The 65,793-nt window shown below is 32.5% G+C and overlaps 1 protein-coding gene across 4 annotated transcripts; it reads right to left on the reverse strand.

Annotated features, from left to right (window-relative positions):
- Positions 1-23,284: 23,284 nt before the first annotated feature.
- LOC134708506 (YEATS domain-containing protein 2-like) lies at positions 23,285-60,671 on the reverse strand. 4 transcript variants are annotated; one of them, XM_063569108.1, is made up of 18 exons: positions 60,623-60,671; positions 58,789-58,891; positions 58,335-58,432; positions 57,503-57,595; positions 56,544-56,699; positions 55,068-55,207; positions 53,721-53,882; positions 49,731-49,842; positions 48,811-48,855; positions 44,228-47,118; positions 40,818-40,894; positions 39,934-40,013; positions 38,400-38,535; positions 36,095-36,253; positions 33,844-33,959; positions 29,364-29,438; positions 27,563-27,627; positions 23,285-25,869 (listed from the first exon to the last, which is right to left on the reverse strand). In XM_063569108.1, the coding sequence occupies exons 2-18, from the start codon at positions 58,880-58,882 to the stop codon at positions 25,746-25,748; spliced, it is 4,623 nt and encodes a 1,540-aa protein (XP_063425178.1). In that variant the 5' UTR covers positions 58,883-58,891; positions 60,623-60,671; the 3' UTR covers positions 23,285-25,745. The 4 variants fall into 4 exon arrangements, with proteins under 4 accessions (XP_063425178.1, XP_063425179.1, XP_063425180.1 ...); XM_063569109.1 differs by having other exon boundaries at positions 60,574-60,635; XM_063569110.1 differs by lacking the exons at positions 56,544-56,699; positions 57,503-57,595; positions 58,335-58,432; positions 58,789-58,891; positions 60,623-60,671 and having other exon boundaries at positions 55,019-55,116.
- Positions 60,672-65,793: the final 5,122 nt, after the last annotated feature.

Below are 65,793 nucleotides of genomic sequence, written 5' to 3' on the forward strand. Positions count from 1 at the left end.
AAAATTAAGTTGCAGTGTTCGCAATTCTCACTTTATAATTTAGCTGATGTAATTAAATACAATTAAACTCAAATTGGGTTTTTATTTTCAAATATTGACATGTCTACACTTTTATCTTTTATTTAAATGATAAAAAAAATACCATGATAACATAACTCATTATATCCTAGGAGTCAGTAGTGACGGAAAATTTAACAATAATATTGAAAGTATTTTTTTTTTTTTTAAACATTTAAAAAAGGAAGTACAATAAATACATAAACAGATTTTGTTCCATGGAATATTATGGAGAGAACATCTTGATGTATATAATAGATAAAGGCAACAGTACAACATTTATCAAAAGTACCAGGATTATAATTTAGTACGCCAGACGCGCGTTTCCTCTACATGAGACTCTATCAGTGGCGCTCATATCAAAATATTTATAGAGCCAAACAAGTACAAATTTAATAAGCATTTGGGATTCAAAATTCCAAAATGTTGTGGAAAATACGGCTATGGTAATATATGCCTTCGGTAAAAGAAAATTCGGGTTACAAACAAAAATTGAGAGAAACACATCAACTATAAGAGGAAACCAAAGGACAGGAAAACCGAAGTGCAAATTCAACAAACGCCAACACATATAGAAACGAACTATACGATAACCATTGCCATATTCCTAACTTGGTATAGGACATTTAAAGAAAAGATTTGGGGATTGAACCAGGTTAAATGGCTAGCCAAACCTCCCGCTTTATGACAATGTTAAAAGTATGGCTAAAACACTACGTAACAGAAGAACAACACAAACACACACAAGAACATTCATAGCAAAGAATCGGACAAATAAATAATATAGTAGACGACACCACATGCAAACCGCATAACAGCAACGAACATATTCCTTGAACGCCAAACACCACAGGATATCACAAACAGTGACGCGATTACGTAACTAACATGCATTTTCGAACTATTTGCACAATATTCGTCCAAACAATTTTCAAGACAAGGATGGTATGGAAAGTCATGTTTTTGTATTATTAGGACTACAAACGATAAGACATAACAGATTATCCAAACGAAACCATATGCATAATAGAACATTAAAAATATATGCTTGACTTTTGGCGGTACAAAACGCTGAGACACTTCGCACAGCAATGCAAATTCACACTATATATAACAGTCATATTCGGGAATCGGATAATGATGATATTGAAAGGCAATTTCATAATTATTTGGAAAGAAAGTAAGTCATGTTACAAATACTCTTTAAAGCGGGGTTGCACCTTAAAGTAGGACAGAAGATATGGGTGTGTATGTCAATGTTTGTATGAAATAACTCATAAAATCACACTTAAAGTTTAACGTACGTTTGATTAAAATATAGTAGCTATAACATATATCCATAAGTATTTGATTATAGAGAATTCGTTTAAGAGTAATTTTTATAGGTTAGCATTTGTTAGTTACTTGGATGGAAATTCATAACTCTTGTAGACAAAACGGCAATGTTATTACGAAAGCATGAGTTCCTATATGATATTTTGCACCGGCATAATGATAAGTAATTCTATTTTTGTGAAAACTAATAATCATTTGGTAAAGATGAAATATACCGATTGTGTCTGTATTGTTCCTTGTAAGTTTCGATAATCTTTCGTTTTGAAGCGAATAAAGCAAACATCGAGTAAATTCCAGGGACAAATCGGTAGTAATTGTTATGATACTGATGGTAAAGGACAACATTAAAATGAACGTATATTGATTGTCATCCGAGTTACCTTACCACCTTATTTTTATTCACTAATGAAAAACATTTGATTTAAGGGGCTGGAGGGTATCAATCTTTTTTTAAGTAAAGGATTTCGCATTTTTTTTTCTATAAACGAACTTTATCATATACTTAATAGATAAAAATGGGGTCACCGTTCATTAGAGCTGATCATCTGCCTTCGAAAGAAGCATGCATTCTTGTTAAGGTTCTTTTTTCTGTTGAACTTATACGCTAAATATATATTACATCGGAATTAAAAAAAGAATTAAATTACAGAAATCGCCTAAATTTTACAATTGTTTAGTTCAAGAACAGTAAATTTGAGTCAATTTAAAAAGCAAAAAAATGACACTTTTTCACTAAAGGGAGATAAATTTTAGCTTTTTCAATGATATAAACATTTAAAAAGTCATATGTGGCCAAAATGAATTGATTTTTTTGTTGATTTTTGTACCATATCATAAAGTAAAAACTAATAGCGTAATAGATAAAATTTGAAATAAAACAAAAATGTTTAAAATTTTGTTGAACTTTTTCTACAAGGTTTGAAAAAGTGAAATAAAAACCTTTCTTTCGACAGTATTTTGGTCATAACGTGACTTTGTTCACATCTAATATTTGAATTGAACTTAATATAGAAGAAAAAAATAATGAATTTTTTAAAATTTTGCATCTGAAGCAGCAAAATAAGTTTCGCTTAATGTTCTTATGATTACTTGGTGGTTACCTCTACCTCTGACATTAAGTTCCTGAGGGTTTACTAGCAAGCTTAAAAAGATGAATGCTGCCGTTTCCTGTTGTCAAAATATATATCTTGAGGTTCGTTTGGTTATTTCAGTTCTGAAATATTTGAATTAGATCTTGTATTCAAAAATATTTTATCGCGTATCATCACTGCAGGGACGCAATTTGTCAACATTATATGTTTAACATTTTTTTACTGTGTCAATATAGCAACCATTAATTCCATATCTGCACATGGTGTTTAACATTATGTAAATAAGACTGTCCAATTCAACTTGGTACATACAATTTCGAGACATAAGCTGGAAACAAAATAACAAATAAAAGAAAAAGTGAAATAACAGTATTTCACCCCAACTCTGTTGATGGTGCTAAAAGATATAGATTAATAAAGTCAACAGTTGCATGCCGCTGTTCGAAATTCCTTAATCGATTGAGAAAACCAAATCGGTGTTACAAACTAAAACTGTGGGAAACAAAACAAATATAAAAGGAGAACTAAGACACAACAGAAACACAACAATAAAATGTAACACACACAGAAACGAACTATGATATAACAATTGTCAAAAGAGATGAAAGATGAAAGATAGTTTTAGATGCGATCATCCCAATCAAGATACAAGAAGAAAAGAAAGAAAATACCATAAATACATTAAAAATCTTATTCATGTAATATTCTGAAAAGTTCATCAAGATAAGTTATATAAAGTATGAAATCTTACGAATATAACCGTCTATGTGGGGTTTCACCTTAAACTGAGATAAACAATGTGGGCGCGCAATGTCAATGTCCGTTTACAAGATAAAAGCACATTCTCAAATTGAAGGGGATGGAGTGGCCCCCAGAGACTCATCCTATATTTTATTTGATTTGTCTTATTATCCTGTGATCATTTCAAAAGACTGCTTGTATCTAACATTATGTGAAACCTTAAGTCAATCTTACAAGCAGTTTTGGAGAACCGCTGCGGACACGTTCATCCTTAAAGTGGCGGAAGAAGAATAAGAAAAAGAGATTGAACAATTCTATTTCATATTTCGAATTAATGATTACGATGTCAGTAAATGTTGCATAAAAGGTATTTATGAGATGTACAAGTTCAGACGTGCACTCCCTTATTTTTTTGTATATGTTATATAATATATAAATATAACCAGTATCTTACACTAGACCTTCTTAATCAGATAGAAGGGAACCACAAATATATATCATTATATATCATGTATATGTCTGTCTGTGTTTATACATATATATACCTTTTTATCTGTTTTGTTATATAATTGATTGTAATGATTATTGTCTGTTCATTGTTTGTGCGTTGATGAAATTCCAGATTTTGGATTTATATCAATAAAATCTTTGACTTTGACTGACTTTATCATTCTGTAAATTAACATATTCTGTAAACGCTTTCTTCAGTTTTGACATTTCATCAATTGAAAGGGCCTAGACTGATAAAACTTTTCAGATCACACTTGTAAATGTGGATAGAGATCGCTAGTCTACAAGAAGGACATCGTCTCTATATTCGATCTCTTTATAAAAGGTTGTAGAAATCATGTAAAATAATGTCACAGAAGCATGTTAGCTGGTCTTATAGTCAGTTTCGATGGACAGTTTATAATAAAAAGCTATCTATTGTATACTTTTTCTTGCGATTTGTGGGAGATTTATTTAGTTACGAATGTATGTAAATTTTTTATTAACCACATAAGCTAATTCTTTTGGTATTTCATTTTCAATCTGTTAATATATATAAATGTCATGTTTTATTAATAAATTACATAAATTCTTACAAATGTTGATCATTCTTCTGGCAAACAAAAATGATAAAAAATCAAATTAACAAAATAAGAAAAAGTCATTGCAGGAAAAATCAAAAATCTAAGATCATAATGAGTCTGCTAAAAAAATTGTCACCGAAAATCTTCACTTTCACTGAGATACGAATGACAGACGTTTGCCCAAAATACGCAGACACTATAAAACAATATACAATCTGAATATCAAGGTTCTGCTCTACCAAAAAAGTGACTGTCAAAACAATAAAGAGTTGTTCTACTTAAAGTGACTATCAAAACAAAACAAGAACGCACGACAAAACTTTTCAAAAGAAAAAGAAGAAATTCAAGAAGAAAGACATAAGTTAAATATATTTATACAGAATTACCAATCCATCAAAACTTTTTAAGTACATACATTGGCTAAAAAAAAAGCTTAGCAGATTACCTAAATGTACATGCATAGTATAAAAATATAAGAAAGGATATACAGTCGAGAAACAAGAATAAAACCAACATTTGAAGTTGATATATTCAATTTGTTGTTAATAAAGGTAAATGTGGATATAGATCGCTAGTCTACAATAAGGACAGCGTCTCTATATTCGATATATTTGGTTTTAATGTTATATTTGTTATTCTCATCGGATTTTGTCTAATGCTTAGTCCATTTCTGTGTGTGTTACATTTTAATGTTGTGTCGTTGTTCTCCTCTTATATAATTATGGAATTACCGTTTCACAAATGATATCGGATATGTTCCTTACGTCGTAACTTCAATCCCCTTCCCTTTCATGAATTTGACCTACCGAATTAGACTATTTACCGGATTTGTAATCACATAAGCAACACGACGGGTGCCGCATGTGGAGCAGGATCTGCTTACCCTTCCGGAGCACCTGAGATCACCCCTAGTTTTTGGTGGGGTTCGTGTTGTTTATTCTTTAGTTTTCTATGTTGTGTCATGTGTACTATTGTTTTTCTGTTTGTCTTTTTCATTTTTAGCCATGGCGTTGTCAGTTTGTTTTAGATTTACGAGTTTGACTGTCCCTTTGGTATCTTTCGTCCCTCTTTTATATTAAATGCGTTTCCCTCAGTTTTAGTTTGTTACCCCAATTTTGTTTTTTTATACATAGATTTACGAGTTTTGAACAGCGGTATTCTACTGTTGCCTCTATTTACCACAATAACATCCTTTTTTCCTGAATGTGACCTACCAAATTAAACTTATAAACTAGTGTCTACATGTAGAGCTGGATCAGCATACACCTGCAAGTCAATTAAAATCAACCGAAGCTTTAAGCGGTTTTCGTATTACTCAATCTTTGTTTCCTATATTGTACTTTATGTATTGTTGTTTTTCTTTTTATTGTTTTTTCGTTTTTACATAACATTTTACTTTGTTTTTTGACTTTAAGTTTGAATGTAGCTACAAGATCTTCGCCCTCTTTATAAAGCATGTCGGAAACTAAGAGCTGACTGCTGAATTGAAGCTTTTACATATAGGTTCAACGTCCTGATCGTGTATATTGAGCTCATTCGCAAGGATGTGACCCTTACAATAAATCTGCTTTATCAGAGTAATGATAAAGAACGATTGGGACACTTACGATCAGTATTACATATTGGTTGAACGTTACGATATGTCATTATGTCAACGTCGACATGTTTTTTTCGCAGTCTAAGATCTTGAGTTGCCAGAATAGTCGTCAAATCTGTAATGTTATCGATTGTGATATTTTGTTGATTCTCATTTTGGGTAATACATGCATCAGACTAGACGTGTATCCTGTCTTCAGACCAGGGGTCGCCCCTCTATATTTGTGTTTTGTTTTTGCTGCTATTCTAATTGATTTATGAGACTTGAGAATCTGCTTTTGCCTTAATTAATTATACCATCTTGGAATAGCTTTTTTGCAGTAATCGGTGGACTGTATTTTGTCTATTCGCTTTGTTTTTTCTGTGTTATAATTGTTTTTCTGTCGTCCTATCCCTTATACAGATTTAAAGGGAGTAGCATGGTTTCGTTCTCTCTTTAGAGCTAAATATTTGGTTAATGTATAAATTTCCTTATCTTTTACATGCAAGCGTTGCTGAATACCCCTCTTTTGTTTCCTTTTTTTCAAAATCATTAATCCGCATTTATCTGCATCTGTTATTGTTTATAACCAGTTCAGACAAAATGTGTATATTCTTGTTTCCGTATACTACAACACTATTTAAATTATAAATATCCAATCATAACAGTCAAAGTGTTAAATTATCAATATATAGACATTCAAAATCATTGTCCAGGAAAACATTCACCTGGTGGATATAAATATCGTTTTACAAATTTATTTAAAGGTTAAATGTTTGCGTCATAGTAAAATTTTGTATAAATATGCTGTATACTAGTATTCCTCTTCACATTCAAACAGTATGGCTAATCTGAACTCGAGATATCAAGTAGCTTGCCTAGGAGTTGGTGGTATAGGGAAAACATCAATTATGAACAGATATCTAGATAAGAGTTATTCGCCTATTTACAAAGAAACTGTTGAAGAAACGTATATACAAGCTTACAACATTAATGGAGTAAGAAAACATATCGACTTCATAGATACAGCCGGGAGCATTTACTTTCCAGCCATGCAAAAGATATACATTGAAAGAGCAAAAGGTTTTGTTCTTGTCTATTCAGTCAACTATGCAAAATCATTTGAGGAAGTTAAAAGAATTTGGGAACAGATTAAATCTGTTCGGGGAGAAGGAATTCGGAGTATACCGTGCGTAGTTGTTGGAAACAAGTTAGATTTAGAAAACAATAGGGAGGTGGAAACATTTGATGCTATGGCATGGGCACATAGCGAGAATCTTGCGGGATTTTTATTAGAGGTTTCTGCTAAAGATGACATTGGCATAAGGACTATATTTGACAGTTTATTGGAACAGATTGGAAATACAAGATCGCAACAAACAGAACCTCTTAGGATGAGGGCTACAACTTTCTGTAGGCAACAGTTTGCGGCAGAAATTATCAGGAAACGAGCTAGAAATAGAGGTCAAGGGAAAGGCATAAAATACGATAAAATAATTCCATCATGCAAAAAATTCCGAGATTCTGTTTTTGAAAATTTTAATAACCAAAAAATATACAGAGTAGTACCACAACAAAGGATTGACATGCATCAACGCCGGTCATGCAGTGATTTTGGTCTTACTCTAGTCTCAAACATCAGGAGATTGAGTGACTCAGGTAGAAAACTCATTATTGCACGTAGTTCGAGTTTACCATCGGAAACTAAGAACGGCATTGATCAATTCAAGTTATCATCTAACAATCTGCTAGCGACAATATCAGAACCAGCGAGTGAATATTCAAAGCCACGACTTTCATTGGTGTTAAAGAAATGGTGGTTATATAAAAGAATACGAAAACATTTACCTTACAGGTCAAACTAAAATTAATGATGTTACTACAAAATAATGATTATATAAAACATTTGTATTTTATAAAATAAAATTTATACGAATCTTAACTGTTTGAATCATATTGGCATTTGAAATATATATATAAAACAAGTCAAAAAGGGTAAAAAAAACCATCACCATAAAATAACTATAAAATGAACAAATATTAGATATTTCGGATAACAGATATCCTTCTTCAGTAATAGCACGATGTCAAATGAATCATTTCAATATATTCAAATTGAGACACTATCAAAATCTAGAATGTTTATACAACTTAAGCGGACATCACAGACGTTTGTACAATTTTAAAATTTCCAAACACGGCGCAAAGATTTCAAAGATATGCCACATAAAAAAAGATATTTGCGATGTGAACAGGCACAACTCTAAATTTCCAAAGGTTGTGACAGTTGAAATGTAATGACTGCGTGGAGGGCAGTTCTCAAACACAAAAATCAAAAATGCCCAAACCGATCCAAGTTGGTATAATATTTCAAATTTGACAACGGAAGGGCAATTGCAACAGAAACAACATGTTTTTAAGCCTCCCAAACGAATAGCAGTTTTATATGATTAGAAAAATAAGTTTTATATTATAAGGTAAAATAATTGAACGTCGCTACGTACTTATACATCCACCCCAAATGAATGGAGCCCTGTTATTTAAACTTGTATTTTAAAAAATCTTCAAACTGCTAGGCCAGTACGGAAGCTGGAGTTACTCGAAACAAGTGATTACAGGAAAATGAGTGACTCATTCTATGTTTGTTTCATTTATGCCCTCTGGGAAAACTGTTTCTTTAACTTTCTTATCCAAAATCTTTCTCGAGCGACTCTGTCGACCTTCGACCAACCCTCGTTGTTGTCTATGATTGTGATGGTAAGGTTTTTGAGATCAGCTTGGGCGTGCCCAGGTGATCTCAAATGACGACTTACGGGTAGGTCGGGCTTGCAAGTGTAGTTACTTCGATGACCATTCATGCGTTTGTTAAATGGCTGCTCGAATAGGAAAAGGTTCAATAGACAAAATAAAGTACAACGTTGAGCATTGAGACAACAAATGTTAAAAGGTTTTGACAAATACGGCTAAGGTTATATATTTCTTTGGTAGAAAATCTTTAGTTATTCTAAAAATTCTGAATAACCAAACCTATGCAATAGGCTGTGGGATACATGAACATAAGACAACGGACAAATAAAAAAAAGAAATAAGATAGATGAACCAAAGACTTCAGACTTATAAAATGGACACGGTGATCAATTTCATTAGACAACAGGCAAATAAAATAGACATATGAAAGATGTACTCAACACCAATAACATGACTATTGAGTAGATGTTGATACGAAAGCAAACCTATAAAACAGCTATCAGATAAACATAAGACACGAAACCTTACTAATAAACTTAAGACCTCACCGTGTAGAAGTTCAAGTATCAAAATTTCGTTTTTTTAGAATTCTTAGTACCATATCATGTATTTTGTTACTTGAACTCACTTTGATAGTTTTTCTCCGCTTCAAAATTGCCATCCCATGTCAAACTTAGCCAACACCCTGCATATGGTGTTCTACACGGTAGACCTGTACAATTGATATTTGTTAGATGTACATTGTACATCAGATATATAAATTGGCTATAGATGTACATTAGACACATGATAAATAACACACAGGATAAATAACATTGAAATGTGGTAAAACTTGTTTAGATACCAGGCTTGTAAATTGGATAGTTTCATAGGCGATTGGTAAACATATGACATCTGATATAAGTTCGATGTACATTTGACAATTGACTTATGTAATGAATAATGGGTAAATGTACATCAGACGGTGATATACAAGTCAATACAATTCGAAAAATGTTTGTGAACTATCAATTTCAGTTTGAGTGCTGCTACAAAATAAAACGGTGTAATGTTTGTAAAGAGTAGCTCGTTATATGTTTTTACAACTGTGAAAGGTCAGTTAATTTACACAAATCATTGTTTGTCACACACATCAACGTATTTATAAAAGACATATGCTCCTTCTCAATAAACACAAAATATGAATATTGTTATATATTTGATTATGAATGACTAATTACTGCTATAACGAATTATGTTGACATATCATGTCTTTCAAGAGCAATTTCTTTGTTTTATTAAAAATCTTTAAAGTGATATGTTATCGGGTTTTTTTTGTCTACCCCTAATGTTAAGATTAACCGCCAGCTCACGGTATTGAGTTATTTTGAACATGAAACACCTCGGTAAACGTTGAAAATCACGCAGCGCGATTTTGAATGGAAAATTTGTAATCAAAATATACTTAAAAGAGACGTAAGATAATATTCACCGATTCTTAAAGAAAACTTTTAAAGATACAAAATACAGATTTAACAGCTGTTTTGACAAAGATAAATGAACAAATTGGTAATCGTGAGAAAATAAGTAAACATCTCTCTATCATCTAACTTATCAATCACGTGGTTCGTGATTCTGTATTGGTTTTTTGTCAAGGTCACGAACAAACAACGAATGAAACACTTTGTTACGGTTATGTTATGGAATCATTGTCAAGGTAAAAAATAATATATAGTAGATATGCATAGAAGTGCTCACTGCTTTTAATTAACATTATATTCATCAAAAACTCGTTTCTAATAACTAGAAGCGTAAAAAATAATTAAACCACCAATGTGCATTTGTATGTCTTAATTCAACATGTTCACAGAAATCGGATATTCTATATTATGCTTTTTCATATACTACTTGGACCAAAAAAGATCAACTCAGATAACGTACAGTGACTATTATGTAAACATTTTATCTCTTTGGAATTTCAGTCTTTGAAATGTTGGTATGTTGCTTACTGGTTGGTGTTATTCCATAGTCTTCATACGAAGCTTTGAAAATTGGTATGACTATTATATTTCTTTTTCATTTTTAATTAATATACAAGGCAAGCGTAAATAATGGGTATTTTCTACTTAAACTCAAAAGTCAAAGTCACCTCACATAGTGCATTGATTCGATAACACTAGATCTATAAAAACTAAGGATGTCAACTCGGTAAAGATTTACCAATCTAGTACTTTTTGGATTTACCGAGCAATACTCGAGTACTCTTTGGATTTACCAAGCAATACTCGAGTACTCGTTTTGAAAAAAACATCAGAAAAATGGAAACACAAAGTTATACCCATTTCGCGTTTTGTGGGTCGTTCTCGTATTGACGTAAAGCACTTAACATCATTATATTCTATTCTAACATATAGTGAACGCCTTCAACAAATTGAAGATTATGTCACAGGACCTAGGACTAGATATTAGTCCCATGAATTTTATGATATTATCAAGAGCTCATTTACAATATACACGTATTATGTAGACTGACAATAATCTAATTAATTAATTGTTAATAAATATCCAAAATGATTACTCAATCAACAGTATTTGGAGTTCGTAAAGTCGATGATAAGATATTACTGATGCTTTTTACCATTTTCTGAAGGGTGACATACATGTAGTATGATAAGAATTTGTTCTTATTTAGAAATACTACCTTGTCAATTGCTCACCTTTTTTACATAACTAACAGTCATGGTTATGGAAATATTTGCTCTGACGGTACAGATGTGGTGTAATGACTAAGATATGATTAGCTAAAAGTGTAAGTCTCGAAAATGTGCATTTGTTTCATATCCTACCTTTGTTTTGAGGAATTTTAAATGACAACTAAATGCAAATAGTCGAAAGATATTTTAGTTTTGATTTATTTCCGGCCGGGGCGATCTCACTAAAAATATGTTTTCTTGAAAAAGGCAACACCATTCTAACAGAAAACCGATTAGTCGAGTTTCATTTTGGTATTCCGAGGATACTCGAGAAGAGCATTCACCATTCTCCAAATAGCACATAACATTCAAATACAAAATGTATGACATCAGACAACAAGTGATGATCTTTTATACTTGTATACATATTAAACACTGTATCGTTATTTTGACATTTTTACCAATTATGTCTGATTGTTTTGTTTGCTCATTGTTGTCAGTATAAAGGAATTGTGTGCGACTGTCAAACTAGTGAGAGGTTAAGCTAGCCATAAAACCTAATTCAGTCCACCATTTCAGTCTTCGTCAGAAAATGACTGCACCAAGTCAGGAAATGACAGTTGTTCTTCATTCGTTTGATTTTTCCTTTTGATAAGGGACTTTCCGTTTTGAATTTTCTTCTGAGTAAGGTATTTCTTCTCTTTGTTTTTATTTTTTAAAAATTCAACTAGTTTCTGGCTTTCAAATTCTCAATCTTTTCTCTTTATAGGTAAAAATAATAACAATAACTAGTTCTTGTCTGTTTTAGCAAAAAATCAGGTTCTTTTATGATTCATTCGAATATGGTTGCGCCTGTCCCAAGTCAGGAGCCTCTGGCCTTTGTTAGTCTTGTATTATTTTAATTTTAGTTTCGTGTGTACAATTTGGAAATAAGTATGGCGTTCATTATCACTGAACTAGACTAAGTATATATTTGTTTAGTGGCCAGCTGAAGGACGCCTCCGGTAGCGGGAATTTCTTGCTACATTGAAGACCTGTTGGTGATCTTTTGCTGTTGTTTTTTTTCTATGGTCGGGTTGTTGTCTCTTTGACACATTCCCTATTTCCATTCTCAATTTTATTGTAAAATATTTATCTTGAATTTTCATAACCAGGTCTTTATGATTGAGGAACAACATAGGAATGTATGCATCATGCTACTTCTCAACATGGGTAATATTTAATTTCATTTCATTATGAAAACTTTAAAATATACCTGCTATGGATATTTGTATTTTTTAAAAGTGATTCATTTATATTACCCTGTTTATTTGATGACTTAATAAGGATATGTTTAAGTTGAACGTATTTTGGTCATATGGAATATCAACAACACTGACATTTCACTGGCGTCTTTTATAAAAAGGTGTTATTACATACGTCACTAAAAATCACAAAAACTTATTTTCTAGACAACTATCATTTTAAAAGAAAATATGAATTATTCTCCCGACACCATTGAAATGTCATCATTATTATTAGTTATTATCCTATCACTTTACTTGTTTTATGTCCAAAGAAACAAAAACAAAAACAAGAGGCAACTAGTGCAATTCCTTGACAAAAGGAACAGTCAGATTTATCACCTTATTCCAAAGATATTTCTTTACATACCAATATATTTATATGTTCCAAAATGCAAACCTCCTTATACACATTCTACATTTTAATAGGATCTAGGATGCAAAAAAACAATCATAGAAAGCGATTTGAAGTTTTTACTATACCTGTTATATTGTGTGTCTCCATGTTTTTGGATAGTTTAGGTACTATGATCTACTATAGTGTCAATGATTATGACTTCAAACGGGGAATAAATGTTGTTGGTTATTTATTTTTGCGACGACGACGTGCCTATTAAACTAAGTATTTCAGTCTACGCTTCTTTCCCCTTTTGATGTCTTTATCTTTTTTTGAGAAAGTGTCGAGAGCTACTACATTCAAACTCATAGATAGAAAGTAATCTCAAAAAGCCATGGCTAAAAAAAAAAAGAAGACAAACAGACAAATAATAGTACAACATAGAAAACTAAAGACTAAGCAACACGAACCCCATCGAAAACTTGGGGTGATATCAGGTGCTCAGGAAGGGTAAGTAGATCCAGCTCTACATGTGGCACCAGTCGTATTGCTCATGTTATTACATAATATTCTATCATTTTTGTTTTAAATTACTTTCTTTACAAGACAACACATTACTTATAGTCATTTAGATTGTCTGTATTATTCTTTTAGAATAGGTGAGCCTCACATGCAGACAGATAGTGTCAAATAAAATGATGGTATAAAAGGTCAAGATATTTCGACACCAGATTGAAGCACTAAATTACATTAATTACAGGAATATCTTTTTTTCTCATACATTACTCAAATTTAAACAGTGAATGTCTAAAGTTAAAGATCTACATTATTTTAGTGATTTCGTAATATATCACAAACGAATCAAGGCACCTGCCGTCAACTGATGTCCAAATCTCATAAATGGATTAAATAGTTATCAAAGGTACCAGGATTATAATTTAGTACGCCAGACGCGCGTTTCGTCTACATAAGACTCATCAATGACGCTCATATCAAAATATTTATAAACCCAAACAAGTACAAAGTTGAAGAGCATTGAGGATCAAAAATTCCAAAAAATAGTGCCAAATACGGCTAAGGTAGTCTGTGCCTGGGATAAGAAAATCCTTAGTTTTTCGATAATGTAACAAAGCAAAAACTACAGGATCTTCAAAAGAAGCTAGACCATGTGTAACCGTTTTCTGCAATGAATACTAGTACATCATGCAACAAACGAATTCTCAGATTAAATGTCACACTGGGGAAAAGGAAACAGGAATTTTAAAGGAACTTATCCTATCGAGATAGTTAAATTATCAATTTTAAGGTCCGAGCCTAAGCTAGTACTTAAAAAGTCATAATTTAACTGTAATGGGATAAATCCGATAATCAACGAATAATTATACAAGAAACAAAAATAACCAGATGCTCCACAGGGCGCAGCTTTATACGACAGCAGAGGTCAAAGCCTGAACGGTTGTTGCATGTATGGACACAACATTCAATCTAAATACAGCTCTGAATTTGGATTGTGATTAAATAGTTGACACAGCATAGGTGTTTGACACAGAATGAATGTGGTCTAATGAACTTTTAACAAATATCTTGCTTTTTAGCAATTTACTATGCTGTTGAATATTAATCCTCTCAAAGAAAAACTATTTGAAGAAATTTTCCTTTTAAATTCTAAAATCTGAATGAGAAAAAAAAATTGACCCCCACCCCAATTTGTTTTCACTTCCCCCTTTCCCTTATTCCAAAAATTATCTAAAAGTAACTCTTCAAAAAACAAGAGGCTCTCAAGAGCCTGAATCGCTCACCTTAATTCTTTTGGTTAAATCTCTCATCAATGATTATTTTGGCTTTTCAATTTATTTAAATGTTTTTTGGATCGTCCTATTTTCTTCAAAAGCCAAAAAAAATAATCATTTTCTCCTATGTTCTATTTTAGCCATAGGAGCTATGTTTCTTGACATACAAGGAAATAAAATATAAAACTTATACTAGATACTCTGAAACTCATTTAGCCTAAGTTTGGCTGAAATTGATACAGCAGTTTCAAAGGAGAAGATTTTTTAAAGTAAGTCAACATGATGAACAAATTGTGAAAAAAGTCTTTAAAGAGCAATAACTCCTTAAGGGGTCAATTGACAATTTTTGTCAAATTGACTTAATTGAAGATCTTACTTTGCTGAACATTATTGCTGTTAACAGTTTATTTCTATCTATAATTATATTCAAGATAATAAACAAAAACAGCAAAATTTCCTTAAAATTATCAATTCAGGGGCAGCAACCCAACAACAGGTTGTCTGATTCATCTGAAAATTTCAGGGCAGATAGATCTTGACCTGATAAACAACATTACCCAACGTCAGATTTGCTCTAAATGCTTGGTTTTTGAGTTATAAGCCAAAAACTACATTTGACCCCTATGTTCTATTTTTAGCAATGGCGACCATGTTTGTTGATAGATCATAACTTCGGATACAATTTACAAACTAGATACCCTAAAGAACATTCAGTTAAAGTTTGGAAGTATTTGGCCCAGTAGTTTCAGAGGAGAAGATTTTTGTAAAAGATTACTAAGATTTACGAAAAATGGTTAAAAATTGACTATAAAGGGCAATAACTCCTAAAGGGGTCAACTGACCATTTCTGTCATGTTGACTTATTTGTAAATCTTACTTTGCTGAACATTATAGCTGTTTACAGTTTATCTCTATCTATAATAATATTCAAGATAATAACCAAAAACAGCAAAATTTCTTTAAAATTACCAATTCAGGGGCAGTAACCCAACAACAGGTTGTCTGATTCATCTGAAAATTTCAGGGCAGATAGATCTGCACCTGATAAACAATAATATCACATGTCAGATTTGCTCTAAATGCTTTGGTTTTTGAGTTATAAGCCAAAAACTGCATTTGACCCCTATGTTCTATTTTTAGCAATGGCGACCATGTTTGTTGATAGATCATAACTTCGGATACAATTTACAAACTAGCTACCCTAAGGAACATTTAATTAAAGTTTGGAAGTATTTGGCCCAGTAGTTTCAGAGGAGAAGATTTTTGTAAAAGATTACTAAGATTTATGAAAAATGGTTAAAAATTGACTATAAAGGGCAATAACTCCTAAAGGGGTCAACTGACCATTTCCGTCATGTTGACTTATTTGTAAATCTTACTTTGCTGAACATTATTCCTGTTTACAGTTTATCTCTATCTATAATAATATTCAAGATAATAACCAAAAACAGCAAAATTTCCTTAAAATTACCAATTCAGGGGCAGCAACCCAACAACGGATTGTCTGATTCATCTGAAAATTTCAGGGCAGATAGATCTTGACCTGATATACAATATTACTCCTGTCAGATTTGCTCTAAATGCTTTGGTTTTTGAGTTATAAGCCAACCCTATGTTCTATTTTTAGCAATGGCGACCATGTTTGTTGATAGATCAAAACTTCGGATACAATTTATAAATTAGATACCCTAAGGAACATTCAGTTAAAGTTTGAAAGTATTTGGCCCAGTAGTTTCAGAGGAGAAGATTCTTGAAATAGTTTACGACGACGACGACGACAGACGAAGAGCTAATCAAAGTGATGGATATCACTCATGGAAAGATTAGAACAGTAGTTTGAATTATTTCATATTAAGGTATGGTAGGGAAAAATGAACATTAATAAAGCACTATTGCTGAAAGTTGCATTTACAGCAGGTCTCTTTAGAAGGAAACTTGCTTTTCCAGTATGAGGATAAAATGAGCTCAAATTAAATAATATGAGTCTCTAAATTTGCACAATTTTATTTAAACTGCAGATTATATCTAATTGAAATTATGTTGCCGGTTCTGAAAATGTTTCAAAAAAACAAAAAAATGCAAAAATTCTTCTAGTAAATGTTTAATACCAAATATCCTTGTAAGACATAAATTTAGACCAACAGCTAAAAGCTTTAAAGTGCCAACAAAAATAATCTAAAAAATGTTGTTTTGGGGCATTTTGTAAGTTGAAACAGAGGTTATATGGCATTGAAAATTAAAAATTTAGAGTGCCTTTTGATCAAATTTTAATGTATTTTTCAACGTAAACTAATTAATCAAAGCGCGAAAGCGCTGTAAAGGCAGTTAATTACAGGTTGTGTGTATTTCTAGTCCCGTTATATCATTATCTTCCATAGAACAGAGGTGGTTTGTAGAATTTAAGATTTAGAGTTCTTTTGTACCTAGTTCACCTATATCTATAGTCTACTGTTTATAGTATATTTTTTGTGCCTCGCCATGAAATGCATTTTTAGCCATGGCCTTGTCAGTTTGCTTTAAATTTATGAGTTTGACTGTCCCTTTGGTGTCTTTCGTCCCTCTTCTTTAGACATAAAAGAACTTTTCCTTTTCAATATAAATAGACTATTTTTAATTATTGATTGTATACGCATATTCTATGACTCCCATAAAAAATAGTTCACAAAGATTGACTAGTCTCTGTACTGTGTGTATAGCAAGAACATCAAGTAAAATGTAACATAATGGTAAATGTACATAGTAACATGTCAACTTTTTTGATGACCATACCTGCCAACTGTCAGTATTTGCAGAGTATTTCCCCCATCGAGCTCCAGGCTCCCAAATGGAAATTTTGTAAGAGCAATTTTGTCGACTATTTAAAGAAAACAATTAATTCAACAATGGCTATAAGCGTGTTAATGCAAGTAGAAGCCAAAAACCACATTAGAATATATTTGAAGGGAATCCATGACAATCACCCCATTAGCAAATAGCCCCACTTTTTCACTAACTCGCCCCACTTTAAAAAAAAACTGCCCCAACCTGGATTACCAAATCGTCCCACTTGTGAACTGTGATAAATCCTGTTAATATTACTCCTGCCAACTCGCCCCACCTAATAGAAAACGATAATATCTAGATAAATATATTATTAACCAGGAAGAATTTAGTAATGCCAACTCGCCCCACTTATGTAAAAAGATGTTATACCGTTGTATATAAGTTAAATTCTGTTAATATTACTCCTGCCAACTGGTCCCACCTAATGGAAATCGGTGAAATCTAGATAAATATATTATTAACCAGGATGAATTTAGTAATGCCAACTCGCCCCACGTATGGAAAAAGATGTTATCCCATTGAATATAAGTTAATTCCTTATATTGCCTTATGATACAATTAACAGGTTTCTTTTCAATTGTTATGCAAATAACTAAGCTACAAAACTTACATTTATTCTTCAACAATCAGGTTTTTTTTAGAATTATAATTTCAGTATATATCAATAATAGTAATTAAATTAATTTTCGGTTTGTTTGTATTCTGTGTAGATTAGTTTTCATTAAAGTGGTGCGAGTTTTTATTTTTAATTATTTATAAATATATTAATCTAAAAATTACCGTTTTTTATAAGTAGGGCGAGTTGGCAGGAGTAATATTAAACAGGGTTCTCGCTAAGGCAAGTCCAGGAGTCCTGGACTCATCAAAATCTGTCTGGATCACCATTTTCAAAACTGGTGAGTCCACATATACATCAATATTGAAATATTTTGTATAAACTGAACACAGTTACCATGACTCACCGTGGCCAAAAATGACGAGTCCCTGGACTCGCCTTCAAAAATCCTTAGCAAGAACCCTGATTTAACATGATTTAACCAATTTCACATGTGGGGCGATTTGATAAATCAGTTTGTGGTGGGTTTTTTTAAAAGTGGGGCGATTAGCCAGTGGGGCGACTTGTCCTGCTTCCATTTGAAGGCCCCCTTGAAGGTTTTGTATGACTATATGAACCATCTTTCACGTAAAACCCCCATGTGCATTTTGAAAAGTTGGCAGATATGTTTCTAACTCCAGGCAAAATCTACCGGTATGAATGAAAAAGAAGTTTTCAATTAAGACTCTGTGGCCATAACAGCTGTCTCATTAGCATTTCAACCACTTCCCATATTTGCAATTAAAACAATAGAAGCAAATTATTCAACGCAAAAACAAAACTTACTTGTAAATATGAAATTCTCTTTACGGTATTAGTTTTTCTCATTGTTTGAGATTGTACAGTAGTACCTGTAACTGCTTATACCTATTTCTTATTCACTTTTGCTTGATAAACTCACTAAATATCATATACATTGTACCATATGTATTTTTATATGCATTCCAATAACATGAACAATTGTAATTCAATTCTATATACCAAAGCAAAATGAACTGCACCACTTTCATTCACTAGTATGCATCTTTTGGCAAAATACAAGTTCTTAGATGACACAATTAATATAATATATATTTATTGATAAAAAAATAAAATTTAGTATACAACTCTTTAACAGCTATAAAAAAATTACAGCTGTGTCATAAATTGTGAAATCTGTGCTGAAAACATAGACATTGATGGTATTTGAGTAATTCCATATGTGAAGCTCAACATTAGCTCGTCAGTTGGTGGTTGACAGTTATAGTTCCTTTCTGCAGGCTAGGATGAATGACTTTTCAGGAAAACCAATTTCACAAATCAAAACTTTCCTCTAGATTTCTCCTACAATAATCATCCAGTTTAGTTCTTTTGTTTTAATTGGACACCATCCTGATTTTTAATTTTGCAAACCATTCAGTCTCTTGCTTGCAAATGGTGCATGAAAATAGGATCGGTATGGCAGTAGACAAGTCTCTTTAAAGTGGGTTTGTGCCCTGAAAAAAAGTTTTATAACTTAAGTTTAATTGAAACTTGTGCAACACATATACCTAAATAACTATAGCCCAAGTCTTCAGTATATATAATTGTTTCATTCATTCACTCCTGTGTTCAGTCGTTCAAAAATATTTAAACATCAACAAATGAACTTTAATAAGGACAAGAAAACACTAGAAAAGATACGTACGCAGCAGTTAGTAATCATCAAAAATCTGATGGATAACTGGATACCATAAGAAGAAGTACATACAACCCGTGTTTAAGTGTATTTGAAAGAGAAATAAATCTGGTTAAACGATGTAAAAAGGAGAAATATACCTGGTTAAACGATGTATAAAGGAGGAAAAAATTGTAGATATTGCATTACGATGCGTTCTACCTAATAGCACGTGGATATGTTTACATATTTAGACTTGACCCAGTATGACCCGTACCTTGTAGGTCACCGCCGTCGTTTAACTGTTTAAACACTTGACTACAGTCGTGTATAAGCTAGACAATTAAAAGCTTAAGCCTGTACTATTTGTGTGAAGTAAATGTGTTTGTTCTGTACATTTAAATTGTTTTACCTGATAACAAGGACGTATATCTATCCGTTTCCTTCTCATTTCACTTTGTCAAATACTTCGAGCTTCTTCAAAACATACGTATTACTGCGCCGGAAGTAAAAAAAAAATGAGAAATCCTCGTAAAATAATGCTATTTTCAATTTTGTTGAATCCATTTTGTTATATTATTATACAAAGATAAAAAAAAAGTTACGATTAATTATGAATTTGCATATCATTATACGGAACGTTTATGGACTATTTTTTAAGTCGGTCATTTTGTCGGGGAAATCATGTACACATACACACGTAGATTGGCTGGTACCCGATTGTAATGTTACACATCAAATATATCAAATAGCTAATACTCGGAACGTAGTACAGGGAACCAGGATAATAAGTAGACAACATACATAACCAATACCGAAATTGAAAACGCTTTACGGTTTCTCGTTCATAAACCGAATTCCGCTTTGAATTATAGAAGATGCAATATTAATCATATTCAGTCGACTTTTCATTGTTATATCAACGTCTGAACTAATTAAAGAATCTTTATATGTCAGATAACACTTGAAATTGACCCGACCTCTTTCCTCACGGAATATACAAATAATGATAGTTTGTAGTCAGGTTGACTGCTTATAATGCAAAATACACACTAATAGCAAGTTCTACAAAACGAAACATACACACTGATCGTTTCTTTAGTCCCCAATGTAAATGAAAGAAACAAAAACCATATCATACCATAAAAAGAAGAGGAGAAATTCGAACATTTCCGGATCTATTTCTGGCCAAAAGACCCCCAGCAAAGATTGAGTATGAAAAGATGAACCTCATGACTTAAAAGTCAGGCCTTAAAGCACTGCCTTTAAAAAACTAATGTTATTGAAATGTGGATTCTTTCTTGATTGCAAAAATATATATTTACTTCTAATAAAAATTCAAATGACTAAAATAGAAATAATGATTGATGGGAAATAAACTAATAAACAATGTTTTTTTTATAATTAAAAGTTTATAAATTTTAAAACTGTTTCAAGCCAATTCCTGATAAAAAAGTGAACTAATCTAAATTGTTAATTAATTACAGATGATTATTGGAAATTTATCAAGTTCATTATAGGCCATACTTGAATACCTTTTATATATTCATATTTATATTCATATTTCATTTTTTTAAGATCTTGCTAATCCATTAATCATTTATCTTTCAGATAATTTACAGAATTACTTTATGTAATGTAGATCAAAAGTAATTGGCAATAAATAAATCTATCATCCTTATAAATATCAAACAAATAATACACACATTTGTGTAATCAATTATGAGTTCAAATACTTGTGTATTAAGAATTAGATGCATATTGGAGTGGTCTACAATTATGTAAGACTGATGTAGATAGGTAATGAAAAGCCAGTCAAGGTCGTTAAACACTTCCATATATTTATAGATAGGTAATGTGTTCGATTTGATTGGCAGTTTAGGAGGTGGGGCATTGTAATTAAAAGTCCACCTTGTTTCTGATTGTTTAGTGATAATGACAGTTGTCAATCATACTAGTTGAATCAATACCCACTTACCTCCTCAAAATATTTTTAAAAAAGCCTGCACATCAACACACATAATGACATACATTCTTGAATAAACTGCTCCAATAATATACCCAGTTTTTTCAGTTTATTTGTGTATTATGTGCACATACATGAGAACTATAGGGAACTATATTTTAGTGTGAATACATTTATTAACAGTAGCTAACCTGTCCTGTTGTTAGGGAGGGTGGTGCCTAAGTAAAGATTTAGAACAAGTTCTAATCTTTCCAAAAAAGGGGGAATGTGTCCAAAAGGACACAGTTGTTTTGGACACAGTTGATGCCCTGCTAGCATATAACATTATAAAGGGACATAAATCAAGAACTGTGAAAGTGAAGCTGCAAAAAATTGAACTTAAACTGAGTTAAACACTGCAATACCAATACACAATTTGTTTTGCAGTCGTATAAAAATTGTGAAACGATGATTAACTTTGAGTGTTTTAATCCACCTTCCACAAAGTTGTCAATTTTATTAACATTGTTAGCATATCCTAATGAGCTGATTAAGGTTATGACCCTGAAACTCGTCCAATAATGTCCTGAGATCACTGGCAACGATGTTGATATATTTGTTGTATAACAATGGGTTGGAAACGGGTTAAATTGCCACAGAATTGGAGAAAGCAATTTATACAGATTACTCACTTGTTTGTCACTAAAAGCGCTGTGCTTTTGATTACATTTGTATTTTGTTTTATGCTGTGCAGTTACTAATTTTATTTTAAAGGATAGATATGCCTTTCTTTTCTATTTCATTTAAATATTGTTATTATAAGTGCAGTTTGAACAATGTTGAAGAAAAAAACTATTGAGGGTTGCAAGGAATTTAAGTATCTTCGAAACTACTCAAAGAATCAAAGTGCTTGTGAGCACTGAAGGGTGAAAGTTGCATTCATTTTGCCTTAGAACTAAAACGTTACCATAACATATCGAGTTAAGCATTGAAAGTTCGACCTCAATTATGGAAAAAGCTAGATAACTTCAATTTCAAATATCATTTTAACAATGACATCATTGATATTTTCAGACCAAATAAAAGAATCTTACACAATGTTGTATTGAATACCTAAATTGTTATATTTCATTGAAGCATTCTTAAATTATTAATGGATATGACCTATTGGTATTTTGTGCTGAATGTTGTATATTCTATAAGAGTAGTCATAACTTATAGAAAATTAAAAGCTAGCAAGCTAGCAAGCCAGTTCCATAAAGGATTTGATTGCATGAATGGAACATTTACCCCCAAAATGACAAATCTTCAAATTAGAATTCTGGGAATAACTAATTGAAACCAAACGAAAGAAGCAACAAATGTTGGAGAACATGTAACTGAGGCACAAACTAGTTACTCTCTTTTCAAAATGTGTAGTTCTGATCAACAGTACAGCAAATACTAGACAATCTTGCCTTTAGTGATTTAATATGAACTAAATAACTAAGTGATTATAAGTGTCTATATCTACACTGACCCTCTGGGTCATATGGACTAAACGCTCTATAAACAATTAAAATAAATACTCAATGTACTCAACAATATTTGTTTATTCTTCATCAATATCCAACAAAACTATACAATTTTTTAAGCTGAACATATTTAATAAATAGTAAAAACATTTACCAATTCTTCATAGAAACATATACAAGTTTATGGAAAACGTAAAAATTTCCTTATATAACAATTTCAATACATAAACATAACAAATATTTCTATATCTTTTATGTGATGAATAGTAATTGCCGAAGTCATGCACTAAGGGTTTCTGTTTCTTAGGAGAAGTATGCGCCAAGTCATGCACTAAGGGTTTCTGTTTCTTAGGAGAAGTATGCGCCAAGTCATGCACTAAGAGTTTCTGTTTCTTAGGAGAGATATATGCAAATCACCTTTGGCCATTCATATTTAGTAAGTTTAAGGTGGTACCTAACACTACAGGGAGATAACTCTGTAAAGTCAGCTAACCGTTCAAATTACGTTGTGTTATTAAAGGAAATATTAAGTTTTTCAATGATCAAAATTGGTGTTTGTCAAATGCTATATAACCAGTGTATTTTTTTTGACACAACAGTTGGTTCAAAATTTTTGAAATTTTTATATTTTTGTTAAAGGGTCAAAGTAAATACTTTGTTAAAATTTTATGAAAATTAAACGAGCCAAATTAATTTTAGTGAAAGTGTTGGGTACCACCTTAATATATCATAGTTCAGGGTTGTAAAAAAACTCTATGCAAAGTCTATTACTGTTTGCAAATTGCATAGATATAAAGGAAACAACCAAACAAAAATTTCATGTCGTATTTGAATACTCCGAAATCAGTGACAGTCTCACAAATGCACTTGTGTAAGGTCAATTTCTATCTGAAGAAGCTCATGTATGAAAATAGTATACCTTGAGATCCTAGCCTTGAAATTTTATATTTTCCATTTATGTATTACTAATCAATTAATCGATTATGTCAAGAAATGTAAAGCCAAAATAAACAAGAATGTGTCCAAAGTACATGGATGCCCCACTCGCACTATCCTTTTACATGTTCCATGGACCGTGAAATTGGGCAATAATCTTATTTGGCATTAAAATTAGCAAGATTATACTATAGGGAACATATGTACTAAGTTTCAAGTTGATTGAACTTCAATTTCATCAAAAACTACCTTGACCAAAATCTTTAACCTGAAACTTCCACTTTCATTTTCTATGTTCAGTGAACCCTGAAATTGAAGTCAAAAGTCTAATTTGGCTATAAAATTAGAAAGATCATATCATAAGCAACAAGTGTACTAAGTTTCAAGTTGATAGGACTTCAGCTTCATTAAAAACTACCTTGACCAAAAACTTTAACCTGAAAGAACGGACGCACAGACGACGGACGCACAGACGAACAAACGGAGCCACAGACCAGAAAACATAATAAAGTGCATTGTTATATTAATGAATAACCTACAGTAAATCAGGGGCTACAATTTTAATGCTGTATTCTTATATCCCAAATTTACAGAATATGAGGGGCTACAATTCACTGTTGTATTCATGCCTAATTTACAGTCAATCAAGGCTATAGTTCACTGTTGGATCCATGCCTATATTACAGTAACTCGGGGGCTACTCTTTACTGCTGTATTGGTGCCTAAATTACTGTTGTTTGAAATTGTGGTTTGTTAAAAATCTATTTTACCTAAATACAGGAGAATGAGAGTATATAGTTAAGAATAAATTGTAATGTTATTCAATAGTTATGAAATATTTCAGATTTTGTAATCACACAAACAGTTATCTCACTGGTCTGATGATGTTTGTTGTGTTGACTGATGACATTTGTTCCTGTTGACTTAACACTTCATAATTAACACATAGATGAGAAGGTGATATAGCAGACTGTCATTTAAAAAACATTGTAAATCTAAGATGAGCCAAGGTTAAAAATGATTTCTTTAGAGGTAAACAAGCTGCTTTATCTAAGTAGATTTTTGTTTATAAAATTTATTTTTTTAGTGTTCTAGCATAAAGTGGATTCCCTTGTTTTCAAGGGTATCACTTTTTGTGGATATGGGGAAATCTTGCATTTTTGGGGATATTTGATTTCATGGTTTTGCCAATCTCTGCGTAGAAAAACTATAAATAATTTGTTATTTGTTGAACATTTAAATTCATGGTTGACCTGTATCTGAAAATCACACGAAAAATTGGTACCCAACAAATAATAATGAATCCACAGAAATTGTCTTTTAATTCTTTTGATTCACAAGTTTTTAATAGTTTATATGGGAGGGTAACATTTAGAATAAGGTTTCACTTACTGATCTTTAGAATTTTACCCTCATCAATCAATCCAAACTGACATTCTAACATATAGTATAATAATACATTTTTGTTCGTGAATGAAACATTTTTGTTAGTGAATGAAAGACAGAGTTTAAGTGTGAAATTTAAAGTTATTACAATTAAACTGTTCAAAATGTTTAAGATAGCTTTTTAGCAAAGGACCATTGTTATGTGTGTCATCTGTTTAAATTTGAACCTTCTGTGACCTTTACACCAAGATGGCAGTTTGTAAGAAAGTCTGTTTGTGACATATTTCTCAAGGCTTGGAACACATCAGTCATCCCTAAACTATCCGGATATCTGAAAAAAAAAAAAAAATAGAAGTGTCACAACAATCCAAGTCCAAAGCCAGTAATTTTGACAAAAACTAGTGAAGCAGAACGAAACTCAAACTTGATCGTCAACTCATAATGGTTAACTCACATACAAAACAATCAGTCCAATGTCTAAAGCCATTTAGAAAAAAAAACATATAATGGTTGGTTGCTGAATGACAGAATTTCGATATTACAGAATTACAGAACTACGAAATTTCGAAATAGCGGAAGTTTGGACAAGGGTAAAACTATTTGTACCTGACATCTTTGTTGGGGGGACATAAAAAAGTTCTATTGAAACTAGATTGAAGATAAAACAATGTCAAAAGAAGTAGTATACTACAGGTCCTCTGCCTGTATTACTCCGGCAAGCTCTTTGTAAAACACAGCTTTGTGGTGTCAAATTCCTTAACTAATTATCTCCATCATATAGATATAGGAAGATGTGGTGTGAGTGCCAATGAGACAACTCTCCATCCAAATAACAATTTAAAAATTAAACCATTATAGGTTAAAGTACGGCCTTCATGTTTGTTTACACATGTTCATTTATAGTGGATTGGGAAAAAAGTTTTATCAATTTATATTAATCTCTTTCCACTTTGCAAGTGCAAGTGCTGCCTTGTAGTGACATTAGCCTGCTTTTTCCCATGATCTACAAAAGGTGACTTTTAGGTGCAGGAGATATTGCTCTCTCTTAACGTTAAGGGAGAGGTGAAAATTCTGTCCCTGGGATTTTCTCTCATGAAAAGGGATCAAAACAAGGAACTATTGTGTTTGCAGTTCAATGCATTTACCCCTACAACACAGCCCTCCTATTTGATCTGACTGATATATTGGATCCTATTCTGTTTGTTGATGAAAAGAGGAAAAAATCTAAATTTTATCTTGAAAAACACACTAATACAATCCAATAAAATGATTATCAGATTTTATTCATATTGAAATGGTAAAATATCATCTCCTTGAAAACAATATGAAGCTTTTGAGACTTTCACAGTCGGAAATTTTTAGTCTCAGAGCAAATGCAGAATATGGCTTATATAATAGGGTCTTCAGTAGGATTTTTTAGAGTCAATATTAGTATGGGAAATATATTTTGAACTAGAATAATTTACTGTTGTATGTCCATCATAGTTCTGACTGTAAACATGCACTTCTTACACATTTAAAAACTTCATCTTTAGGTGATAGTAATATACAGAATTCAAATATTATAAACTTCAGACAACAGACATTCAAAATTCACAGATTATCTAAGTACTAGACCATTAAACTGTTTAATCAACCTTTTAAATATATGTTGATGTCTGAGAGAGGCAAACGATATCAAACAAATCCAAGGCTAAAAAAAGAAGACCAACAACAAGACACATAACCAAACATGTCTAAAGACTGAGCAACATAAACCCCCACCAACAAATGGGTTTGATCCTGGTGCTCCAAAAGGGTATGCAGGGCCTGCTCCACATGTGGCACCCATCATGTAAGTACAAATCTGGTGAAAAGTTCTTGATACAAATAAATTGCATTAGAATCTCCTTCTTTTTATAACTTCTTTGAATAGGTAGAATACCACAGTAATGTTTTATGTTATATAGATAAAATGGATAAGTGTTGATTCTTGAAAAAGAAACCATGAGCCTAGAGGTTTGTCATATTTCATGTTCTCTTACCTGCTGTTGTGAACTTTACCAGCAAATGATTCTGTAATAATATCACCTAGGAATGACTTCATTACCTGTAAAATTAAATTAAATTAAAAACGAAAACGAAATCTCATGCTTCCAAAGTACTTTTTTGGGTTTACTTTCACCAGGAATACTCAAAGCCCACAATGTACAAGTACAAAATGATGTACATGTGTGAGGATAGTAGTATCTACTGAAAGAAATGCCCTTGACTGATTAGGGATACAACAAGGATATGAAAATGTATGGATCCATGCCATGTAATTTGTTAACTTGATTGTGTTTTATCAGCAGTTGTTTGAAATTCTGACCACTTAAACAGTTTGATTCACTGAAACAACTTGCATTTTGGTAAGAATTATAAATAAACTGCAATAGTATGGGAGCAACATTTACAAACAGGTCAAAGTAGATATTTTGAATTAAGTGTGTGATTAAAGTAACAAGAGTGTACAAACTGAAATGTCTGTTTTACTTATCCTTGAATCTATGTTGAAAGTCTATGAAAGTTTTACTTCGACTAACATATAAACTAATAAACTATGAAAATGAGATCACTGTCAAATGAACAATATGAACACCATGCAATTGTGCCATACATCAAATATAGTTGACCTATAGCTTTAACATAATATTTGAGAAAGACCAAATCACAATACTGAACTAACTAATAATTATCCAATAAACCATGAAAATGAGGTCAAGGTTAGCTTAAACCTGCCAGTTGGATATGTCCACCTTAAAATTCCATACACCAAGTATAGTGGCCCTATTGCTGAAAGTTTCTGAGAAATAGACCAAACCACAAAAACCACACATTGTCTTATGAACCAGATGACTGAAGTAAAGGTCAAAATAAAACTGCAAGTCAGACATGTACACCTTACAGTTGTTCCATACATCAACCAAGGCTTCCAAAATAATTTTTAGCCAGCCGAACATTTTATATATCAACCCAATTTTAATTCCCTAAGACTAACTAAACAAAAGGCAATTATGGTAATCAGTTGCCTAGTTGGCCATCTCAATCATTGACATTTAAAAGAAACGATATTAAACTTTCTTTCATTCAAATTCAAAGTTCTGACGTAAACTGTTAAATTGGTAGTGCATCATTTGAAGTGTGCAACATCAGCATACTTATATCTGCCTTTGACTCTTTTATTTGTGCACAATTACATTGTCAAAAACTTTACTTTTGTTTTTAAATCTTATACTGGATCATGTTATCTTGACAATGGTAAAACATGGACCAGAAACAGATTCGTAAATTTTGTGTACGTTTGCAAAGCATGAATGAGTGTAAGTAGCTCTTTCTACGTTATTTCTTCAAGAAAATATTCAGAATAAACGTTAGATAAAGGTATTAATGACAATTTAGGCATTTTTTTAAGAAATTAGGATGCATAGATTAATTTCACACTCGTGCACATGCGTACACATGTAGTATTTCAAACAGAGACATGTCTCTGGTACAAACATGGTAATGACGATTTTTTATTTTCACCTTTTGAATTTTTACATCATCAGATCATATCATATTTGTAAAAGCATTTTGATAATTGAAATCTTTTTGACTAAATTAATTAAATGCAAACTGCTAAATTGTAAGAAAATAACTTTAAATAGACTGATCAATGTCTGGTTCAAAATAGTTTACCTGTCATGGGGCATAAAAACAGACTGGCTGTAAGGGAAACAAATTACTATAAATACAGAAATGGTACAATTGAGAAATAACAATTGCAGAAATCCACTCAAAACAGAACCACAGGGAAATACTTACTGCAAAAACCATATCTTCTGAGGCATTACCACTTACACCAGGCTCAAGTTCTGACGGCTCAAACTTTACTCCAATCTGAAATGCAGTAAGCAACTTTAAAAATAGAAGCTACAAAGAGTCAGATACAGATATATGTGATAGAAGAGGAAAATATCAATGAATTTTAAGAATATAATAATCAAATATAAAACGGTGAAAAAATTGTGTATTTACAATGAATGGTTTTTGAGTAATCCAGTTTTCAAATTTTAGGACCAATCAAGTCTGTATTTGTAGCCAAAATTTTAAGAAGATGGGTGAGGGGAAAATGATTTTACAAGAATCATGTACATCCCATATCATTTTGGTCTTTTCAAATTTCTTAGATATGTATTTTTTCAATCATTTATAACAAAAAAGTTGAAAAAATATTCATTTTGTTTTTAAAACTGAGAAAAATCACAAAAATACAAAAACGCATGGTAAATTTTACACAAAAAAAGCGTCAAAATATGATAAAACTTTCTTATATTAACACCTACCTATAGTATTAGTAAGTAAAATTTATCCAGATTGGTCAACTTCATTTTTATAGAGAGTATGAAAAAAAGTTTAATTGTGGAACTGTGATTTCTTTCACGATAACAGCCCAAATCTAGGTAAAATTTGATGAAAAATGGGAAAATCATCACCCTTTGATAAGTGTTCTGAATGTATAATGCTTTAGACTCACCCTTTGACAAGTGTCCTAAATGTATAATGCTTTAATAGACTCACCCTTTGACAAGTGTCCTAAATGTATAATGCTTTAGACTCACCCTTTGACAAGTGTCCTGAATGTATAATGCTTTAATAGACTCACCCTTTGACAAGTGTACTGAATGTATAATGCTTTAATAGACTCACCCTTTGACAAGTGTCCTGAATGTATAATGCTTTAATAGACTCACCCTTTGACAAGTGTCCTAAATGTATAATGCTTTAGACTCACCCTTTGACAAGTGTCCTGAATGTATAATGCTTAAGACTCACCCTTTGATAGGTGTCCTAAATGTATAATGCTTTAATAGACTCACCCTTTGACAAGTGTTCTAAATGTATAATGCTTTAGACTCACCCTTTGATAAGTGTCCTAAATGTATAATGCTTTAAAAGACTCACCCTTTGACAAGTTTTCTAAATGTATAATGTTTTAGACTCACCCTTTGACAAGTGTCCTAAATGTATAATGCTTTAGACTCACCCTTTGGCAAGTGTCCTAAATGTATAATGCTTTAGACTCACCCTTTGACAAGTGTTCTAAATGTATAATGCTTTAGACTCACCCTTTGACAAGTGTCCTAAATGTATAATGCTTTAGACTCTCCCTTTGACAAGTGTCCTGAATGTATATTGCTTTAGACTCACCCTTTGACAAGTGTCCTAAATGTATAATGCTTTAATAGACTCACCCTTTGACAAGTGTCCTGAATGTATAATGCTTTAGACTCACCCTTTGACAAGTGTCCTGAATGTATAATGCTTTAGACTCACCCTTTGACAAGTGTCCTAAATGTATAATGCTTTAGACTCACTCTTTGACAAGTGTCCTGAATGTATAATGCTTTAGACTCACCTTTTGACAAGTGTCCTGAATGTATAATGCTTTAGACTCACCCTTTGACAAGTGTCCTAAATGTATAATGCTTTAGACTCACCCTTTGACAAGTGTGCTGAATGTATAATGCTTTAGACTCATCCTTTGACAAGTGTCCTGAATGTATAATGCTTTAGACTCACCCTTTGACAAGTGTTCTAAATGTATAATGTTTTAGACTCACCCTTTGACAAGTGTCCTGAATGTATAATGCTTTAGACTCACCCTTTGACAAGTGTCCTAAATGTATAATGCTTTAATAGACTCACCCTTTGACAAGTGTCCTGAATGTATAATGCTTTAGACTCACCCTTTGACAAGTGTCCTAAATGTATAATGCTTTAGACTCACCCTTTGACAAGTGTCCTAAATGTATAATGCTTTAGACTCACCCTTTGACAAGTGTCCTGAATGTATAATGCTTTAGACTCACCCTTTGACAAGTGTCCTAAATGTTAAATGCTTTAGACTCACCCTTTGACAAGTGTCCTGAATGTATAATGCTTTAGACTCACCCTTTGACAAGTGTCCTGAATGTATAATGCTTTAGACTCACCCTTTGACAAATGTCCTAAATGTATAATGCTTTAGACTCACCCTTTGACAAATGTCCTAAATGTATAATGCTTTAGACTAACCCTTTGACAAGTGTCCTAAATGTATAATGCTTTAGACTCACCCTTTGACAAGTGTTCTAAATGTATAATGCTTTAGACTCACCCTTTGACAAGTGTCCTAAATGTATAATGCTTTAGACTCACTCTTTGACAAGTGTCCTTAATATATAATGCTTTAGACTCATCCTTTGACAAGTGTCCTGAATGTATAATGCTTTAGACTCACCCTTTGACCATTGCCTGAATGTATAATGCTTTAGACTCACCCTTTGACAAGTGTCCTGAATGTATAATGCTTTAGACTCATCCTTTGACAAGTGTCCTGAATGTATAATGCTTTAGACTCACCCTTTGACAAGTGTCCTGAATGTATAATGCTTTAGACTCACCCTTTGACAAGTGTCCTGAATGTATAATGCTTTAGACTCACTCTTTGACAAGTGTCCTGAATGTATAATGCTTTAATAGATTCACCCTTTGACAAGTGTCCTGAATGTATAATGCTTTAATAGACTCACCCTTTGACAAGTGTCCTGAATGTATAATGCTTTAATAGACTCACCCTTTGACAAGTGTTCTAAATGTATAATGCTTTAGACTCACCCTTTGACAAGTGTCCTAAATGTATAATGCTTTAGACTCTCCCTTTGACAAGTGTCCTGAATGTATATTGCTTTAGACTCACCCTTTGACAAGTGTCCTGAATGTATAATGCTTTAGACTCACCCTTTGACAAGTGTCCTAAATGTATAATGCTTTAGACTCACCCTTTGACAAGTGTCCTGAATGTATAATGCTTTAGACTCACCCTTTGACAAGTGTCCTAAATGTATAATGCTTTAGACTCACTCTTTGACAAGTGTCCTGAATGTATAATGCTTTAGACTCACCTTTTGACAAGTGTCCTGAATGTATAATGCTTTAGACTCACCCTTTGACAAGTGTCCTAAATGTATAATGCTTTAGACTCACCCTTTGACAAGTGTGCTGAATGTATAATGCTTTAGACTCATCCTTTGACAAGTGTCCTGAATGTATAATGCTTTAGACTCACCCTTTGACAAGTGTTCTAAATGTATAATGTTTTAGACTCACCCTTTGACAAGTGTCCTGAATGTATAATGCTTTAGACTCACCCTTTGACAAGTGTCCTAAATGTATAATGCTTTAATAGACTCACCCTTTGACAAGTGTCCTGAATGTATAATGCTTTAGACTCACCCTTTGACAAGTGTCCTAAATGTATAATGCTTTAGACTCACCCTTTGACAAGTGTCCTAAATGTATAATGCTTTAGACTCACCCTTTGACAAGTGTCCTGAATGTATAATGCTTTAGACTCACCCTTTGACAAGTGTCCTAAATGTTAAATGCTTTAGACTCACCCTTTGACAAGTGTCCTGAATGTATAATGCTTTAGACTCACCCTTTGACAAGTGTCCTGAATGTATAATGCTTTAGACTCACCCTTTGACAAATGTCCTAAATGTATAATGCTTTAGACTCACCCTTTGACAAATGTCCTAAATGTATAATGCTTTAGACTAACCCTTTGACAAGTGTCCTAAATGTATAATGCTTTAGACTCACCCTTTGACAAGTGTTCTAAATGTATAATGCTTTAGACTCACCCTTTGACAAGTGTCCTAAATGTATAATGCTTTAGACTCACTCTTTGACAAGTGTCCTTAATATATAATGCTTTAGACTCATCCTTTGACAAGTGTCCTGAATGTATAATGCTTTAGACTCACCCTTTGACCATTGCCTGAATGTATAATGCTTTAGACTCACCCTTTGACAAGTGTCCTGAATGTATAATGCTTTAGACTCATCCTTTGACAAGTGTCCTGAATGTATAATGCTTTAGACTCACCCTTTGACAAGTGTCCTGAATGTATAATGCTTTAGACTCACCCTTTGACAAGTGTCCTGAATGTATAATGCTTTAGACTCACTCTTTGACAAGTGTCCTGAATGTATAATGCTTTAATAGATTCACCCTTTGACAAGTGTCCTGAATGTATAATGCTTTAGACTCACCCTTTGACAAGTGTCCTGAATGTTTAATGCTTTAGACTCACCCTTTGACAAATGTCCTAAATGTATAATGCTTTAGACTCACCCTTTGACAAGTGTCCTAAATGTATAATGCTTTAGACACACTCTTTGACAAGTGTCCTTAATATATAATGCTTTAGACTCACTCTTTGACAAGTGTCCTAAAGTTATTATGCTTTAGACTCACCCTTTGACAAGTGTCCTGAATGTATAATGCTGAGTCTGATGGAGGAACAATAATATCATTTTCACTCAATTCCCTTTTTTCTTCTTCCACCACTTTCTTCTTTGGAATAAATTGTTCTGAAAATGACAGAATATCCAATATTTTTATATCAATGGGGTTCTGGGTTTAATACCAATAAGACAGTAACCCCAAAACACTAATAAAATCAATCAATTTCCGTGCCTTTATATCTGAATATGTGATATGGGTTTTGCTCATTGTTGAAGGTTGTATGGTTACCTATATCTGTTACATTCTGTGTCATTTGGTCTCTTGTGGAAGGTTGTCTCATTGGCAATCATCCACATCTTCTTATGTTTACAGACTGCTATCCCATAATGAAATATATATATCTCCTGTGACTACAGAATACCATTCTTGAAACAGAATACTGCTGTGCAAAGAGAGAGATAATATTATGATAGTGGTCAAGAAATGTGAGTATGCTGCAATAGGTTAAAGATGATCAAAGTCGTATAACACCTACAGAAATTGTAAAATTAAAATAGTGATGAAGTATGTTAACTTTGTATTATGATTAAGAATCCTATCAAGTACCATATTTTGCCTTCAAAGGAGATCACAGAAATTATATACAATGTCATTTTTGTGTTACAGGGATGTTAATTAATATTGTAATATTATATGTTGGAAGAGTTGTATAATGCTTTTGTGTTTAAATGTGATATCAGTGTTTGGTTCTATTGTGGTCTTGGATCAGTCCTGATTCTGTCTTGCTTTTGAGATTTAGTTTTTCAATTGTGACATCATTTTTGTGCTGTTTCAGAAATTCAAATGTGACGTAATTTTTGTGCCTTTTCACCACTTCGTATGTGACGTCGTTTTTATGATTTTTTGCGTTGAGGCGTGGACTAAGTCGGGTGTGTATATTTTTCTGTGTTGGTCTTTGCATTATGTATTCCAGTTTTGTTTTCTGTAATTAGTTAATACTTCAGTTTCATTATGTATATCTTTTATATTCATTTGATAAAATTTACTGTTTGCACTAGCATACATTGTTCTAAATAATAAGGATGTTCTTATCCCAAGCATAAAAACATAGCCGTATTTGACACAACCTTTTTCAACTTTTGATCTTCAGTGCTGTACAACTTTGTACTTTTTTTTCACTTTCGATCTTTTATATCTGGGCGTCACTGGTGAGTCTTGTGTGGACGAGGCGCCTTTTTGGCGTATTGAATTTTAAACCTGATGCCTTTTGGTTATCTTATAATCATGTGTTTCTTTGTCTAGAAACGTTCTCCTATTAATTTGTATTGTAGTCCTGTAATATTATGTTGTCATTTCAATGTTATATTTAACATTGCCATTAGAGTGCGAGGTTTGGCATGCCACAAAACCAGGTTCAACCCACCATTTTTATCTTTAAAAATGTCTTGTACCAAGTCAGGAAAAAGGCCATTGTTATATCATAGTTTGTTTCTGTGTGTGTAACATTTTAACGTTGTGTTTCCATTGTGTTGTTTGTTTTCTCTTATATTTGAGTGTGAATTCACATTACTATAAAACGTGTCACGGTACTTTTCTATCCCAAATTCATGTATTTGGTTTTGATGTTATATTTGTTATTCTCATAGGATTTTGTCTAATGCTTAGTTCGTTTCAGTGTGTGGTACATTTTAATGTTGTGTCGTTATTCTCCTCTTATATTTAATGTGTTACCCTCAGTTTTAGTTTGTTACCTGATTTTGTTTTTTGTCCATAGCTTTATGAGTTTTGAACAGCGGTATACTACTGTTGCCTTTATGTAGAACAGATTTACATGAACATAGTACAAACGGTGATTAAGGATAACTCAAAAGTTAATCATGCTAAGTCTGGTGATGCACAGATTTTAAAATGTAAACACTGGCCCGTCAGTTTCTGATTATCATGTGATGCATTGACTGGGGGATATGTCAAATTATCTGTTGACACTGAAATCAGATTTAAATTAAGAATGTGTTTGTAGTACACAGATGCCCCACTCACACTATCATTCTCTATGTTAAGGGGACCGTGAAATCGGGGTAAAAACTGTAATTTGGCATCAAAATTAGATAAATCATATCTTATGGAACATGTGTACTAAGTTTCAAGTTGATTGGACTTCAACTTCATCAAAAACTACCTTGACCAAAAGCTTTAACCTGAAGCGGGACAGACAGATGAACGAACTAATGGACCAACTAACGAAAGTTAGTAATCATACCCATATTTATAATGTCTACATCTTCTTCCTCGTTTATTTCTATTATAGAGCTGTCTTTCAGATCACTAGAAATTATTTCAGATGGACATGTCACCGATGAGAATTTTTTGCCGATTCTGTCTGCTGTGAGTTCAACACCAAATGGATGCAAGGTTGATTCTGCAAAAATATTAACATTTTATAACAAAATTATTTCCCTTCTGGAAGGCTTGTTTAATAAAGTACATGTACAAAACTATAGATAGAACATTTAGTTCATATTTATAATTTATCTTCAATTAGTTGAGCAGTTCTGAAGAGGAAAAGTATTTGTTATCTATGTATATATTCAAGAACTTCAATTTACAGTTAAGTCCACATGGAGATTTTAACAGTTATCTAAAATGTAGCAGCAACAACTCAAGGAGAAACTAATCATTCACTAGTAACGGTAGACCATCATGAAATTCATATTATGTTTTTATATATTTATACATTTACAATCAAAATCATCATTCAAGTGAAATTTGCCTGGAAATAAATTATTTCATTATAACAATAGACAATGATAGAATAAAAAGCCTAATCTGCATGAAATTAAAGAAAAATTCAGGGAATGATTAAATTTAGAAACCAGATGCTCCGCAGGGCGTAGCTTTATACGACCGCAGAGGTTGAACCCTGAACTGTGTGGGCAAGTATGGACACAACATTCAAGCTGGATTCAGCTCTAAATTTGGATTGTGATTAAATAGTTGACACAGCATAGGTTTCTGACACAGAATGAATGTGTTCTAATGAACTTAAAATTTTTGTTTTCTCTTAGAGCAATTCTCTATGCTGTTGAATATTAATCCTCTCAAAAAAATGTTTGAAGAAATTTTCTTTATATTTATGAATTTTCAAATGAGAAAAATTTAACGCAATTTTTTTAATCACATCCCCCTTTCCCTTATTCCAAAACTAATCTCAATTAAAATTTCTAATGGAGTTTGCAACAATAACTACTCATTTAAATACATCATAAAATATTAAGATGTAAAAAAACTGCTTGTTATCACTGAATGGTAAAGATTATTTTAATTTATCAGTTGGTAGTAAAAAGTGAATATACATTGTATATTGTATATAACAAAGATTTAAGTTGATTCTGGACAAAGAAAGATAACTCCAATTAAAAAAAAATCTTGCTATTGCACAATATTGTGCAATTAGATATTTCTTGCTTACTATTCTGGACAAAGAAAGATAACTCTAATTAAAAAAAAAAATTCTATTTCACAATATTGTGCAATTAGATATTTCTTTCCATTGCGCAATACTGTGCAATTGAAAAGACTTGCTATTGCACAATACTTAATATAATAATTTTAGATCCTGATTTGGACCAACTTGAAAACTGGGCCCATAATCAAAAATCTAAGTACATGTTTGGATTCAGCATATCAAAGAACCCCAAGATTTCAATATTTGTTAAAATCAAACTAAGTTTAATTTTGGACCCTTTGGACTTTAATGTAGACCTATTTGAAAACAGGACCAAAAATGAAGAATCTACATACACAGTTAGATTTGGCATATCAAAGAACCCCATTTATTCAATTTTTGATGAAATCAAACAAAGTTTAATTTTGGACCCCAATTTGGAAAACTAAAAGTATTCGGACGACGACGACGACGACGACGACGCCAACATGATAGCAATATACAACTAATTTTTTCAAATTTTGCGGTCGTATAAAGAGGATTAGCGATTTTTGTTCATGGTTTAAAATGAATGGCAGCATGCCACAAGGGATCACAGATATTTTCACTGCTTTTGAAAAAAATTCAATAAAGAAAATTGTTTTGATCAACAGAATTTTACAATCAACAGTCAACACATTCTATTTTAAGGATCCTTGTCTTTGATTAATGCTGTCCAACCTATTTTGCCTACATTAAGGGAGGAATAGCTAATGTTCCTGATGTGAAAACAACTTTTTTTATAGAGTTCAGTACGTAAATCCATTTCTTGTTGTACTACCTGAACTATATCAATTTTAATGATATTCCATTCCTATTTTCAATATCTGCTCAGAAGTCCAGAGTTTTTTACCTTTATAAGTATCCCTATAATTAATTAACTTAATAGTGTGGACTAAATGCATGTAATATGCCCCACAACATAATCTGCTCGGCAGTCCAGAGTTTTTTCCCGATGAAATTATCCCTGTAAATAGTTACCTAGATAGTGTGGACTAAATGCATGTAATCTGCACCACAACATAATCTGCTTGGCAGTCCAGAGTTTTTTCCCAATGAAATTATCCCCGTAAATAGTTACCTAGATAGTGTGGACTAAATGCATGTAATCTGCACCACAACATAATCTGCTTGGTAGTCCAGAGTTTTGTCCCTTTGTAGGTTTCTCCTTTAATATGGTTTAGGATAAATTTTCTACAGAATGCAGCTCTTTGCCACTGTAATATAATTTCAAATATGCATTTTGTACATTCATATCAAAATATCAAAATTACTTTCAAGATTGTCTTAAATCCAGGTAATTAAAGGAGTAGGTCCGGTAAGGACTCATTTTGGCCTCAAATTTCAGTTTCATCTGACGAAAGATTTTGACCACTTTTTAACCACTTAAGTGTCTATTTAACTTGATTCAATTAGTTTTTGTGAAAGATTTTAACTAATTTAGTCATTAAAAACGATCCGATTCAAGCTCAAATATGAAAAATCTCTCAAATATGCCAAAAAACGTCACTTTTCAGATGGTTTTTGTCAAAAATGAAAGTGGCCGCATCCGAGTTCATCCACAACCTTTATGTTATGTGTTATTATAAAATACAACTTACATTTCAATATTAAGGATGAACACGAATGCAGCCACTTTCGTTTTACACGGAAACCGTCTAAAATTTAACCAAAATGATAGAATTTTGAAGATTTCAGTAATTTAGCATGACTTAATGGTGCTACAACCCCGATATATGTGCATTGTATTGTAAAAAATAGCCCATATTTATGTAGCAGAAGCATTCAACTGTCCAATTAATAACTATTTGTAAAACTGCCATATTTTGGGGCCAAAAAGGGGTATTACCGGACCTACTCCTTTCAGCAACTAAACCCTTTTTACACTTCTTAATAAAATCATCAATTCCAAGATTCTCAATTAATCCAATTTTTTGCCATTTCTTGTTACAGATTAAAGCTATGCAAATTATGCCATGTTCTCTGCATGAAAAAGAATACCTTGCAATTATAATGAGAAATCAGATGAAACTGTAGCTGATCTATTGCATGTAAAATTCTGGCCCTATCCAACCCAACCCTTTTTCTACATTTCCTTTTCCACAGATGTATTATTTTAAAGTCTGGATTTTTTATACCGCACTTCTCAGCTCGATCACCATCAACCAATTTCAGTGTTTTTAAATAACATCACTTTATCCAAACAGCATTTTTCATCAAAAAATGTGACAGAAATCATAGAGGTTTCATAATTTTTCATTATGCAGGTTTTTCAACATAATCTTCAATCTATACACTTCAATCTATCCCCCTTGCTGCCGCTAATTTAAAATGGGTTATATCATTCGTGACCCAGTAAATACAGTAACTGAACATTTGTCAAAATATAACCCTATTTGATATATGACGCCACATAATAGTTACATCACATTGAAGACTAAATCCCCCTTTTGTTCTGACTTAGCTGACCTATAGTTGTTAATGTTTGTGTCATTTTGGTCTTTTGTGGATAGTTGTCTCATTGCAATCATACCACATCTTCTTTTTTATATTAGCATTTGAATATTACATTCCAGATTTTCACAGAACCAATTTACAATACAATTCATACTAACCTCAGAAGCTCGTCTTTTGCCAACTTTCCATGACAACCATTCTTCAGAAGTTGAGGCACAGTACGGGTGTTGATATTTGTCTTTAAAAAGAAATATGAAGACTTAAAATATATATTGCTAATGAATATTTCTATAAAATGTTATCTCTTAAATTTTTTTCAAGATAAAGAACACACAACTCCCCCCCCCCCCCCCTCCCCTGCCCAAAAAAAACACCCAGTCATTAACAATTGAACAAATTCTCCCTACTATTTTATGATTATTTCTGACTTATCAATGCTACTGGTACCTAAACACCTTAAATATTTATCAATCTGATGACTCATTTATGGTAACACAATATCCTGATGTCTGATGTGGCAAAAACTTTATACTTTGGTTCAGGTTATAGCATCCTTTCACTCATGGTTTGGCGGCTTAATGTCAAGTGGCATATATCACAAGCATATTCAAAACCTGAACATGAATATTTTTGAGTTTGATATTCTGATTCATCATGAAAACTATCAAAGTAATAGTCTGCATGAAGGTAAATCACAGAACTTTTTGCTGATTCCAAGTTGTCATAGCTTTGAATAAATATAACCTATTGTGTCAGTCTATAGTAATCAAAACAAACCATCTGTGGTAATGGAACACTACTGCATTTTTGTATTAGATAAACTTTGAAATCTAGAACTACAAAACATGTGTAATAACTGTACACATATAATTATGTAATAACTGTGAACACATTTTAACTGAACACACTTGTAATATCTGTGAATACATTAGTAGTCACGGTAAACACTTTATAACTGTGAAAACATTTGTAGTAGCGGTAATCACAGATAAAAGATTCTTACTATGGAAGCATTATACAAAGAAAACTAAGAGAAAATAACCTGCTGTGAGAGAAACAATGGGATGCCTTCTGACTGCTGCTCTGATAAGTGACAATACATCTGGGAAATCTTCTGTCCTGTAAAATGTATAAATAATATAAACAAAAGTTTTTCTGTTCTGTTTTAGTAGAAATATTATTAAACAAATTATGGTAAACTATTTATTCATTTTTTTATTAGTTGTTAGTGGCTTTGAACTAGCTGTCAGTATTAAACTGTGAGTACTCTCAGATCTGTAATTAGTGTCTTTTTGTTGTTGGGATACACAAGTACACAGCTAATAAACTTTGTGTTTTACTCAGATGTGATTGTATTTCTATTTGTATCCATTCGTTGTCCATCTCGGGGCATCATAAGAGTTCAGCCCTTTTCAACTTATTTTCTTAATTCGTTCTTCTGTTGAACTGTTACACCACTGTCCCTGGTTAAGGGATGGTTGTGATCCCGCTAACATGTTGAACGGGCCCATTCTGTATGTATGTGTTTGTCCCAAGTCAGGATCCTGTAATTCAGTGTTTGTGGTTTGTTTATGTGTTACATATTTGTTTTTCGTTCATAAAATAGGTCATTAGTTTTCTTGTTTGAATTGTTTATCATTGTCATTTTATGGCCTTTTATAGCTGAATATGCAGTATGGGCTTTGTTTATTGTTGAAGGCAGTACAATGACTTATAGTTGTTAATTTCTGTATCATTTGATCTCTTGTGGAGATTTGTCTCATTGGCAATCACAGCACATCTTCTTTTTTAAATATACAATACTTATATATGTTTCAGAGTTTAGTTTAATTTTCGCTGAACTAGTACACGTTGGTTTAGGGGCCAGCTGGAGACTGCCTCCTGTTCAGGTGTTTAAGACCTTATAGTGTTGGCTGTTTTCTGCTCTTAAGATGGGTTGTTGTCTCTTTGACACATTCCCTGTTTCCATTCACAATTTTATTTCAAAATTTTTAATAATTGTATCTTCAGGAATATATACATATCATGCATATATAATACTAATAAAACATTTAAAGAAATTTTCACTCTTTCTAGTTTATCAGTTAACATGGTTAATGTGTTGTAAAAAATCTGAAGTAAATCTGACATTTATCAGACATATTTTGCAAAAATCTCTTGGAGATGGTCTTAAAGTACATCTTTAAGTTATTATTTTGTTAATAGCATCTTGACTATTGGACTGGTTAAAACCGAATACTTGCAAACAAGAAATAACTAGAGGCTCTAAAGAGCCTGTGTCGCTCACCTTGGTCTATGTGCATATTAAACAAAGGACACAAATGGATTCATGACAAAATTGTATTTTGGTGATGGTGATGTGTTTGAAGTTCTTACTTTACTGAACGATTTTGCTTCTTACAATTATATCTATCATGAACTTTGCCCATTAGTAACAGAGAACTATATTTGGTAAAAATTTACATAAATTTACCAAATTAATGAAAATTGTTAAAAATTGACTATAAAGGGCAATAACTCCTTAAGGGGTCAATTGACCATTTAGGTCATGTTGACTTATTTGTAGATCTTACTTAACTGAACATTATTGCTGTTTACAGTTTATCGCTATCTATAATAGTATTCAAGATAACCAAAAACGGCAAAATTTCTTTAAAAATTACCAATTGGAGGGCAGCAACCCAACAACCAGTTGTCCAATTCATCTGAAAAATTCAGGGCAGATAGATATTGACTTGATTAACAATTTAACTTCTTGTCAGATTTGCTCTAGATGCTTTGGTTTCATAGTTATAAGCAAAAAACTGCATTTTACCCATATGTTCTATTTTTAGCCGTGGCGGCCATCTTGGTTGAATGGCCGGGTCACGCCTCACAATTTTTAAACTAGATACCCCAATGATGATTGCGGCCAAGTTTGTTTAAATTTGGCCTGGTAGTTTCAGAGGAGAAGATTTTTGTAAAAGATTACCAATATTTACGAAAAATGGTTAAAAATTGACTATAAAGGACAATAACTCCTAAAGTGGTCAACTGACCATTTTGGTTATGTTGACTTATTTGTAGATTTTACTTTGCTGAACATTATTGCTGTTTACAGTTTATCTCTATCTATAATAATATTCAAGATAATAACAAAAAACAGCAAAATTTCCCTAAAATTACCAATTCAGGGGCAGCAACCCAACAACAGGTTGTCCGATTCATCTGAAAATTTCAGGGCAGTTAGATCTTGACCTGATTAACAATTTTACTCTCTGTTAGATTTGCTCTAAATGCTTTGGTTTTTGAGTTATAAGCAAAAAACTGCATTTTACCCCTATGTTCTATTTTTAGCCATGGCGGCCATCTTTGTTGGTTGGCCGGGTCACGCCTCACAATTTTTAAACTAGATACCCCAATGATGATTGCGGCCAAGTTTGTTTAAATTTGGCCTGGCAGTTTCAGAGGAGAAGATTTTTGTAAAAGATTACCAATATTTACGAAAAATGGTTAAAAATTGACTATAAAGGACAATAACTCCTAAAGTGGTCAACTGACCATTTTGGTTATGTTGACTTATTTGTAGATTTTACTTTGCTGAACATTATTGCTGTTTACAGTTTATCTCTATCTATAATAATATTCAAGATAATAACAAAAAACAGCAAAATTTCCCTAAAATTACCAATTCAGGGGCAGCAACCCAACAACAGGTTGTCCGATTCATCTGAAAATTTCAGGGCAGTTAGATCTTGACCTGATGAACATTTTTACCCCACGTCAGATTTGCTCTAAATGCTTTGGTTTTTGAGTTATAAGCCAAAAACTGCATTTTACCCCTATGTTCTATTTTTAGTGAACATTTTTACCCCACGTCAGATTTGCTCTAAATGCTTTGGTTTTTGAGTTATAAGCCAAAAACTGCATTTTACCCCTATGTTCTATTTTTAGCCGTGGCGGCCATCTTGGTTGGTTGGCGGGGTCACCGGACACAATTTTTAAACTAGATACCCCAATGATGATTATGGCCAAGTTTGGATTAATTTGGCCCAGCAGTTTCAGAGGAGAAGATTTTTGTAAAAGTTAACGACGACGGACGCAGGACGACGGACGACGCCGGACGCCGGACACCAAGTGATGAGAAAAGCTCACTTGGCCCTTCGGGCCAGGTGAGCTAAAAAGTGTATTATCTTATATGCAATGAAAATTTGCATGAAATATTCACTAAAATAATGGAATATAGTATAAAACTTTATTCACACCAAGTATTTCTTTTTTTGAAACAAAGGTAAATCTGCAATTTCTTTTAAAAAATCAAAGACAAATCAGGGAAACAATAGTATTAAATACTGTAAAAAATCACAAACTTGCATATATTTAACTTACAAATGGAGAACCGCCTAAATTTCACATATTAAAAATTTTTTGTCTTAAAAAAAAGCGTAATCATGGTAATAAATATGACAATACCTTAAAGGTTTAATCTCCTCAACAGTGAGTGGTGGCGTTGATGGTCTTCGCTGATCTGACTTTTTTCGTAAACAAATAATTCTTTTTTCGGGTCGACAAGCTTCAAGTCTTCGTTCTGTTTCAGATAATAGATCAACAACTATTTTCTTATCACCAACAGTTCCTGTTATTGAATTCTTTTCACCAGAAAGTAAAGATGAACTCTGACCTTTGACTGAAGATGTCATTAATGTCAAGGACGGAGCAGAAGTTGTCGAATAATCAGACATCGACACTGTTTTCTTAACAATATTCGTTGAAGTCAATAGTGAAGACGGATGAGAACTTGAAATCACTGGTATTTGAAATTCCTTAGGTAAAATGCTAACACTGTTTCTTTTCATACTAAAATTTTCCACCGTGTTCATTTTAATTTTAGGTTCACTTGTACTTAAGGGTACATTTTTGTTTGCAAGCACTGTTTCCTGATTTGGATTATTTATACCTACACCATTCGCCTTCTGGGATGGATTCACAATAATTTTTAGTCCTTGAGATGTCACCTGAAGGTGATTTTGACTAGATATCTGACCTTGAGACTGGTTCTCGGACACTGAACTCGCATCATTCATAGCTGATGTAGTGATGGTAACAGATGATGGTTTTGAATTCAAAGTTTTAAGAGTTGATTCTGGTACATTAACCTTTCCTATAGAGCCAACATTGAAGTTGCCTTTATTTCCAAGTGAAGTAGAATTTGTATTTTGTGTATTATTTTGACAGATCTTTGAAATTCCTATTTGTTTTTGATTCCCAGGAAACAGAAGTGAAGTTCCTAATTTTGTTCCTGAGGTATTTGAATTCAAACTCTGTGTTGGCATGACAACTGTCTTTCCATTAGCTGAACTCATTGTCAGTAAGAGACTATTTCCAGACTTGATACTAGTGACTTGTGGTATAGTTAATGCTGTAGGTACAGAGGTAACATTGGCCTTAATATTGCCCACATTTTTCAATTTGCTTGGTGACGAGTTAGAAATAATAGTTGTTACTAATGATGAAGAAGTTGTCAGTTGCTGTTGACCTACATTTGCACTAACCCCTGAATTTGCCGAAACTGATGCAGTTTTCACATTTTTTTCACATAACACAGTTGCTGGTTTCAATAATGAATTAGCATCTTGACCCAATGGCACTGTACTTTTCAATATAGATTTAGTTTGATTGGCTGATGTTGATTGTGAACTGACAACTTGACCTGTCTGGTTCAAACTCAAAATGATAGGAGACTTCTTATTGGCTGAACCCATAATGACAGGCAAGCTCTGATTGACTTGTCCTTTTTCAACTGGAGTCTGCTGTTTCAAACCCGCTGTAGAGTTAGTACTGAAAATAACAGCAGAACTTACTGATCCTTTTACACTTGACACAGTAGAAGTTGTACTTCCAGAGGACAAAAGTGGCCCTGATTGAGTACTTGACTTAGCTGTACTTCCAGTCAACAAAATTGGCCCTGATTGAGTATTTGACTTAGCTGTATTTCCAGTCAACAAAATTGGCCCTGATTGAGTATTTGATTTGCCAGGAGATTGAATAACCTGTTTCAGTAACTGCTGCGGTACTAAAAAAATGTTGCCTTGGGCATCTTTACATCTGTAGTATAATGTCTGAGGAGAGGCTGAGGTTGCTGTTGGGGAAGCTGTAGAGGCATTTTGAGGTTGAGTAGTTGGTTGTGCAGACCGCACTAAATTAGCAGATGGGGGTTTTAAAATGTTCATAAGTTGTGACTGTTGACTAGCACCTACACATTTAGATGTTTGTGTTTCAGGCTGTACAATACTCGACACTTGTAAAGTAACAGCACCAGATTTAACTGAGGGTTGTACTACAGATGTTTTTGCCTGAGATACCAGCAATGTTGGATTAACAAACATAGTGTTTGGTTTTGTTGAAGTTTGTAAAGTTTGCTGTACCACCACAGTAGTAGATTTTGTTACTGAGGGAACAGTTAGTGGTCTGGTTGCCTGTGGAACAGTCTGAATCAGCAACATGTTTGACTGAGTCTTCTGTACAGTTGGCTTGACAATCATTGTATTGAGTTTGTTTGTCTGTATACTTGGTTGAACAATGAGTGTATTATTACCAATTATTTGTTGCCCTAGAATCAAATTTCCTTTAGAAGTTTTTATAAGAGATTCGGATTGTTGCCCACTTCTATTTATAGCATTAACTATTGGCTGAACTATAGCAGTTTTAGATGTGGATGAAGCATTCACTATGCCTGTTTTAGACAAACAAGTCTGTGCAATTACATGACTATTCTGTAAATTTCCACTTATAATTCTCATCTGATTCTGACTTGGTGCTAGTTTTGTACTTAGTGAACCAATCCCTTGTAAAATCACAGCTGAATTTGATTCCTTTTGATTCACTGAGGAGGGAGATTTGTCTCCCTTTTCACTACAGATGATAACTCCCTTTAATGGGGTCTTAGTTCTATTGTCTCCCCTTGCATCAGGAAAATTTGGATTTGTCACAGACCCAACACCTCCTAAAACAAGTTGCACTGGAGAGCCATTTATTGCATTACTTAATGAATTTGTCAATTTTTTCTTATCAGAAATATTACTGCACGTTTGTTTAGAGATCAATGTTTGCACACCAGTGCCATTTTTATCTGCTACACACGGTGAAACATGAGGAGTTGCTGCCCCTGAAATTTGTATTCCATTTACAGAAGGTGTCACTATCACTTTCTTTTTAGGAGACTGTTTTTCTGGAATTGTAACATTATTTTCATGCACTATATGTTTGTCAGATTTTAACTGATTCTTTAGATCAAAGGTCACTGGCAAACAAACTGTAGTCAATTTTTCATCAACTTTCTCCTTTTCCAGTTCAATATCAACAAGCTGAAAATTACACAAGTAGAAAATAGATCTCAAGATATCATATATTATATGAGTTGAACCTCAGTAATACCAAGTTCATTCTTCTTAATGAAATTAAATTCAAATTTAAAACTAGGAAGAATACAAAGACACCTCCGGGTGCGGGAATTTCTCGCTACATTGAAGACCTGTTGGTGACCTTCTGCTGTTTCTATTGTTGGGTTGTTGTCTCTTTGACACATTCCCCATTTCCATTCTCAATTTTATATAGAGTCAATACTTTAGGTATAAAATGATACAAACCAAACAATAATATTTATATATGATTTTTTAACTGTTCCTTGATTAGTATGCTTCTTTTTTCTATCGCTTGATTCCAAGGAATAACAATACTGTATTTCAAGAGTTCTATGTCTTTTGTTTCTTTCAAACATGTGTGTTTCTTGTTTTTTTCAAACATGTCTGTTTCTTGTTTCATTCAAACATGTGTGTTTCTTGTTTCTTACAAACATATTATGGGCTTCACAGGTCTTTTATTGGTGTTTTTTTTCAGAAACCTTTAAGATATTGCATCTTCACAGATTTTAAACAGATATATTATGTTTAGGGGTATTTGCAAAAAATACCAGTCGAGAGAATGTTAAATTTTGCGAGCCGTAAGTCGAGGGAAATTCATTCTCAAGACTATTATTTTTCGCAAATACCCCTCAAGAACATGCTATATATCTGTTTAATTACACCGAATGTTAGCTTTCAAAAACGCATTGATGATCATGACGTTACAAGCATCCAATCAGATAGAGTATTTTTTAACAGTAAATTGGTGAAAAATTCACTGGCTATCAACCAATCAAAACCCAGGATTCTTAGATAAGGTGCAATTTAAACATATATAATTGGAATCTGTTAATGAATAAAGTGATGATAATTAACATGGTATTGATCATCTCAGTCATATTCTGTGTGTAAAGTGAGAAATTTTACAAGTTAACTTTTGCTATTTCAGGTTAACAGGCTATTATTTGATTTGTTTATTTTTTTAATCATAAATTAGGCTGTTAGTTTTTCTCCTTTGAATTATATTACATTTGTCATTTCGAGGGCCTTTCATAGCCAACTATGCAGTATGAGCTATGCTTATTGTTTAAGGCTGTACAGTGACCTATAGTTCTGTGTCTTTTAATCTCCTGTGAAGAGTTGTCTCATTGGCAATTATACCACATCTTCTTTTATATATATATTTTATCTTAATGGAAGATCGTGTTCAGAGACAAGAAATAACATTTTTTAAACTAGACACCAAGAGGATGGTAGTTGTCAAGTCTGGGTTCAGAAAAGGTTTTTGTAAAAGTTTATAAAAAAACAAACAAAATTAGAGTAGCAACTGTCATTCAATACAGGCAACTATTTGTTCTGCAACTCTATGTTCATTTATAGTTCCATAAAAGTTTACAGTGAAATATCCTTTCTAATATATATATATAGTTAAGAATCTGAACTCAAATTAGGAACAGACACGAAGCCTTAAACACCATTAATTTTACATTTTTCATTTTGCCAATCTGTACATGATATAGGACCTTTAGTAATTTCTCTCATTTTGTTATTATATCTTTAGCCGCTACAGACAGCACCAAACACAAGCCATGATTGTACATTTTACATATTTAGCTATCAGATAACATTTTACATGTGTATCTTTTGTCTACTTACTGTTTCAGATCCAAGAGTTTGTAATCCTGTGTAAGTTCTGTCAAGCTATAAATAGAATAAAGAGATACATGTATATGTTTTCAAAATTTTGCTTTAGACATTATCTCTTATAATAAGAACAATTGAAAGATAATCGGTCTTCTTGTGATGAAGACCCACTTTCTCTTTGGTCAGGTTGTTTTCTCTTTGACATAATCTCCATTTCTATTCTTAATTTCATTTCTCAGTATCAATATCATAAAATTTTATAAATGTGCAGAATACACATACAAATGTTTACAAAATACAATAAATTAAAGTTTGCTTGTTAGGGAGGCAAACCATAATATAAGTATTTTAACCCTGCTACATTCTTTATGTGTCTGTCCCAAGTTAGGGGCCTGTAATTTAGTGGTTGTCCATGGTTAATGAATTGCAATAAATAATGTCTTTAGTTTTCTTGGTTAAATATGCCTATTATGGCTGAACTAAGCCATGAATTATCAACCAAGCAAATCTATGCACACTCATGTAGAACAGTTGTTAAATAACTTGTCTAGAATTTTCAATTATTTTTTTTTAAATAATATTTACTGGAAATTCAAAAATTATTGAGTGCATCTATCATTAGTGATTTTTGAAGAATGGACAAAAAAATGTGACATTAATGGTTGGGAATTGAGTTGTGAATGCAAGTTCTTATCATTGTTATATTTACCCAGTCGTATTTTTTGGCAAAAAAAATTCACAATAATTTCTAAATTAACAGTATGTCTATAGAGGTAACTGTATTTTTTTCTAGACTTTTAGTAATAAGTAAAATTTAATGCATGGTAGATGTCTAAAGTGTGTGAAACCAGGTCACTCTCTTGTGTATTTATGTATGTTAAAACCTAACATTACTTACTTTAACAAAAACACAACTGCACATTTAAGCTTACTTTAAGCTGATGAATAATATCCACTCTTTTGTTTCTCTGATCTTTAAAATGAAGTTGTACCCTGACTGGGAATTCACCCCATCCTCTTCTGGTCAAATGGAATGGAGGTTGACTGTAATAAGATATACATAATTATAGAATAACTGAGCGAAGAATTCAAATAGAAAAAAATATACACCAAGTGACCGAAAACACATTAATTCATGAATGTGTGAATTCTTTGATTAGTTATTCTTTTTATAACATTGGCAAATGGCTTTTTTCTGATATAAGTGTAGAAAAGGTAAGGAACTATATCGTTTTCTCTGCATTCAAAATTTGTTTTGATACGACATTGTCCACAACAACTTGGCAACGGATATTGTTGTATGACAGCAGAGGAGTGAAATAACTACGTTTATAGGTTTTTATTTCACTGGGAAATCAATGTAATTTATTTCAAATGATGTAATAACAAGTTTTATTAGTATTGAATATTTGACCAAAATAAATTCTTCTAAACAGGTAACAGGGCCTTCTAGAATATGATGGGGTTTGTGTTCCTTTTTGAAGAAAATAAGCCATCTTAAAGATTACTAACAACTTTGCTGAAACTTTGTAAATCTTGAATGTGTTTTGTTGTAAATACTCTGCATACCCAAGGTATTGTTTTCAGAATTTCTATCAAAATAAAGATAAATTAGGCATTGGTTGCCTCTAGTCCATAATTTATCAAACTATTAAACTCTTATAACTTATTTGCCTTACAGCTCATGTTAAAAGTAAATGAAATATCAGTGTTCACAGTTTTGTTATAGTTGAAGGCATTCATGCAGGAAGCAACATGCCCAAATAACACTCCCACAAGTATTGCCACAGGTAAGTCAACAACCTACCCAGTTGATTTGTGAAGTCATTTAGCTTTGGAATAAAATCAAGAACCATGGACAAATGCCTGACAACCCTTTATCCATGAGGCATTCTAAGTTGTACCATTTAAAATATAAAGCTTTTACAAATACCTAACTCCATTGAAACTGCATGATTTTGTCTCCGACAATAAAAGCATTGTGAATTTCTCCCTGAAAACCTGCCTAGTGAAAGAAACTTTCAATAACCACATTTTGCAAAATTGTTTCCTTATTTTGATTGTTTTAAAGATAAATGTTAACAAATACCTATTTTTGGTAAATAACGAACGAAATTTATCTGCACTGGCTTTGTACTTATTGTTTTGGGAAAGGTTAACTTTCTGGTAGTAACCCCTGTTTAGTTTAAACATATTTTATTTGCTGAATTAAAGCAAAATGGATTAGACACAAGTAAATCATACTTACAGTCTTTTCCATAATACAATATAAAGTTACAATAACAGTATAATATAATGGACATGCATATAAAACAAACAGTTTATACAATATAATACTAGCTTTCATAGGTGAACAAAGAGGAGACAAAGTAAAAAAGGAAAAAGAAAGTTTGAAAAATCGTATACTTCTGTGACGATGACTTGTGGATTGATGACAACAATGACATCCTGTGACAGCAATAACAATGACGCTCTATCAAGGCATAAGAAATCTGTTTGACCTTTTTATGTAATTCTGAACTTGTTTGAAAATTTGAATATTTTGTTCGTTCGAAAGTTCCAAGTGTCCGCAAATTAATAGTTTTGTATCTAAAACAAAGTTTTCAGAGAGCCAGTTAAGGTTATCGAATAAGTTTTTCCTACATTATGTGTATTTTGGGCAAACGAAGAAGTAATGGTAGACATCCTCAATATCGGACCCACAATGACAAGAAGGATCATTTATAATGTTAGCTCTAAATAGGTCATTGTTCAATGATGAAGTGGAACATCGCAATTGCGTTAAAATAATATTTAATTTCCTTGGGCCGTACAAATAAAACGTTTCAATTTTACATACTAGACTATCGTTTTTTAATTCTTTCTTAAATTTAGAAATAGAGTCGACACTGTGAATTTTTGGATCAAGTTTATTCCATTCACGTATAGTAGAGGGAATAAACGATTCAGTAGTAAGGGAAAGTCTACAAAATGGAACAATAATATCATGACCATTTCGCAACGGGTAGTTGGTTGTACTTTGTACACAAGGAGGTACAAGATTACAAAGATATTCTGGTGCATGCTTTTGGTTCATGTTATAAAACATCTGTAATTTTCTTCTCCTTCTTCTTTCAAAAAGAGATTCCCAGCCAACCTCAGAATATAAAGTTTCAGTTTTTGTAAATATTGGTAGACCTGTTACTATTCTTGCGGCCTCTAATTGTAAATTTTCTAATTTATTTGAGTAGCCTATTCCACAATTATCCCACACTTCCGTGGCATTTTGGAAAATGGGTCTTATAAAAACTAAGTATAGTTTTTCTAAATTATTTCGAGATAATCGATATTTAAGTTTACGTAATACATTTAAGTGTTTCTTTACACTTGTAATTATACTTTCAATATGATTGTTCCATTTTGCGTCACTACTGAAATTAACTCCCAGGTGCTTATGAGATGTACTTAAAGGTATATTTTTACCATTTAAGGAAAAGCTGAGGTCTGGAGTCTCAATATTTGAAAAAATCATAATTTCGGTTTTATCTGGGTTAAATGACATAAGCCATTTAGAAGACCAAACATCCAGCTCTTTCAAGTCGCGATCAATAATAGATCTAATCTGTTCTCCATCGTTACCAGAATAGTTGAATGATGTGTCGTCAGCAAATAGCCGACACAGTGAAGTAAGCTTATCAGCAATATCATTAATATATAAGACAAAGAGAAGAGGGCCCAGAACTGATCCCTGGGGACACCAGCTGAGACATTACAGAAGGAAGAAGACGAGTTATTTAATACTACTCTCTGTTTTCTGTCGTGTAGATAATCCTGAAACCAATTCAATACGTTTCCGTAAACACCATAAGCTTCATTTTATGTATAAGACCCCTATGCCAAACTTTGTCGAAAGCTTTAGAGAAGTCACAGAATACAAAACAATTTATATCTTTTTTTCTTTTTTTTCCAAGGAGTTTAATATGCAATTATATATTTCTAAGAGTTGATGAACAGTTTTTAGGGAGGAATCCTGATTGATACTCATAAATTAATTTATTAGCTTTTAAATGATTGTATAAGTGCTTAAACACAACTCTTTCCATAACTTTTCCTACACAACTTATTAAGGATATCGGTCTATAATTTGATGGCAAAGATGAATCTCCCTTTTTGAAAATGGGTATCAGATTTGCTATCTTCCAGCTAGTTGGGTATATTCCCTCTCTTAAGGATTTATTAAATATAATATGGAGTGGAACTGCTACCTTTTCTGGACACAGCTTTAGCATCTTATGACTGATCACATCAGGACCAGATGCTTTGTTTGGATCTAATATCTGAATAATATCTATTATTTCTTTTATATTTACTTGAATATCTGAAAACTTACTATTAGTTTTTGTATCAAATTCGGGCAAATCAACATGATCTTCATCTAGTTTTGAAATCATACTAAAATATTTGTTCAACAAATTACATTTCTCCTCATCTTCATATACAGTATCATTCAGTTCATTATCATTCATAATATTTTGGAGAGGGGGTATGGTTTCTGAACCTTTTTTTGATTTAATTAACGTTTTCATTAATTTCCAATATGTTTTTGAGTTTGAGGGTTGTTTTGATATTAGACAGTCCAAATTTGTTTCAAAATTTTCTTGTCACAACCAGGCTGGGAAACTGGATAGGCAAATGCTCACATTATATATGTACCGATACAGTGCGTTAAATGTCTTCCTTTTTACATCATAACCCATGGTGGTGCTCCTACTAAAGGAAGGAGATACAGAACATACATACATACATACACTGGCATACAATAAATCCTTTTCAACTGTTTTTTTCCTCTTTTTTTCTTTTCCATAATTAATAGAACTTACCATTATCTATGCTCTATGGCATACCTATCTGTATAAAACTGTTTTTACCTGTAAAATGTTTACCTTACTTCCACTAAATCGTTAGGTCTATAACTGGGATGAAGAAAGAACCAAACTTTCTTTATATAATGATCAATTCTTGGTTCCTCTTTGGAGCCTCTAACATACACCATCCATTTGTGTGTAGACTGGTCATTCTCCTCCCTACGGTCCACTGGTATATACCTACAAAAAAAATAAAAATCAGTTTTATCATTAAATTGTTGTAAAGCTGATCCTAGATTCTTAAATTGCAAACTCAAAACATAGTGGGCTCATAAAATAGAATGGTATCTTTTGGACCCAATGCTCTTATACAGATATATATGTATTGTTTATGCCAGTTTTATTTTTCCATTGAATCAATTGTGCCAAAATATAGATGTAATTCCTCTTAATTTAATACTTGTATGGGCTGTTCCATAAAAACGTACATGGGACCCAGGGAAGGCAACTTAAATTTGCCTCTATGGATCATGATGGGTGTGAAATATTGTTTTGTACAAATTTAGATGTATGCAGAACCCTAAATCGCTTCTTAAGGTGGTCACTGATTTTAAAGTGCCTTCCCTGTGTACCATGTATGTTATAACATGTATAATGGAACAGCTCTATGCATCAAATTATGTATGTTACCAGTTACATTCAAAGTACATCAGTTCTTAGAAAAATATGGTAAATTAAATACAATAATTTCAATAACGAAGAATATAGATATAATAATTTTAATATCTTGCTTACACTGTGAAATCTACCCCGCATCAAACCCTGGATAACACTTGTTAAAGATTCACCCAGTTTTGCCACTCCAAAAAATTAGACTTGTATGCATCAACATTGTTGCAATTGTTCACTGGAGTTGTTGATATACTTACAATCACAACGCAATTATTCCAAAGTTTACAATTTTTTGTGATTTATTAGATATAATCACAGATTTTTTAATTCATTTATGATGGTTGGATTTTAACAGACCATGTGTTGAAAGAAAAAGAAATGTCTGATGTATTTTATTTATATTGTCTAAATTTGATTCAGATGTTTTATTTTTCTCTAATGTGAACACTTTTAATTTTTTTTCACAATTTAATTTGGTTGAAATATATAGCAATTTCCAGACAAAAAAATAATACTTGTGTTTGAATTATCCTTATATTTAGAACACCAAAACAGTTGTTAAACCCAACACAATTGCCAAAAAGCAACTAATCAACCAAAAGTTTTGAAAATGAGCATAAATCAGTTGTGCCTTAATGAACCCTCTTGGGAAGGTGCACCCATTTTGTCTGAAATCATATGTAACATCATTTATCATTCTGTACCTTTTGTGAAAGATTTATGACATTTCCCCTTTTCTCATCATTAACATACTTTGAGACGTTCCCCATTACAATTCTCTTCTTCGTTTTAAATCTTGAACTTCTCCCCTCATCTTGATCTGTCTTCATCTTTTCACTTTCTATATTACCAACTGTTTCACATTTAGTTAAACAAGGATTATCAATGGATGCCTAAAAAAGCATTATTCAATTTTGGTTAGTTTTTTTAAAACATATTAATACATTTGTCTTTAATTAATCAGAGCATAATATTCAATTGTCAAATTCAAGGGAATATTTTTTTCGATCCTTTTTCATATGCAACCACTCTTTTTCTTTAGTTACCATGACAACACGATACTGTCAAAATGCATTTAAAAGTGTCAATGTTAAAGCATTTTATGGCTACAACTCCTAAAGAGCATAAATGGAAATTTATCAAAATCTAACTTGACCGGATTTTTTGTCATTAGAAACCAAAACAAAAAGGAGTGTGTTCGATAAGGTCCTAAAATGACCCCTTTTTTTGTGTAAATTTCAAATTCGGATTTATCGACCAATATCACGATAAATTATAGCTAATACATTGACTAGCTAGGATATAAACCATTTTGTTGAAAATTTTACGTTTCTGCGCTTCATTATGACGTCACAAGTTGTACTCCTATTGATTTTTCATGAAAAAATCAATGAAAATGGGTGAATATCCATAGATTATTGGACATGAAACATAGAGCGCAAACGTCGACAACAAAGATCTTTTAAAATAATGTTTGTGGAGACATTTCACACTTCTTATTTGAATCTTAAGCTTGTCAACACCTGCGCTCTATGTCTCCTGGTCCTTTATTTGGTTGAAATCTAACTGATTTTGTCAAATTTCACCAAAATCCCTTATTTTGACCTTTTTTGGATGTAAAAATCAATGTGTTAGAATTAAATTTTGGCAAAAACAGTTCTGTTTAACTTTCTAACATGTCTTTAAGGCAACTTAAATCATTTATTGTCTTGTAACAATGAACTTTATAATTGGGGCCAAATATGGCCCTTACCGAACGTACTCCTTTGAAGAAAACAATGGTAGAATTTGTTTTCAACTTCTTGCATATATAGAAACAACACAGACCACATTTCTTCAATCAATAAGGATAATTAAATTTTGCCTTTTAATTCAAAATAATGTCATAAATACCATTCACTTCAATTATGTCTTATAATAATGTATGTATGCACTGTAGTTTGTACAGTTGAAACATCAGTACAATTTTTTTTTTAAGTATACTTCAATTTCGCCTTTATATTCTGAATATAAGTCAAAATCAAATCTCCCTTTTGTTACAAAAAAAACAAAATAATAAAATTTAAAGATTAGATGATTTTTCAATTTATTGCACATTAGTGTTTTGTAGTCACTGCACAGCCATCATACTACAACAAATTAAAAACAAAATTTGAGAAAACCTTGGTTAACTTTTTTTTATCATAAGGTCTTTTTTCACTGTTACATAAAAGTTGTTGTTGAACATACCTCTTCAGGTTCTTTCTTTACAATGCTTAAGTCAACAGTTAGCAGGTTATCTCCCTTACTGGAGGTCTCCAGTGATGAGTAGTTTTTTGGAGCTTTACCAATATGTTCTTTCACAGTTGGATGGATATATGGTGGCTCATTAGGATTTTGTTTTACCTAAAATAAATAAATAATTAAAACGTTCTACATTATTTAATATAACATTGGTAGGTCAAACATAAAACATCATTTTTGATATTTAAAGCAAGAAAAGGAAAATTGCTATTTAAAATCTTAAGTCACAGTAAGAGCAGGTTGTTCAAGGAAGTCATTTTCACTAATTGACCACAAGAAACTCAGTCATCTGAAAACATATGATGGGAGTATCATTGGAACAGTCTCAACAAATGAAACATTACAAATCAGCTGGCATACAATATATATATATTTATCATACCACCAGTGTCTACTCAAAGAGTTAAAGGAACTTCATACTAGAATAATTACATTAGATGTACGTTTCATTATCATATGTTATTCTGATTGGCTACACTGTAATCTCGCATTATTCCTTAATCAACTTCATTACACAATAAAATTTATCATTCATGATGACACAAGGTCCCACAATAAAGTGCACAAATAAATTAAATAAAAACTTGATAAAAATCGCGTGATTTCATGATCCCAGCTAAAAAATGAAATTATAAGTATTGAATGCTTTCTTTGTAACTTCATAGCGTTGTAAAAGCGTTGACTGTGCACACATTTTTATAATGAAGCGCTTCCACGCTTTATATAAAATGTACTTTGGTCAACGCTTTTACACCCCAATGTAGATACAAAAAGAAGCATTTAATTCTTAAATAGTATTCAAGTTAATAGGTGAGTAATAATCTTTTACAGAATGACAATTGTTTTGAAATCTCTTTTTCATAAAACTTAACTGTTTAAGTAGCATTTGAGCCATGATACTCTACCTGCGAGAATTTCTGTTGTCCTGCTTTTGAATAAAAATTAGCTATGATGCAAGCCCTCAGTCTGTCCATAACCATTCTACTCTGATTTAATTTCTGAAAAATTAATTGTATAATTAATTGAGTAAGAATATCAAATACTAAATGAGAATGTACAAAGTATTAAGCAACACTTAAACCTACAAGGCACAATAAAAACTTTGGATATGAATTATAATCAATTGGACTATCATAAATTGTTTAGGCTGATATTCTTAAATTATGTCTCTTATGTGTTTTTCTTTCAGTTACATATCATAAAATTTAAAGATTGGATGAATGGTTCATTGCACATGAGTTTTTTGGAGTCTGACCTTACTACAAAAAGTTAATAACAAAATTTTAGAAAACCTTAGTTAAAAATCTTTTTTATCATACTAAAATGTCTTTTTTTCACTGTTTCATAAAAGTTATGAACATACCTCATCAGGTTCCAGCAAAAAAAAAATCCTTTGTTTGTTGAACAGTATTTGATGGTATTCTAGCTAACTTAACAATGTTCTCTGCAACATCCAATACTAGGTCTTTCATAAATTTAACCATTCTGTTTTAAATATCTACCATAATTGTTAACTCACTGAAGACCTTAATCAATCCCAGACCCCTCCCTAGAATGAATTTGTCTCCTATTCTGAAAATATTTCCTCTTAATCCTAAAATTAATGAATACACAGGTGAGCAAATAAAAAGTTTGAGTTGCCATTTCAATACTGTTTAATTTGTTTTATAACCTAGCATATCTTATATAGCTGTCATTCTAACTTGAATTTTTGCAAATAAAACACCTATTTTTTACCTGATCAGCTTCATCTACTTCTTCCTCTTTGTTCTGTATCTCCATGGTAAACTGACTGTGAATAATATTCTCAATCTTATGTCTTGTAGCTTCCTTAGCTGAAAGATTAATCAAAATCATTTTGATACTTATCATGCTTTATCTAAAGGTATTTTAATCTGCTTCAGAAAACTATATCTACTATTTTCATTTTTTTTCATATCTCTTCCAATTTTGATTATTTTTTTGCTGTCTTTTGATCATTCTTCAAAACATCATCAGAAGTAAATTTGTCAAGATTTTCATATTAATGTCTTTTTTAGCTGCATGCATTGTCCGTCTCTTTTTTTTAAATGAATGCCAAGTGATAGCAAACTGTGTGATTACACTAGACTTTGAGGTAGGTGTATCTTTGTAAATCTATTATTTATGCATTACTATTAGCGTTTGTAATATCAAGTGAAATGATACGAACCATCCTCTTCAAAAACTCTTTGTCTCTTGGACTGCTGCTCTGTAACATCTTCATAATCTGGGTCAAGGTCAATATGTCCACGTTTAACAGCCATGCTATAAGTCTGAAAATATATATAACTAGATATGATATGAGAAAATAATAATATGAATCACTTCAAGGCTTTAACAAAGTTCATAATTAAGAAAAAAAACATAGTTGGTTTCAGTGTTCATGGTGTTTGGATAACCATGTTAACAAAAAACTTGTAAGCATCTTTAAACTGGCACTTTTTGATAAATTTTATACTGGTGCCAAAGTTAGCTCTATAAACTTGAAAACACAAGATTTCAATAATCTGACAGGTTAAGTTGTCTGTAAATTTCCCTATTTACCATGAAAACTTCAAGTGAGAAAAAATTATGAAGTCTTAGATGCTGTTTTTCTTGCTTTCAATCTCAAAATCACATCACTATTAAATTAATAATGAATTCATGACAAATGTTGAAATAATATGATCAAGTGTACATTTTTAGCTTGCTGTTTGGTGTGAGCCTAAACTCCATGCTGAAGACTGTACTTTGACCTATAATGGTTTACTTTTACAAATTGTGACTTGGATGGATGAGCTGCCTGATTGGCACTCTAACCACATCTCCTTATATCTATAACAATTTACTGCTCAACAATTAACCCCACAATTCTAATCGCAAAGGTAATAACATTTTTACCATAAAATAGATATATAATCTGTCATATGAAATGACAAATATAAGCACGATTTTTTGTTATGTAAATTGTTTTAAAATGTTTTTTGAATGTGAGAATACAATGAACGACATTTTTTTAATACCTTGTTTGCATTTTATACCATTCTGTGATGAAATGAATGCGATAATAATAAATTTGAAGCAACAGATTACAAGTTCGATACTCTGGCGTCTCTGTTAAACTAATTCAACTACTCTATCTCTAGCCTGACATTTTATTGATATTTATTATTATCAGCAATTATTAGTATATTAATAGTGAGTACGTTTTTAACACGTCCGTTCCTGTATCATGTCTTTATAACAATGAACCAAAAATGAAATCTGCTACAATTAATAAGTAGTGTCAACATGGTCAAGTCCTGCCAATATATATGTTCCTGCATGAACTGAAAGCATAAGTCACAAAAAATGACATCTCATTTCAAAAGGCTCTTAAAGGGGGTCTCATTGGGGGGTTCCGATCCCGGATCCCGCTTACGGTTTTGTCCGATTCCCGTATCCCGCTTACACTATGTAAGTAACCAATTCTTATTTTTTGGTCATTTCCCGGGTCCCGCAAAGCCTCATTTCCCGTTTTCACGACACAATAATATGATTTTCACGTGTCACGCTTACTAAAAATCAGCAATCCCACGTCACGCTTAGACCCCAATGAGACCCACCTGTAAGAGGTAATATTCATCTTCCTAAAAACAGTGTAAAAATATTTAATACAAATAAGCAAGTTTTAATAGGGATTTAGTTTAGTTTTTAAAAACAATATTTTATTCAAAAAGTGCATGAAATATAATTATACAATATAAATATGGGTTTATTGGGGTAAATTCGTACATTCGTTGAAGTTTTTTTGCGCAACTGTTACATTAGTGAGTGTTTACAAAATGCAAAATCGACCTGTCAAAACTGCAACAAGAAAGGATTTTTTTTTATTTGATGTTAAAAAAAATATTTGGACGCAAATATTCGTGTATCTCATATTTTGTTAATATGAAGTTATGTGTGTAAAGTCAGGCAATGTTTGCACTTGATATACAGAGTTTGTTACGCAGATACTGATTGTTTTGGTAGTAATTTCATTTTACGTTTCATGGAGGCCGCCATGTTGATCAATCAATGAAAGGTACAACAACTGTGATTGGTTAAAATAGATAGGTCATGATTACTCATGTGAAAAATTCCGCGAAACCAATGAAGAGAAAAGAATAAAAGCACGTGTTTTTAGCTTTTATAGATCCAAATTTATCAAACCTCGCGTATATTTTAAAACGGAGTCTATAATACAAATAGAAATTAATGGAGATACGTGTATCACAGATTTATAAAAAAAAATCCAAACTTGTTTCCGAATCCCATATTTAAACTTTAACATATCTTGTATATTTTTTTTCATTTATAAATACTGGTTAAACTAAGGATTTGTATAGTTAGACTTACTAAACAAATCCTTGCTTGTATAAATATCTGTAAATAAAAAAAATAAAAAAAACTTCCTCGGCACTTTTTTTGGTCTTTTTGAAAATGTTGTTTGTAGCTAAACATCATTTATTTTCACGGTAGACCATTTGAAATTCTGATTTGGGGGGAGATGGAGACAGGAGGATTTTGAAAATAAATAACTCGGCCTTGATAATCACAAAAAAATAAATGGTTTGTTGAAGTTGAAAATAAACTTAGAATACCGGACTTGCAATGTATTGAAAATAAATAACTCAGCAGGTCTAATCGAAATAATGAGATGGCACCAGATTCTTCAAAAATACATCTTTTTTTCCAAAATAAAAATCGGTCGGAAAATACTTCCCAAAACTTTTAATGAAAAAAAGTATATATATATTTTTAGATATACTTGTAGTTGAAATGTCTGAAAATTGGTTTCATTTAATTTGAAGTTTATTGTCTCAGGAACACTTACCGCTCACTTTTATTAATACAGGACCGTAACTACATCGAGGAAAATACCTCGTGTATGACATTTCAAAACCAAAAGCTTGTCTCCATATCAAATTGCGTTCACTGTGAGTGCCTTGCAAATAGCCAGTTCTGTTCTTCCTCAGACGTACGTACGTAGCCCCTGATTTTTTTTCTTATTTATTTGTATTTTGTTCATTGATTGTCCTTCTGTATTCTGTTAGTGTTCATTCATTTTGTAATTTAGTAATTTTGTGATTAACACGGATCATGAGTTTAAAACAACAGCAGCCATAGACTTAACTATGTGAATGACATGTTTGCCTTTAATATCATGCATCAGCCAGTCTTTTGATGTTGTACCCAGAAACTTAACACTGAACTCTGCTTTGAGACCAAAATATTGTCAAACAATTATTAAAACAGAACTTGCATTTTCAGATTAAGAATTGGTCTGGGGAACACCCAGAAAGCATGATTTTGCATCATTTGTTCTATAGCTTCTTGGGCCTTCAGTGGTTCCAAAACCCTTTAAAAAAATTGCATCGCTCCGCTCGGCAAAACATGTTTGCCAATACCTTTTAAAAGAACCTAATTACAACAAAACTTGAATACTATATATGCATGCAATACATGTATATGTAGTTGGGAATATAGAAGATTCATTTTTGCAGAGGATGACGATTGATTCTGATTAAATGGTAAATAATGACTTGACTATACCTGTACTATTTATAAATTAATAAACAAATAATTTTAAGATTGTATGTTTTCGAATAGTTTAAATATAGTTGAGAAAATGAATAATCAGTCCCTTTCTTAAATGAAAATGAAAAATCTTGCTTCTTTAGTGCAGAAAATAAATAATCCGTCCCGTCTCAGTTTACAAAAATAAAATAAATATCCGATCAAAAACAAATCCTTCTGCCCCCCTCCCAAGAATATCAAATGGTCGTCCCCTAAGAACGCGTATATAAATGTCGGTTTTTATCCGGTTGGAACGTTGTTTTCAATTTAGACTTGACAAGGATTTGTATATAGTAAGACAAATCCTTGAACTTGAATGTATAAAAATAAAGACGTTAATGATTAGTTTTATATATACCACAAATCATAAAGTAATTTGTTAAAAACGCCGGATAATGTATGTATTGTATGTCCACATCCAACAATGAACAAAATACATGTATTAATCTGAAAATGGTGCACAAAAATTGTTAAGCAACTTGCACATCAACAAAGCAGCTGGTCCAGATGAGATCCCAAAATACTACTCAAAGAGCTTGCACATCAACAAAGCAGCTGGTCCAGATGAGATCCCAAAATACTACTCAAAGAGCTTGCACATCAACAAAGCAGCTGGTCCAGATGAGATCCCAAATTACTACTCAAAGAGCTTGCACCTTACCTAGCTTCAGCATATACCATGCACTTTCTTTCATGCATCAATCAACCAAGGCACCATACCACCAGAATGCATGGAAAGAAGCCATTAATTGTTGTTCCAATTCGGCCATATTGGATAGGGGGCAGATTTTCATCATAGAGGTAAAAATGGTTTGAAAAATACGGGAAAACATCATTAAAACAGAGCTGTTGCTTGGAAACACACATAGTATTTCCCACACTTTCATACTATTTCCACCTTCTTCCAAAAAATCTGCCCCCTATCCAATATGGCCGAACTAACCGTGAAGAGCCCTATTATCAAGAAAGGAGATAAATCACGTGCCAGTAACTACCGTCCAGTTTCATATTGACTGTTGTCACATACAAGATCCCAGAGCACATAAAATGCAGTAGTATTGCAAAACATCTTGCTACCCACTGCATCATAAACGACGCTCATCATGGATTTAGAAAAAATGCTCCTGCGAGTCACCACCTATTTTTGTCCATCTGATGAGTTAAGCCTTTTTCAACTGATTTTTATAGTTCGTTCTTATGTTGTACTGTTATACCACTGCCCCAGGTTAGGGGAGGGTTGGGATCCCGCTTACATGTTTAACCCCGCCATTGTACATTATTTATGTATGTGCCTGTCCCAAGCCATGAGCCTGCAATTCAGTGGTTGTCGTTTGTTTATGTGTTACATTTTTGTTTTTCGTTCATTTTTTTACATAAATAAGCCCGTTAGTTTTCTCGTTTGAATTGTTTTACATTGTCTTATCGGGGCCTTTTATAGCTGACTATGCGGTATGGGCTTTGCTCATTGTTGAAGGCCGAACGGTGACCTATAGTTGTTAATGTCTGTGTCATTTTGGACTTTTGTGGATAGTTGACTCATTGGCAATCATACCACATCTTCATTTTTTATATTATCATTACAATACAGGACCTGGCTAAAAACTTAGATCTCGATGAACAAATTGACCTTATCTTGCTTGATTTTTCCAAGGCATTCGATAAAGTCCCTCATGAGAGACTATCGTACAAAGCAGAGCACTATGGTATCAGCGGGCCAACACTCCAGTGGATCAGAGACTTCATCAGCTCCAGAAATCAGAGAGTAGTTGTGGATGGTGAAACATTTCACACTGCACCCTAGTCCAATCAGGAGTACCACAGGGCCGTGTACTTGGACCGCTCATGTTCCTTCTGTTCATCAACGACCTTCTTCTTCTTCCACCGTTAAAGAGTTGATCTCATATTTGAGTGATTTACTAACTCCGCTCGGTAAAACAGGAGGCTTCTCCATTGCTTAAACGTAAATAATAACAAAATAATTAAAACTAGATACAGTGTACAATTTGGAAAGCTGGTGTCTAGTTAGGCAACCAGACTATATACAGTCATCAACAGTTTGTTTATTTGTAGATGACTGCGTACTATATACAGAGGGATCCAAAATGATATCGGCTCACAGATACTACAAGAAGACATAAACAACTTGCTCAGATGGGAATCTGATTGGCAAATGGAATCCCATCCTTGCAAATAAAAACTGCTACGTGTAATCAACAAGCGCAAACCACATATCACAAGCTACAACATTCATGGGCACAGTTTAGACCTGGTTGACTCAGAAACGTATCTAGGCAATTCAACCAGCGCCTTCATCCAAAGAAATCTTCAGCACTGCCCCCCCCCCCCCCCCCCCCCAAAAAAAAGCTGTATGCTATAAAACGCTGGTTAGACCATTGCTTGAGTATGCATGCTCAGTATGGGACCCATTCAACAACCTTAACATATACTAATATACATTAGAAAGTGTGCAAAGAAGATTAGCCCGGTTTGTATTGAACAACTATCAACAAACCAGAAGTGTAACATCAATGCTGAAAACTCTACAGTGGCAACTGCAAATCAGTTATAGTGTATGGCCTCGTAGCAATACCAACGCTAGAGCTACATACAACATCATCCGTAGCTAGAGGAAACATAACACAATTTCTCGTATCGTATGCCAGAACTTCAACATACAGGCATTCCTTCTTTCCAGACAGCAAATGGATATGGAACAGCCTTCCACAATCTTTGATGGACAGTACCTCACGAGATGCTTTCAAGCAGGGGGATCTGAGCTGCAGTATCCCTTTATCGCACGATCATACTGTTTTTAACTTGCACCTGTAAATATTTTCTTGCACCTTTGTGGCACACCCAGCATGGACAATAGTGCAAATAATACGCAATTACTCAACTAGAGGACTGCGAAAAAAGAAAAAGAAAACGAAGAAGGAGAAGAAGATCCCTTGCATTTTAGGAACCAGCATACGTATTGCTCATCTCCCACAGGCACTTGTATTAGCTTTTTGATCTTCTCTGTACCGTATTTGTCGTATATAGTCTGCATCTTCCAAAAAAAATATAATATATATAATTATGTAATTGGCATCTGAGATGTGGATTAACTGAAGACGGTTTTCGATTTTTACAAAAAAAAAACGTTCATTATCTTTAAACAAGGCGTTTAATTATTATTTTTCATTTAATTAAAAGAAATTATATGCCTGAGTTATCAAAAGGGGCAATTGAGGGTTAAGTATGGGTGTGCAGCAAATTGATATGAAAGTCAGCTTTTGACAGGTGTTAAAAATAATCCCAGGCTCAAAATCGACATTGTCAATGAAAATATTATATAAGATTTAAGAGTTTCAAAGTTTTAATTACTGCTTATTACTTTAGATAAATGTTTGATCTCTATTTTCTTTTGTTCTATAAATTCTAATTATTTCTTTTATCTTATTTGAACAGTGCATCAGCTTGGAAAATTTCGGACAACTGTTGATTTTAAAAGGGATCTTTGATCAATGACTATACTATAAACATGTTTACTAAGTTTCAAATCGATTGGACATCAGCTTCATCAAAAACTACCTTGATCAAAAACTTTAACTTGAAG

Source organism: Mytilus trossulus, chromosome 2 (genome assembly GCF_036588685.1).
Source record: "Mytilus trossulus isolate FHL-02 chromosome 2, PNRI_Mtr1.1.1.hap1, whole genome shotgun sequence".
NCBI lineage: Eukaryota > Metazoa > Mollusca > Bivalvia > Mytilida > Mytilidae > Mytilus > Mytilus trossulus.

Bases quoted from the DNA above. Each gene is read 5' to 3' on its own strand.
- LOC134708506 (XM_063569108.1), bottom strand. From the start codon at position 58,882: ATGGCTGTTAAACGTGGACATATTGACCTTGACCCAGATTATGAAGAT. The intron at 49,843-53,720 runs GTAAACATTTTA...ATCTTATTACAG, and splicing joins AACGATTTAGTGGAAGTAAG to TCAACCTCCATTCCATTTGA. The intron at 25,870-27,562 runs GTAAGAGAACAT...TTTTTTTTTCAG, and splicing joins GGTAAAGTTCACAACAGCAG to ATATCCGGATAGTTTAGGGA.